This window comes from Marmota monax, unplaced genomic scaffold (genome assembly GCF_021218885.2).
Source record: "Marmota monax isolate L192 unplaced genomic scaffold, Marmota_monax_Labrador192_F-V1.1 WCK01_AAM20220418_F8-fsc00025, whole genome shotgun sequence".
NCBI lineage: Eukaryota > Metazoa > Chordata > Mammalia > Rodentia > Sciuridae > Marmota > Marmota monax.
Window position 1 is genome coordinate 12,321,635 of NW_026691950.1, and position 72,089 is coordinate 12,393,723.

At 39.7% G+C, this 72,089-nt stretch overlaps 1 long non-coding RNA gene across 3 annotated transcripts; it reads right to left on the reverse strand.

Annotated features, from left to right (window-relative positions):
- Positions 1–19,081: 19,081 nt before the first annotated feature.
- LOC124106057 (uncharacterized) lies at positions 19,082–53,519 on the reverse strand. Of its 3 annotated transcripts, none has more exons than XR_009228623.1 (7): positions 53,444–53,519; positions 44,934–45,887; positions 41,995–42,173; positions 40,102–40,185; positions 28,492–28,619; positions 24,018–24,208; positions 19,082–19,816 (listed from the first exon to the last, which is right to left on the reverse strand). It is a non-coding gene; the product is annotated as an uncharacterized LOC124106057 (long non-coding RNA). The 3 variants fall into 3 exon arrangements; XR_009228628.1 differs by lacking the exon at positions 53,444–53,519 and having other exon boundaries at positions 19,082–19,513; positions 19,612–19,816; positions 44,934–46,018; XR_009228634.1 differs by lacking the exons at positions 24,018–24,208; positions 53,444–53,519 and having other exon boundaries at positions 44,934–45,979.
- Positions 53,520–72,089: the final 18,570 nt, after the last annotated feature.

Sequence of the window (72,089 nt, forward strand, 5' to 3'; positions counted from 1 at the left end):
GGAGAACTGGCTAAAACCCTGCATGATCTGAAAGCAGAGTGGCCCGCATCAAGCCCTGAGTGGTATTTCTATTTATGTCAAGCATGTACTCTTAGGCCAGGTTGTCCCCTAAGCCTGAGTAAACCCCACTTAAACCTTACAAGAACCGTATGAGTTGGTGCTATGGATGTACATGACGTTTTGCATGTGAGGAAACAGACTTAGCAAAGGAAATGCTTTTATCAAAGTCATATAACAAGTAACAGAGCCAGGTTCAAATCTAGGTGAAGGATTCCAAATCTCATATTGCTCATTACATTTCCCTGGTAAGAGGCATTGTGAGGTGCAGAGACAACTGTGTGTGTGTGTGTGATTTCCCTCAATTTTGTAGTCAAAATCATATTTTGGAAACCCCAGAACTCTTGCTAACTCTGATCAGGTGATTTTTCCCTGTATTACATACTGGATTAATTATTTTAAGCTAAGAAGGACTTCTGCCTTCTATAGCTGATTCAGTTATGTTCTAAACAGTAGACTCTGACCCTCACTAAACCAGTAACTCTATGAGCCTCTTTTAAGGGTTATTCATGCCTCCAGATGGCCATGAATGTAGACTGTTCCTTTTCCAACCGATCAGCTCTCTATTTTCTCCCAAAGCAAAGAAGGCCCATCAGTTTCCTGGAAGATTATTCCAAACTCTACAATGCTTTTTTTTCTAATAACTATAAGAACTGACCTTTCCATTGAATGTGAGGGGCAAGTGGACCTTAAACATGGTTAAGTTTTTCCTAAGGGCCTTTTGCAGTTAGGAATTGTGTTCATCTCTGCATGGTCTGTTTGGATCTGGACCCGGTGTTAGAGGCTTGGTGCCCAACCTGGGCCATGGGAGCTGGTGGAGACTTTCAGAGATGGAGCCTAGTGGGAGCTCTTTGGGTCACTGGGGGCGGGGGGTGCTCTTGAAGGGGATTGTGAAACCTGGTCCCTTCATCTCTCCTTTGCTCCCTGGCCACGACGTAAGCAGTTTTGCTTTGTCATGTGTCCCTACCGAGATGAGCATCATCATCACAGGCCTAAAAGCAACAGGGCAGCCAATCATGGACTAGAACCTCCAAAACTGTGAGCAAAATTGAACCTTTTCTTTTTTACAATCTGATTATCTCCAATATTTGTTATAGCAACAGAAAGCTGACTAATACAATCTCCAAATAACAGCAACTCCCTAAAACAGAGGTTTAAACAAAACAGGAATCTTATTTTCCTCAGGTAATAAAAAATCAGGAAACAGGAGATCCAGGATGGGGATAGTGGCCCACAGTTCATCATAGACTTAGACTCCTTTTACATTTTTATTCAATCTTCCTTAAAGGGTGCCTGGTACCTGTGGCCTCAGAAGGGCTGCTAGAGTTCTAGACATCCTAAGTTCCAGACAAGAAAGAATGAGAAGAGCAAGGGACAAAACAGTAGGCCACATGAGTCAGAGCTTTCTAAGGAGCCTTTCTGGGAAGTTCCACACAACAACTTCCACATATTTCACCAGCCAACATTGGCCATCCTATCTACAGGCAAGGCTGAAAAATGGAGAGGTTTTGTTTGCCTGTTTGTTTTATTACTTTCAAAGCTAGACATATGGCTACTCCCAAGAAGAATAGGAGTCCATTAGCAAGGGAGAAGGAGTGAGAGGGTCAATTTGCCCAGCTAATCCAAATGAGACTGCTTTTTTCTGGGCAAAAAGAGAAGGACATGGCCACAGAGAAGCACAGAAACTTGCTGTGCAGGGGTCAGGCTGTGTGTGCAGCAGGGAGAAGATTTTGGTCCTGCACCACATCTGCAGGCTCGGAGAAGGAGCATTTCTCTTAAGAAACAAGATTAATTTTGTTAAATTGAGGGAATGATTAGGAACTTATTCCAGGTCAGAAGAGGCCTGGGATGGAGACCTGGACATTCCTTAAAGGAGCTATCCCCTTTACCAGGGCCTTCATTTCTATTCCTCTGTGCTCTGCTTTTTCCTGCAAATGAGCAAGTGCACATGTATTAACAGGTCAGGGGATATTTGGACCTTAGTACCATAGAACATCAGTTATGGTCTTCCATGTAAAGTTACCAGAGAGAGCCAGGAATCTAATTTTTAAAGGCAGATCCATCTGAACCATCATCAAAGCTTTATTCACCTTTGAATTCAAGGTTTTGCCCTCAAACCATGATTTCGATTATCCTGCCAAGATCTTACACAGAGTTTTGAGTTTTAAAAAATTCAGCTATTTCAAGACAGAATATTTTACTGAGCACAGAAGAAAGCTGGGAGCTATAAAAGAAAAAATAGCCTTGCCCTTTAATGTTACTTAGAAAACATTTTTCATTCATTGACTCATCCATTCATTCTTTGCATTCAACAGTATTGATCAAGAAGCTCCATGTGCTAGATGCCGGGTCTGTCACTGGCCATGAGACCTGGAGTGTGCACGTGTACTCTACCAGAGTGAGGATCTACATGCAAATGCTTTAGAAAATGCAAAAATAAGGCCACCACTGTACAGCAGAAAGAGGGATTACAGGAAAGATCATCCAAGCTTCTCAGAAGTGGTGACATCTGAGATGTGAAGGATCACCCTTCAGGAGACTGAAACATACTTTAAAGGCACTTCTCACTTAAAACCAGCTAACCAACCAACCAACAAAAAACCCACAAATCATGTGCTCATGCACTCAGCTGGAAAATAAAAGAACATGCAATGTTAATCATCAAAAGCTAAGCTCATAGGTAAATTGGATTTTAAATCCAAGATCAAAATGAACAGGGACATAGCAAAATACACAACAAAATACATCCTCTTAGCCACAGATGAAGAAAGGTTGTGGTCAGTGGCCTCGGCTAGTGGAGCAGTAATGCCAAAGGTAACCACTAGGTGGTGGTCTTAGCACAGTTTGCTATCTATGACATTCAAGGGACAGCAAGTGAAGGATCACTCCTTTCCAGGAAAAACAGCAACACTCTGAATGCACCTATCGTGAAATTTAGTAGTAATACCTTTGGTAGGACTCTTTCCTTACAAAGAACAATCAATTTTTCTTTTGTTAACAGTAAATGTTTTCTTGTAATCAATTGCATCTTCCTTGCTGACCGCCCAGGCCTCTCAACAGAGGTGTTCCCTAAGGGGAGCAATTAGCCTGGGGATGCAGGAGCCAGGAGCTGTTTTCAGGGATTCCACAAGCCACCTTGACTTCACAGTCTTTAAGGAGATGCTTGTGACTTGGGAATAACTGATAGAAAGTCTCACACACCCAAATCATCCAGGCTGTGCCTTGATTGGAACAACTGCCCTGTCACCAGGAAGCAGAAATTGCTAGATGAGAGGATCAGGGGATACTACGCAAAGCATGCTAAGCTGCTTGAATAACAGGAATTTTGAGAATACCAGATGCTCACAATAAGTTTCAAAGACAGCAAAGGTAAGGAGAGGCCTAACTTCTTAAATGGCTCTCACAAAAGCAAAATTTAGGTAGGACAAGGCAGAGAAGAAAGAAGGAAATAATTACAACTGAAAGAACCTTAGGTAAAGAGGTAAAGATAGATCACCTTCATTGTGTCTAAGCAGAATGGAAAGATTTTAAACACTGCAAACTAGAAACCAAGTAATGCAAGACACAAAGTAGGGAATACAAAAGTAGAACATCATTTAGTCCTGAAAACATTTTAGGCAAACAGTTCAATTATATCTGATTTTCAAAGAAGCATCCCCAGCCATGGCAAAGTTTTCAAGAAAGGGGGAAAATAAGGACATTGTAAAAAGTTTTTCCAAAAGCTTAAACCTGTGGAATTTAAAAACTGGCTTTTATCCTAATATTAAATCTTTCCTATCTTTTTATGGCAAAATGGTCTTTCTGAAATAAATATGAATGTGTGTGTGTGTGTGTGTGTGTGTGTATGTTTTAAAGGACAAGCCTTTATTAAAGGCTTTGAAGATGTGGTCATCACAGAACTGTTTGTTATTTTGTTCTGGTTTGTTATTCCTTACTTGACAAACTTTCAAGGTAGCATCATTATGTGTAAGTATGTGTGTGTGTGTGTGTGTGTATACACATACATACATATATATAATGTATATTTGTGGATATATACATTATATATGTATATATGTGTATATACATATATTATATATTGTATATGCATATATATTATATATGCATATTACATACATTATACATATATATATATATATATACATACATATATTATGTATATATGTACATATAAAATGTGTGTGTGTGTGTGTATTTGAATATTCCTGGTCTGGATAATCCAGTCTGAGGACTACTGCATCAACAGCACATGTATGAAAAAGGTAGGCAAGTGTCATTTGCTCATTTACTCAACACATACTTGAATCCCTCCCGTGGTCCGGGCCCTGCGCTGGACCACAGGTTATAAGTTTGGGTAAAGACTGCCAGACTCCACCCTCACAGAATAAACCATCAGCAGGACCGTGCAGGGTAGTGAGCACACTGGAGGCCACCATACAAGGGAAGGATCATGGTAAGGACCATGATGTATTAGACTTGGAGTTGCACAGGGGATCATTTTTGCCATTTTATATCAAGTTTAGCAGTGTATTTGTAAAAATCCAGCTCAGATGAACAGTGTGGGTTTTTTCCTGTAAAATTTAAGTGAATGAGTGTACGCTACTACTGAGTTACTTGAACTTATGTCCATCTGCCACTATGAGAGTGTCTGGGTTTTCAAATTTTCTATATACAATGTCCCCTAAAAGGAATCTCTAGAAGAATAGAGCCTCAGAGTTTGCACAAGGAAAATCCCATACCTATCCTAAAAGGTAGACCAGGAAGGTCTGGGTGTAGACAAAGTGAATTATTTTTCACTCTCTATGGAAGGAGGAACAATCTGTCTAGGATACCCTGGTGACTCTCCTTTCTATGTGTATAAGCATCCCTGAAGGACAGACAGACAGCTGGTCATAATGCTTTCCAGAGGCCATACCAGACTCATGGGATCTCCCACCTTGAACAAGCAAATCAGCAGGAGGGTTTTACTAGAGAAGCCTGATAAACCTGCCAGCAGCTTGTGCTGGTTTCCATGGTGACATGCTGAGTACTGACTGGTCCTTCAAGACCAGTAACATGAATAATTAAAATAAATTATTACAGGGCTGCCTTGCTTAGAATATACAGATTTGAGATAAGGAAAAAAAACTAAAAGCCTCTACTTCTAAAACAAAATTGATACATAGATATGTACAGAGAAGAGGGGCTTGAAAGTAATATCCCAGGCATAGTTTTATTTATAGAAAAATAAAAATGCACAGAGGTTGGTTATATTTCAGAGAATTACTTCAATGCATTACCTGGAGTCTTTCTTTACAAGATTTTCAGGTCCTGCAGAGAAGCATTTCAGAACTTGGACACCCTTACTGATTCTTTCACTGATATTTCATTTCTCATTACTATGTGCCTCTGTGCCTTACTTTACATTTTAAATGCACTTTAAATTATACTCTTCAGCTTGAATATGTCTAGACACTTTGGGCCCCTCTGAACCAATGTGTGCTGCCAGTGGCTGTGAATAAGGAGGAGCCTCTGTCTGCACAGCATCTGATTTGGGCAGAGGTTCTTTCCGTATCCTTTGCCTCCCTGAGCTGAATTCACATGGATCAACCTTACACAAGTCTCTATTCCTGACTATGCAAGGGTGATTTTGTTTCTAACATTGTCTAGTTACAAGGGATTCCCAAACTTTGCCCATCTATCTTGGGCTGCTAGAATTCAACATCTTCTCCTGCTGAATTCTTCCAAGGCCAGACCTACCCCAAATGCTTTTATTTGCATTTCTTTCAACTATTTCTTCAACAAGCAATCTCTCAAAGGCCAAAACCTTTAGGGCAAGACCTTGGATCACCCTCTTTGAGGGCCATCCTTTAGACAGGTTCATCAGACTGGCTCAGAAATAGGGCTTGGAGAAGAGTCACCTTTCACTCTGATTCTCTCCCATCTTCCTCCCTCTCTTCCATCCTTTCTTTATAAATTCCAACATTTTATCGCAGATCAAAATCCTTAGTTCATGATACACCCTCTTCAATGATCCACACAAGACTTCTTTCTAGTATGTGTTTGCATCTATGTATTTCTCATAAAACGAATATTTGTGTCTTGCATGCAAATACTGTCAATGCCCACAAATTGTATTGCATCACATGCCCGACTGTGCTTCTCACACTCTGATTCAGCATTATGGTCTCTTCTTATCAATCCCCAGTCATCAAGCCAGCTGCTTAACTGCTTTATAATATTTCCTAGAACAGAACATTACAAGAAGGTCTCTATTCCTCCAGTAAGGAACTGCACATTGTCTCCACCTCCTTGAGAAGGAAAGAACACTTTCCTATGTGTCTCCATATAGAATTTCTCTGGGATGGGAACTCATATACTCCACCCACAACCAATCTCTGCATGCCCCAGCAGGACTGATGGGCCCTGAGGCTGATAGGGTCAGGAGCTCTCCAGCTACCGATAACCTCCCACATGGACAGCAGCAGATCATGAGAATCCTCACATCTCTATCTCTCCACCACACTTTGCATGAGCTCCAACTTGGAAAAATGTGCCTATCTGATACACGTGAAGTTATGATTTTTTGCTTTCATTTGCATTTCTTCACACTCCAGTGAGTTAACATCTCATCACAGGCTTGATACCATCTTAGTTTCCCTCTTGTGAATCACATATTCTGTTCCTTTGATGGTATGGGCATTAGAATTCCCCAACTCCCTGTCAGTTCTCTGTTTCCTTTATCTGTGATTATTTTCATTAAACAACAACAACAAAAAATGCTCATTTTGATGTAATTAAAATCCATCAATTTTAGCCTCATGGTTTTCTGCTTTGGGAGTTTTGCTTTAAAAAAATCTGTCTTTATTTCTTAGTCACAAATATATTTTGCATATCTCCTATTAACCTTATGATTTAACCTTTCAAAATTTTAGTTCTTAATCCAGCTGGATTCCATCCACCAAGGTGGTGCTGGACAGAATGTAGTTTCTCCCTGAGCCCCTGAATTGTGTTCTATTGGTCTATTTATTTATTTTTTTCATCAGAACTGTCCTGTTTTTATTTCTGTGTCTTTGTGGTCAAGCAAGTCCCCCACCCCCTAACCTTTCCATGGCTTTTATAAAATTCACTTGGTTACTAATGATATTTAAACTTGTTTATCAAATAGATAAAACTATTGAATTTCTTTAAAAAATGTAGCTGGGGTTTCAATTGAGATTTTATTGAATTTATAAATTCCTTTACCAAGAACTGACATCTTTATTATATTAAATCATTCCATCCAAAAGCATGGAATAACTGTCTATTCAGGTCTTACTGCTAGCTCTTCATAGAGTTTCATATTTTCTCCACTGGGATCTTAAGTTGTCATCTCTTAATCAAATTGTTTTAATTAGGGTTGGAGTTGTAGCTCAGTGGAAGAGTAGTTTCCTAGCCTGTGTGAGGCACTGGGTTCAATTTTCAACACTGCATATAAATAAATAAAATAAAAGTCCATTGACAACTAAAAAATATTTTTTAAAAAATTGTTCTAATTACTTTGTTTTATAATACTTTAAAATTTTGATGTCTGGTTACCCTGGTTATTATTTTTTTCTCTTCCTCCTTATTAACAAGAAAGCTTACTGGTGGATACATAATCTCCACACAGGAGTGTACAGCAGGGTTTTTACAGCTTGAGGAACATTCACAAAGTGAACATCTCTGTTCTATCATAGTTATTATTAATATAAGCATATTAATTATAGTTATTAAATATCTTTGATCAATTAGTCCCTAGATACTTTACAGTTTGTGACTTTATTGTGAAGAGTATCTTGTTTTTCTAAAAACACACTCAATAAAGAGTTTTTACTAGTATTTTTGTATTTTGTATTTGGCAGATTTGCTGACCTCTTTTATTTGTTAGCTCACTAATTACTCTGTTGGTTTGCTACACAGATGATCTTGTTCAAGGTGAATGACAATTATTTCTTTCCTTTCAAACTCTTTTGCCTTGTTTAATTTCTTTTCTTACAGTACAGTTGCTCGGCAACCCAATAAGTTGTTAATCCATGGCAGTAAACATGGTCATCCTCATTTGTCTCTGATCTTAGGTGGAATATGTAGTTTCTCCAGCAAATATAATGTCTGCTGTAGGTATTTGGCCTAAGTGTCCATACAATTAGGATATTATCTTCTGGATTGGATTTTCTAAGAGTTTTGTTTTTAATCATAATAGTCACTGAATTTTATTAAGTGCTTTTTCTGGTACTATTACAATAATCCTAGAATTCTTCTTTAGTGCATTCATGTGATAAAGTGCATTGATCTATTTCCTAGATTTATCAAGATATAGATTCATCGATATACATTCATCAATATAGATTCACTACTGGGCTGGGAATATGGCTCAAGCGGTAGCATGCTCACCTGGCATGTGCAGGGCGCTGGGTTCGATCCTCAGCACCACATAAAACTAAAATAAAGATGTTGTGTCCACTGAAAACTAAAAAATAAATTAAAAAATATATAGAGATTCACTATAGATTTGTTGATAGATAGGTTCATCAATATAGATTCACTGATATAGATTTATCAATATATAGATTCATCGATATAGATTCATCAATATATATTCAATATACATTAATTGACATTAATTCATATACGTTGATTGACAGTTTCATCAGTACAGATTCATCTATATAGATTCATAGATATATAGATTCATCAACATACATTCATTGATATACATTCAACAACATATAGATTCATCAATATTAATTATTTAATATGTATTCACAGCTACAGATTCATAGATATCAATATATATTCATATTTTCTGTTCTTGAATCATCTTTGCTCTCTCAGAGGTAAAACTTTCTTTTTTATGTAATTTTGTATACCTTTATGTTATTTATTCACTTATTTATTTTTAATATGGTGCTGAGGATCGAACCCAGCACCTCACACATGCCAGGCGAGCATTCTTTCACTGAGCTCCAGCCCCAGCCCTAGAGGTAAAACCTTCTTAATGGTTTATTGTCTAAGATAATGTCTGATCTTATATACTAGTATCAATTAATTAATTAATAGGATGCATTATTAAATTTATTATTTGGAATTTATTAATTTGACATTGCTAATATTTTACTTTTGGTTTTCCCATCTGTGTTTAAAAGACACTTCTGCTCATAGTTTTCTTTTACTCTCTCTGTCTTGTATGAGAATCAAGATTAGTCAGTCCTCATACAATTACATTTGAAATTTCATAGAATTCACCTGTAAAATTATCTTGACCTGGAGCTTCAGAAAAGAAGGGCCTTGATTTTCATCAACATTTTTTAATTTCTTATTATTTAATTCAAGCTTACATTTTCTCTTATGATAATTTTTAGCATTTTACATTTTTTGATAAATTGTGCATTTCATCTGTTTTCAAATATTTGCTTATTTTTAAAATTTCAAATTAATTAGGAGCTGTTCAAAATATTACTATTTTTTATAAATCTTTATTGTCATTGTCTCAAAGGCAACTTCCCCTTTTCTATTCTATAATTATATGTGTCATCCCTCTTTTTTCATGTTTAATCTCCAAGACCCATTTATGGATTGATTCATTTTGATTTTTTATTGTTCTCGATTGTCTTCTGCATTTAACATTATTATTCTCTACTGTCTTCTGCATTTAACATTATTATTTCTCTCTTTTGTTCTTTGTTTTTCCGATTTCTTAAGTTCACTGTTTTATTTATTTGCTCTTAACCTCCCAGTGTTTTATTTGTTTGCTCTTGATTTCCCAGTTCCTTAAGTTTAATGCTTTATTGACCTGCTTTCAACCTCTCTTGTTTCCTGTTAAAAGTATTTAAAGCTATAAATCTAAGCATTGCTTTAGCTGTTTTCCAAAAATTTCCTGTCTACTGTTTTCATGGATCATTTCATTCAAAGTATTTTGAATTTAAAGTTTTTCAAAAATTTTGCCAACTTTAACACAAATGTCTAGACACATGAGTTTGCAGACATATGTAATTTGCAGATGTGGAGTTGTTATAATTTTAGTTACTGAAGTATAATTTGTTGAATAAGATCAAATAATCATCTATATCAAATTGATTATTTGGAATTTATTAAATTTTCTTTGCATAATTAATATTTGTAAAGTTTTCATGTGTGCTTAAAAAGAGCTTTATTTTCTTTTCAGTGGATCCTGACTGAATGGAGAAAAAAAATGAGGGACCATGTGTGCCTATGCAATGGCTCAGGATAAGTAATTATCTTCTTCACATAAGCTAGAGCTCTGATTATTTTTTAAGTTTATTCTAATTTATTATATATGACAGCAGAATGCATTTTGATTCATATTACACATATATAGCACAATTTTTCATATCTCTGGTTGTACACAGCATAGAGGCACATCATTTGTTGGCACATCACTCCCAGTGACCCATCTCCTCCAAACACACCCTACCCGCCTTCAGTCACCACTCAGTTAATCCCATCAGGGAATTAATTCACTGATTGGGTTAAGGCTCTCATAATCCAATCACTTCTCCTCCAAACCTTCTTGCATTGTCTTACACATGAGCTTTTGGGGGACATTTCACATCCAAACCATAACAATCTCTCTCCTGGAGCATGGTCATTACCACCAACCCTCCTAACTGCAACCTCCATGAAATTAGCTCATCATGTCACCAGAGGATAACGGGATAACACTGCTTTCTTACTCAAAGTCTTCATCAGACTTCCAACTACCATTAAACCAAATTCTTTATTATAGCCTATTAGGAAAGTGACCATGTGTTATCCAAACCAGCATTATTGAGGTGAAAGGGGGATTTATTAATAAAGATACCATTAATAGTATGATGACTTCACAACCTGACTCTTCCCTGCTCCCTCAGCTCTAGCCATGTGGTTAAGCTGTTCTTTCCAATATCAAGGTCTTTACATTACCAAAAACTTCAAGATTGGATTAAATGCCTAGTATTTGGGGAACACAATAGTAAACAAAACAAAAGTTTCTACTTTCGTGGAGTTCACTTTCTAGAAGGTCATTCTTCCTGGATGACACTTCATCCAGATTCTCATGGGACTCATTCATTCAAATCACATAGGCTGTCTGCTCAAACGCCATCTTGTTACTGAGGTCTTCCCCAGATGTCAGATATCTCAACTACAGTAGCCTGCCTTACCATCCCCTCAGTCTCTATCCCTTGATCTGACTTACTGCTTTTGATTAGTACCTGCAATGGTATTATTCAATTGTTTGTTTCTCTAGTCTGTCCCTCCCTTAGAAGGAACAGAATGTTCCTTCTGGAACATTGCTGTAATCATCAGTATTTTCTGAATGAATAAATGAATCATGAATGTAGAGAAGATGTAATATATACCAAACTTCTCCCTTGGGAAAACTTAACCATGTTTTTCAAGTGTATTTAATAACAGCCAGTTCCCCGGAGGTATTTATAGAGAGTATCAATATCACAACTATTTCCCTAGAGAAACACTTTGCCCACGTCTTCATGAAATGTAAATGCCTGGTCTCTTTGCACTAAAAATTGGAGATGCAAGTAGATCCACATCCAATTACGAACTCTCCTGGCCTTGCTAAAATCCAGACTAAAAGTACATTCATGAAAAGGCTGAGGTTGCCTTCTCTTTCATGGATTTTCCATGACATATTTATTTGCCCATCTACTGAATTAAAGGCAGCACTTTAAAGGCTGCAGAGTCAGCACCACCAAAGGGAGAGGGTCCTGCTCTCCTGGATACTGCATTGCACTCGGAAGCCCACATTGTAAGGGTTGCTGAGCAGCATTTCCACTCATGGCCCGAATCCAGCTGTGTCAAGTTTTTTCAGGTTACTGCCTATATGCTCCAGAAATGTTCCCTCACCATAAGCATGTGAAAGAGAATGAGCAATACTTATAAAATAATGAAAATAATTTGTGCACAATTTAAGAATATCATTCTCATGAAGATTGCCTGGCTAGTCAAATGTTTCTTCCTGCAGTCTGCCAAGTTTTTCAGAAATTTAATTAAAAATGGATTTGATGGTGTGTATCCAAGGGAAACCAATTCCTGGTTTTAACTAAGGAAGAAATGAGTACTTAAAGCAGGTCGATAAGATGGACACAAGTAGGGCTTGAAGACATTGAACTTGTTTGCATGCCAAATCAGCACATGGCTTAAAGAATTTGTTGAGAAAGGTATTTCTTTAAAGCAGAGAATACTAAATGAGAAAAATGAAAATATGTGATTCAACACAACTTTTTTAAAGGGGCCTGTCAAATACTCACTGGAAAGCAATTGCTAGGACCCCTACAGTCATCCTGCATTAAGCATTCTATGATCTCAATTTTAATTATAGTACTTCTTCAAATGAATTTTATTTACACATTTCCATTCATTCTTACCTGATTCCCTATAGTGTTTCTGTATTACTGCCTTGAACTGTAGTTATGTTTGATGGAAAGAATAAAACTTTATGTTCAGGTTCAACTGGGTTAAAGTTGGTTTCAACAGCTTAAATTTTTCATTTAGCTGCATGAAGTTTGGCAGATACTTCATCTTTCTGTGAGTCAAAGTTTAAGAGCACCAAAATACTCCACATCAAATGAATACTATTTTAATGAAATATTTTGGAAAAGAATCAAAGTTAATGCAGAAAAATCCATGAGGAACAAGACATCAAAAGTGCCATTCTTGGGCATGAGAAGGTGAAATTATAATCCTGAGTTAGATGAAGGTATAAAGGAGAATCATTTGACACACAGTGTTCAGAGCTCGGAGCCATCTGCATCTGCCCCCTCGCTGTCTGCTCCGTTGGACACTCAGCTCTCTTCTAGATGTGGAGCTAAACTCTTGTTTTCCTTGTAGACCTTGTTGACTTTTTTATCCTTCAAGTTCCTCTATTGTCCTGTAAGGGGCGCTCTGGTTCTTTGAAAAACTTCTTGTTTTAGCTCAAGATTTGGTGCCAAGAATATTTTAACCTTGGTTTTCCTGATGTGGAACTACTGCACCAAATGTTGGCTCTTTCTGAATTTCCAAGGTGCAGGGGATTGCAAAAATCAGGCTCTCTCAGGTTACTGTTCACCGTGAGTTCCATTCACTGGTCCCACCAGTGGACAAGTCCATGCATGCCACCTTTAGATGCCATTGAAACACAGAGGATACCAGTGTTTCAATGGCATCTACATTAGATGAGGCAAGTTTAGAAGCCTATAGATAGAACCTTCTTAGGTCCTCTCCTTTCATTATAAGTATGAGTCGTTGGTTGAATCATTGTTATACACCATCAGATCCTCTTTCTATGAACAGTAGTAACCTTTTGCCTATGCACTGGTTGCTGAGTATATATTATCTCATTAAATCCTTAGAGTATCTTTTAGGGATAGGAGTTATTAGCCCATTTACAGATAAGGGAACTCACGCTTAAGGATGCTCTTAGAGTTAGCAATAATTTTCATTCATTCAACAAATGATTTTAGCTCAAGTTCTTACAATGATTTTTAAAGTTTTTTTTTTTTTTTTTTTTACAATGATTGGAGCTCTGGGCTACTATCTTTGAAGACTAAAAGAGACTATCTGAGTCTGGCATTAATGTTTGTGTCCCTTCAAAATTCATGTTGAAATTGAATCCCCAAAGCAACTGTGGAGGTGTTCAAGGGTGCTTAAGCCATGAGGGCTCTAACAAAAACTCAATTCTCAAAATATAAGAAGAGACTTCAGGGCTGGGGATGTGGCTCAAGCGGTAGTGCGCTCGCCTGGCATGCGTGGGGCCCGGGTTCGATCCTCAGCACCACATGCAAACAAAGATGTTATGTCCGCCGAAAACTAAAAAAAAAAAAAAAAATATTAAAATTCTCTCTCTCTCTCTCTCTCCCTCTCTCACGCTCTCTTTAAAAAAAAAAAGAAGAGAATTCAGATGCTAGAACTGCTCAAAGAATGACAAATGACCACAACCTTGACTCCTTGCCCTTAAAACCTAACAGGAGAGACCATGCACACAAATAATCATGGCGTGCAAGAATGTCACCAAGATCATAAGGGTGAAGAATGCTTCTTGGCAGGAGAAGGTGGGGGGGGGAATCAATGGTGACTGGAGATAGGACAGACTTTTAAAAGGGGTTTCTTCTCTGCTGAGTTCTAAAGAGTGGTATGATTCAGATAGATAGTGATGGTGAACAGGTCACATAGGAAGAACAACTCAGAGAATGAGGCACCCAGACAAAAAGGCGCAAGGAGTAGAGAACAGGTGGCCCATGGTGTCATCCAGGTGTGATATGATAAAGGCCTGGCCAAAGCTTGTGGCTATGATGAAGGGGAAGAGTGAACAGGCTGGAAAGCAGTTGTGCATGAAGGATCCTCTGGGCTGGCTTATCCTGCAGCACTTCCTGGCTACGCTTCCTCGGAATTGAGCAACGCTTATCTCCTTTATCAGATGGGAACCTCCCTGAGACAGGGACGTGTCTGCTGTTCCTCCCCATCATACACCAAGTATGTCACATGATCCTATTGCAACAAAATATTTATTGAGGGGAAGATGGGTTGATACACAAACAGATTAGAGAAAAAGGAATGGAGACAGCAAAGGTGATTCTGGGGCCTTTTAGACATGTTGAGTTTCAGGGTGTAAGGGGACAACCGAGGGGACAACTTTCAAAAGGGTTTTGGAGATGAGGGAAAGACGATTTCTAGCCTACCACAAAATTAAGCAGGTATGTCTGTTCTGTGTAGATACGGAAGACATGATCAGTAGTTAGCATGTCTCAAGAATGCTTTGCGATGGTAACATACTACATATGCAGTGTAGAAAATTGACTTTACGGGATGATAGAGATATCTGGGTATCCTTTCCCTCCATTTCCAGTGCTACTGTTCAGACATCTTCCTGACCAGGACAAACATTTGGGACTATGCCACATGTTCTGAACAGAGAGGCATCTCTACCCTGAGGAGCTCCTCTAGTTACCTGACCTCCTACAATCACAGGATGAAACAGAAAAAGAGTGATCATTCAATCCAGATTGCGAGAAGAAAAGAATACACATCAAAAGTGCAGCCCCCCAAGTCCCCTTGGCTACACCACACATCCACAGGGAGCTCCCCCATTCCCAGGAGACGTGGGAGTATTCCTTGGTCTTATGCCATAATTCATGTGGAGAGCTGAATCATTTTTCCCAGTGAGTCTCTTAGTGGCTATGTTTTTTTTCAGTCTTGCTCTCCTGGGGTCAAGTGACCAAGCAGGCTTTGGTGGATAATGGGAGTACAGAATTTAAGGAATTACACAAGTGCTGGAGGGTTTCCACCGAGCTCCCTGGTAACAGCAGCCAGGTGACAGGGAACATTTTAAAATTAAGCTGCTTTAGTCAGAAGAGGAAGCAGAATGATGATTTCATTGCAGTTAACCGTTTCTCTCCCAATAATGAGATAAATGAAGGGTGAAAGTTCAGTGTGTGCCCCTGGAATTCAACTGGAAAGAGTTAATGAATTGGGTCACATGGATCTCAGAAGAAAATCAATTACCCAGACGAACAAAGAGAGGTCACCTTTGAAGAAGGGAAAAGTCAGGCAGATTTTTGCATTCTGAGCTTCCCAGAAACCTGTAAGCCAGCCTTATTTCCTTCCTTCCTTTCTTCCTTCCTTCCTTCCTTCCTTCTTCCTTCCTTCCTTCCTTCCTTCCTTCCTTCCTTCCTTCCTTCCTTCCTTCCTCTCTCTTTCTCTCTTGGTGCAATGGATAAACTCAGGGCCTCATGCGTGCAAATCACATGCTATATCTTTGACCTAGACACTCAACTTGCAGAGACCTTTATTCTAACAAAACCTATAACTTCCCTTGGACAGGCACAACTCCTTTGCCTCAATCCAAGTGGTTTGATGGAGAAGCCAGGCCCAGGCCCCAGGGTGGGCAGGTACCCAGGCCTACTTGTGGGGCATGATGCCTGGCTTGAGAGAGGAGAGGCTGGAGAAGTTGGGGTAGGGAATGGCACAGACCTCAACAATCAGTCCAGGAGAATCCTGGCATCTGTAGCTACGGCCATGTCTGAGTATTTCAGAAATGTATGGACTCAGCCTCTAACATAGAAATAAGAAAGGATGGCCAGCAGTCCCTTGTTCAGCAAATACAGTCACAGTGACACTAAACACAACCATTAGGGACTGAATGTGTGTGTTCTCCCCAAATTCATATGTTGAAATCCTAACCCGTAGGTGAGTAGGTGACACCGTAGGAGGTGGGCCTTTGGGCTATGGATGGGATTCGTGCCCTAGTCAGAAGGGATGTGAGAGCTTCCTTTCTCTCTGCTCTCTCCAATGTGAGGTCACAGGAGAAGGTGGCCTTCTGCGCATCAGGAAGAAGGCCCTCACCAGGACCTCAACTGTATTCACCTTGACCTCGGATTTCCCAGCCCCCAGAACTGTGAGAAATAACTCTATCATTTAAGCCACCCAAACTGACTACGACAACAAGCTATTTTGTATAAGAACTATTTGGGTATCTTATGTGTCCCCTTTACCGGGCTATGAAACCAGGGACAAAAAATTCCATACTGCCTGTGTGTGTGTGTGTGTGTACATGTGTGTGTATCTCCCTCCCTCCCCTACCCTCTCCCCACATTCTGTCTTTCTCTCTCTGTCTCTTTAATCTTATATTCCCAGAGCACCCAGCACAGATTGGTTTCATACATGATATCTTTAGATATACTCATTAAAATGAATCAATCTCAGCTCCACTCAGGCATGGGTGATGAGTCCCCCAAAATGAATATAGAACTTCTGTCCCAACTGAGTATACTGGAACATACTTGTGATCCCAGCTACTTGGGAGGCTGAAGCAGGAGGATTACAAATTAAAAACCAGCCTCAGCAACTTAGCCAGACCCTGTCTCAAGATAAAACAGAAAGTGCTGGGAATCTAGCCCAGTCATAAAGGAATTCTGGGTTCAATGTCCAGCGCTAGGGTGGAGGTGGGGTAGACAGAACTGCTGTCTGAGAGGTTTCAAAACCTACCCAAGGTTGCATGCACTTCATGGATCCATCCTGAAATGGATAACTTTATGGAAATCATTAGTTCACTTGCTGCAGACCTCCATGAGACATAAGCAGAAGAGTTTATTTCCTGAGGAAAGGGTCATTCTCCCCTACTGGATAATAACACCTCTGTAAATGACCATGTTTCCTTCTTTGCTTTGACTATCAGAAAGCTCTGAGGCAAATTTACTGTAGAGTTATTTTAACTGTGTCAACCCTTTCTGCTTCACGCCTCCCCACTCTGCATTCATTCTGATTTTATTTCTCTGGACCTGCTATTCGATTTTAAATTTATATTTTGTCATTATGTATTTGTAGAACAAGTTTATAGCATAACATTTAGAATATTAATCAACCACTTCTGGCTCAAATAATAAAATTTTCAAAGCTCTTGGATGCCCAAGGCAACAATGTTAAGTGTCTAACAAAAACAAGGGGCTATTTGCTTGACTCCTTGTGGGGAGGATGTTGAACCCAGAGACACTTTATCACTGAGCTACATCCCCAGAACTTTTTATTTTTTGTTTTAGGAGAAGGTCCCACTAAGTTACTTAGGGCCTCACTAAATTGCTGCGGCTGGCTTCAAACTTGCGGTCCTCCTGCCTCAGCCTCCTGAGCTGCTGGGATTACAAGTGTGCACCACTACACTCAGCTTGCTAGACTCTTGTAAGATAGACTGGTTTGTTTTCCTAAAACTTAAGTCCTGCTTTAGAGAGGATACTGGTGGCGTGAGCTGTGGCTGGGCTTCTGCCTTGGGCAACAAGGAGTTATTTAATCTCTTTTCTGAGAGGAGGCAGCATTTGAATTAATTGCTTAGTGCTTGGTATCATTTTGAATAAGGTGCTCTGCAGTCCTTGCTTTCTTAGAACACTAATCCTCACCTTGGGGAAAGGTGAGGGTGCTTTCTGTCCTGTGAGGCCATTCCTCTTGGAGGTCTGCCGAAGTCACTAGAAAATAGTAGAGCCAGTTATTGGCAAAGGGACACCACCCTGGATATCTGAACACAACTTACAGAAACCAAACAAGAGACAGATAGAAGTTGGGGGCAAGAATCTAGGACTTGGGGGGGGGGGCGGGGGGCACCGGACCATCCGGACTTCCGGGAGAGATTGAGGAAACATCTGCAAGGTCAAGGCAGGAAGTCCAGGAGCTGCTTCCCAGAGAGGGACGTGCCTTTCTTGGGACTATAGCTACAGAACCCGAAATGCTGCCTAACCCAGGCCAAGGGGACTGCATGACAGTCAGGGAGTAGCTTCCAAGAAGTTTCAAGAATCTATCAGCTCAACTCAACTCCAAATCCTTCAGCCACAGAGAGGTGAGGACAGATCTGGGGAATTTGGTACCCAGCGAATTCTGCATGAGCCAGGCCAAGAAGTGGCTCCACATTAATTGCAGTACAATAAAGAGTCTGTGTTCAGGAAATCTCTTCGTTGTTTTTGCTTCTGTTCCCTCCCAGCCTTTGGCAGCCTTGGCACTGTGAAGGCTAATCATCAAAGGAAGAGCAGACAGGTCCGTTGCAGAGTGATAATCAAGCAGTTGCTGAAAACTTTGAAATGCTAGTGCTTGGAAAATACAAGATTTACAAAACTCCAACCCAAGAACAGATAATTGGCCAGAAAAACACATCCAGGAGGGGCTTGGACGGCTTTGGGCATGAAAGGAATGTCTCCCTTCAGCTTCATGAGGGCGTGGTGAGACAGCAGTGGAGTAGGGACTGGACGTGGGACCCCCACGGCAAGACCGTCCCACTTGCAAGACATCTCCTACTTCTCTAAGCTGGTATAGCCTGCATGCACCTCAACTTTGCTTACTGCATCCCCTTTTCACACTGCTCCACAGAGGAAGCCCCCATTCAATGTTCTCATTTAGAAGCACCACCTTTGGGACCCTGACACTAGATCAGTCCAGCATTGTTCAGCCTGACAGATGACCCAGCCTCCCGGTTTTCTTAAAATAACGAGAGAACATTTGCTCTCTGGAAATACAAGGCTGCATCCAAATTTAAAAAAGAAAAGTGGGAGAGGAAAACATTCAAACAAAACTCTTGGAATGGGGCTCCTGTGGTAACATACCGAATAAAGGAAAACAGGAAAGCAATTGCAATATTAAAAATAGATGACTTCCTGCATGGGAATTCTTTGCTGACCTTGTTGATTGGAGCATGGTCCACATTTTCTGGCTTGCCATCTTCTGACTTCATGAGAGTTCATACCAAGGGACAGTTCTCAGGGCTCAGAAATCCACCTTCATCTTAAAAGCATTTGTTGATACATCTGCCTACTGACACCAGACCTTTTCTCTTTGATCCTTGATAACTATCAGAGGCCAATTCCTTATGTTTTGCTTCATTTCTGTGTGTCCAAGAGGAATGTAATGAATATGGTGAATACCTCTGAGGACCCTGGAGCAAGGATGGGTCCTGCACATTTCATGGTGCATTTGATGGTATCAGAGTCCACTGCCAACGGGACATGAAAATAATCTTTGAGACAGTAATGCATCATCTGGCTGAGACAGCGCTCCCCACCCGGTGCATCCTTGACCCTGTGCACTCACCACAAGTCCTGCCAACTGGCAAGATAGCTCCTGCTTCTCTGAGTTGTTGTGGCCTGCAAGCACCCAAACTTAGCTTGTTGCATCCCCTTTTCACACTCAAAAGGCATCAAGCCCCCAGTGAATTTATATTTAGTTCAGAGAAGTAGACAATAAGCAGTAAGTACAGTAAATAAGTCGATTGCATAGACTATCATAAAATAGACACCTAGAAAAAAAAAAGAAACAAAAGTTAAGGGGGAATGGTCAAGAAGATAGTACTAACAAGACACAGTGGGCCTTAGCAAGAAGGCAGATATCTTGAGAGGGTCCAGGCCAACACAGCAGCCCTTGAAAATGCCCCGAGGCAAAATCATTATCATCAGTGTGTTAGTCAACTTTGCATCACAATAACAAATATCTGAGAAAAACAACTTAGGGAAGATATTTATTTGGGCTCACAGTTGCAGAGGTCTTAGTGGGAGGTCGGCCAGCTCCACTGCTCTGGGTCTGAGGTGAGGCAGAAGGGTGTGGTGGAGGAAAGCTGCTCAGCTCATGGCAGCTGGAAAGCAGTAAGAGAATGAGGAAGGGGCCAGGGACAAGATCTAGTCCCCAAGGTCAGGCTCCCAGTGACCTACTTCTTCCAACCATGCTCCACCTGTCTACAGTTTCTACCTCCTCACAGTATTCCTTTCAAAGTATTAATCCACTAAATGGATTAATTCACTAAATGGATTAATCCACTGGTGAGGTCAGAGCCCTCATGATCCGATCACTTCCCAAGAGTCCACCTCTGAACATGTGAGACTTTGGGAGACATTCCAGTTCCAAACCATAACAATCCATCAATCATAGGATTTAGCCTCTCTCTCCTCCCCTGTCCTGGAGGCCTCTCATAAGTGGGCAGCGGGGGAAGGGCCCTGACGCAGCAGGAGCAGTGGTGAAATGGATCTGACAGGGTAGCTTTTGGAACTGGCGTGCACAGGGATGGAAGGAGAGGCCAAGGGAACAAAAGGAGCAGAGCAAAGGAACTACTTCCAAGATTCTGCTCCCTGGGCCGAGAATGCACAGGGAATCCAGAGGGATGCTCCAGACACATCCTCAGAGGCTGAGAGCCCAAGTCCTGTGCTCTGACTCCCCTTCAATTCCAGGAATGGCCCGGTGCCTTCTGAGGCGCTCGAGGAATTTGGCCGGGGATCACAGACTTCAGGACTGAATTGTTCCTCCTTGGCCCTGCTCGCTCCCTGGTGCCCTTCTCTTGGTCACTGGAGCACTCTTAACAGTTTCTGTTCAGGTCCACTCTTTTACTTTTATTTACTTATTGACTCTTTTTTTGGTTGTGCTGGGGATTGACCCCAGGCCTTGCACTGCCAGAGACGAGCACTTTACTCCTGGAGTGAGAGATCTTGCCCTGGACCATCACCTCCTCTCAGCCTGGCCCCTTCTCTTTCATCCCCAGGCAGGTGAATTTCCACGGTCTTCTCAGCTTCCAGGGCAATTCACACCACATTTAAACAGGCCTGAAGGAGGCCAGTGCCAGGTAATCAGGTGTTTTTTTTTTTCAAAACACATCTGTGTTTTTCTTGTGGCCATCAGGGTTTTAGGATTGGAGAGGAGGCAGAGCTAGGAACATGTGTACTTCAATCCCTCGTGGCTTCCCACTGTTCCAGGGAGAGGGTTCCCTTCCCTGTTTCATGTCTCCATGGCCATCTCTTTCTGAGTCCTCCTTCCTGCCAACTGAACACTTGGGCATTTCTCAGAGGGGCCCTATATTCTGTTGTGTCCAGGTATATGTGCCTGCCAGAATCTCTTCCAGCCTTCTCTTCACCTGGCTAAAGCTAAATCACCCTAGTTTAGAATACGGGAGAAACTTCCTGACCCCCTCAACTCGTCGAGCCACTACTTCAACATAGATTTGCACCTGACATTGTAGTAAGTGCTCAATAAATTCTGATATTTTATAAATTCTTCTGATAAATGAATGAATGGAAAGAGAAGCTAAAAATCAATATGAGCATTTTTTTTTTTAAATTTAGGGCCAGATGGGCAAAAGTCCCTCACCATAAAGAAGAGAAGAGAAGAATAATAGACAATGCATTTCTTAAGGTTTGATGTGTTTTTTGCTTAAGGCAATATTCAGGCCAGGCCAACCAGGTCAATCAACTGAAGCAATAATGTGTTTGACAGTAGTCACCTTCTGGCTCAGGGTGCAAAAGGAATATATGAGCCATGTGGACTGAGACTGAAAGGGAGCTGGGTTCATCCAGGCAGAAGGGTGACAAGAGGGCACAGCCAGGAAAACTAACCACATGGCGAACACCCAGCTTGAATGAAGAAACTAAACCACAAGAACACTTTTGCTCTGCCTTGGTGGACACAGGTGATCCTGGGCAAGTCTTTTAACCTCTGCACCTACATTTTTGTTGTTCACAAAAATAACGAGTGGGGACACTGGGAGAAAAAAGATATTCGCCAGTTTTATGTATGGCCAGGGACCCCACACAATAGTGGGATTATTAATGATCCATGATGCTATCCCCAGCTGTTCCCCAGTAAGATTTTATTAGTCCTACGGCTATTTCCTGATTCATTTCCATTCAGGAAGCTTGAAATAATGGTTAGCAGAGGGGCACATTGCAAAAATAAAAATCTTCACTCTTTTAACTTTTCCATCCTCCAGTTCCACTGCCCACCCTCCCTTCTCGCTCCCCAGCTTCAGCTGGAGTTCTGCCATCCCTGTGATCAGCCACACAATGGGGAGAACAGTGCTCACTGGGATGGAGACTGTGGGCAGGGGGAGTTCTGGCTCAGTGTGTCTGTTGAGTGTCATGTCCTTTTGCGGTGCCCTCGCAAACAGAAGTGAGGAAACAGGCCGTCATTTATCATGCGGCTCTGCAGTGAATGCTGATAATGCAAAACAGCCCAGTTGCTCCTGAGGTCACTCCATGAAGTACCCAGTCAGCTGTTGGGCCCAGCCGGAAAGGGAGGCTCTCCATGGGCCCTTCTGCTGGGGTCTCCCTGCAGTAACAGCGGCCCACTTGTTGATGGATGGAGCCCGCCATTTGCTTCCTGCCCCCCAGGTACACAGCCTCCTGACTGTGTATATTGACAGTTTGGGGTCCCTAGGGGGAGCTGGAGACTTCTCCCATCCCAGCCCACTTGTGCCCTGCTTCTCCCCAAGCCAGGCACACCTGCAGGAGGAGGTGACAGAAGCCAGAGATTTTTGGCATGATGGTGGCTTCATGGTACTAGAACCAATCACCGGGGCAGGAAAATGGAACAATCTGGCTAATGAGCCCCGGGTCAGCTGCTCACTCTGGATTGAGAATGAGGCGAACTCAGCTGCCTCCAAACCACAGAGACGCTGTTTCCAGGAACCAGTGAAAGGGCAGTGTGGGGGACACCGTGGAGACTGGCTATGATGTCTCCTATTGCCCTGAATTTCCTCTGCCCAATCAGCCTAGCACAGCATCCGCCATCATGCTTTGGCCCAAAGGACGGTTCAACCAATGACTTCACCAGCAAGAAAACACTGGAAGCCACCAATGAACACATGGTTACAGCCATGCAAAGGCTTCTTCGCAAAAAGAAGATGCCAGGCCAAGGGCTTTGCTAAAATGAGGACTGGTCCAGCCTCTTACGTTCACTCAGCCACTTCTCTCCTTTTGCTCTTTGCTGCTCTTCTCCATGTCACAATGACCTCCAGGTGGCTATGTCCTGGGTCCATTTCTCAGGCCTCATCTGATCTGCCCAGTTAGCAGCACCTGACCCAGCTGATAACTTCCTTTCCTTGAAACACTTTTCTCTCTGGCTTTCCTCCTACCCCACTGGCCATTCTGTCCTGGATTCTTTAGATGCTTCTCCTCATCCCCCCAGACTCTGCCTGGGGATCAGCATACAGACCTCTTCTTCTCTGTCCATGCTCACTCTCCAGGTGACCTTACCCAGGTTTGGGCTTCCCCAGTGTCCACGTGCATCGACTCCAAGGTGTGTGCCTGGCTCCAACACTTCCCTATATACATACATATGTAGGGAAGTGTTGGAGCCAAGCTTATATATATATATATATATATATTTTTTTTTTTTTAAAGAACATAAACATTATTGTATGATTTCTTGAAATCCAAAGAATCATATATGGGATTGATTTTTGATTTAGTAACAGGCAAAATGAAATTCCAAGTTCTGAGGCCAATTCTTGGTGAAGTGGGAACCAGGAAGATTTCTACTCTTGTCACCTACGAGCTCAACAGTTTTGAGTAGCTTCCCACTACCGCTGGTGCTTTAAGGGTCCAAGTTCATACCTCTGTCATCCATCTTTTCTAGATTGCCCCCCATACCAGCACAATATATTTCCATTCTAGCTCCTCTGATATCTCCACTGTGTCCCTAAAGGGCTTGAACTTATCCTTCTCTGTATTCTTTCTTACTGTTTTTTCTGATGTGAAACATCTTCTTCCATTTCCTCCATCCATCTACTCAACTACTTCACTGCTGCTGTGAAGGAGCCCACAGCGGAGAGTCTGCCACCAAAATTCACGATTCACATCTAGGTTCTGCCCCAACTGGTCACATGACTTTGCACAAGTCGGGCAACCTCTCCGCACCTCAGTTTCTTTCTCTGTAAAATAATGACATTAACATTATAGGGTATTTGACAATTAACTATATTAAGTAGTGAAACAGGGTAGTGTTTGCTGTTGTTAACAATCTTCATTTTCAGTCCTCTTGATTTTGTCAGGTGAAATATGACAGCTGGATTTCTTTCCAGATGCTTCAGACATAGAGTTTAATGTCATTAAGTAATGAATATACCACGTTTTTTCCTCCTCAATTTGGAAGTACAGGTGAATCAAATCCATGATAAGGAATCCTTGGTACTATAAATAATTTCATTGACTTTTTTTTTGTTTCTGAACATACTGTCTAAACCACAGTGCAAATGTTACATTGAATTGAATTCAACTCTCATTTACTGGATCCAATTTAATCCAATCCACTATGAGGAGCAAAAGGATTAAAACAAGGTCCTGACCTTATAGAAGCACTACATATTCTGGAAGATTAACATATACCACCCACAGGGACTGGCTGGGAGTCTCTCCCCTCCCGAGGATGCCAACATTCTTCAATATTCAAATCCCTTATAGAAAATGGTGTGCTATTTTCAAATGACATATGCACATCCTCCTGTATTCTCTAATCATCTCTAGATGACTTATAACACCTAAGACAATGCCTTTGTTGTGTAAATAGCTATTATGCTTATTATATAGGCAATAATGACAAATAATAAAAGTCTTTATATCTTCACTACAGGTACAATTTTTAAAACTTTTTTTCTAAGCCAGACGTAGTGGCATACACCTATAATCCCAAGGCTCAGGAGGCAGGAGGATGGCAAATTCAAAGCCAGCCTTAGGCACTTAGCAACTCAGCAAGACCGTGTATCTAAATAAAATATAAAAAGGGCTAGGGATGTGGCTCAGTGGTTAAACACTCCTGGATTCAATCCCTGGTACCAAAAATAATAAATAAATAAAGATTCTATTGGTTGTGGGTGTGTACAGAGCCCACTGTATACAATTAACTTCCTGTACACCATGTGGTTCTATAATGTGTATCTTCAGGGGTTTCCGTTTTCCTCCCAGTCACATCTTTTTATTATTTTGAACTTAGATGCATTTGTTCTCAGGAGCCAGTTTCTCGTTTTAATATGGCACACAAGACATTAGCTGAAGTCTATTACTATCTACTCAATGAAATTGTTTCTGAAACCCTGCCTGTTAATCTTTAACCTTGAGGTCCCTGCATAGTTTCCATGTTCATTAAATGATTAACTCACTTGCGGGAGGTATTTATGGTCCTTGGCTCAGCCTGAGCCTGCCTGTCCCAGGCAAGAGACAGAGATGGTTCCAGAATGGTCTCCCCAGCCCTCTCCTTGGATGCCTCTGGCTGCCCCATTTCTCTTCCCTGCCCTAGTCAACCCTCCATGTTCTTCTCCACCCTCACTTTAGCCTCTCTTATTGCCTGTGCTCCTCATTGTGGTGAGAATTTGACTTTGCAGTCAATTTTATAAATGTTTAATCAGGTGTGCAGGTGAAACGATGAAAAATGAAGGGTGGGTGTTTTAAAATATTTATTCTGAAAACAAATTTAGCCATATTCAATCCAGCCTTTTCCCCAGGGGCCTGGGCTCCAACGTTCTCTTGTTCTACAACAGCCGGAGACACTCAGTCCTTGAAGGTGAATCCTGGAACTACAGCTTAATACCCATGAAATTAATTGTTTTTTCACGCTGAATAGTGTCCTCACCCTCTACTTTGTATAAACAGGCACTGAGATGCTTTATATGCCAGGCTTGTTTTACTTCGGAAAGACGATCCTTAAAGTAACTTCAGAAAATAGAAGGTCAACTCTAGAGATAAAAGGAAGCCACGATTATGTAAAAAATCCCTTCACTAAACTAAGACGTTGTTGACAGAAGTTGTAAAATAATCTTCCTCTGATGCAAGTTTTAAAGTATCTTAGAACAACAGGATTTATAAGGAAAATGCCTATGGTCATCTTTAGGTAGTATCTTGGCTCATTTTCCTCAAGGGAGGTTAGGGTGAACAAAGTACTTCTATTACCTGGTACTGGGCCACTTTAGAACATAAAATCCTGAGTATCTATGAGTATTTAACTACTGCAAGGGACAAAGAAATGCAGGTTGCTAGCATGGATGACAATGATTGTGACTATGTTTTGTTTTGTTTTGTTTTGTTTTTCCTGGAAAGTCAACAATGCTGACTCAGACCAAGTGGTGGCTTCATGTTGCTTTGGAAATCCTCCAATACATAAGCTTCAACTTTGAGGTATCTTTGTAGTCCAAGGTTGGGGGTTATGGGCTAACTTTTCCAAACTGGTATTCAATGCACTTGGTCCCAGGCTAACAATGACAAGGGAAGATGTCACACAGCTTACGAATATGGCTGGATGGAAGATTATGTGAACCACTACAATTCATCCTGGGCATTTTGGAAGACTCTTTTTCCCTTTGAGGATATATACCTAAGTTATGGCCACAGACCAGCAAAGACTTCCCCTTTTCTAACCATTTCAATGGTCCACACCATGTACAAAAGATGAGAGAAATCTGCATGATGACCCAGGCCAGGTACTAGTGAAACAGGAATTTGAGATCACAAGCCTCAAAAAGATGAGTTAGATACATGAGAACATCATGGACAGAAAGGGCCACTGAAGCAGCAGGGATCTCCTTCCATGGGGCTCAGGAAGAAAGAGTTGCGTCAGGCAAGATTGAACCTTCAGCAGATTGGGCTACAGTTTTCAAGGGCCACCTAAAAGGGGATAATCCACGTGTTCTGCTGAATAATGGTTTTTAAGAATTTCATCAAAGTGAAAGAGGAACCTATTTAGCCCGAGTCTATCAGATTTATACCTGAAAGGAAGTTAAAACCTAAGTCATTAAAATGAAGGTCAGTTTCTTATACCTCAATGAAAGGTACTGGAAACCTTGCTAGAAGGTAATACAAAGATATTCTTGTGGAAAAGAAAATAAATATCTCTGGGTGAGATGTTAACATCAAAGCAAAAAAAAAGTACTAATCAATTTAAAGAAAGAAAGAAGATTCTGTAACATCTTTTTTTTTTACATTACCTTATTTCTTGTGTGTGTGTGTGTGTGTGTGTGTGTGTGTGTTGGGGGATACCAGGTATTGAACTCAGGGGCACTCGACCACTGAGCAATATCCCCAGCCCTATTTTGTATTTTATTTAGAGACAGGGTCTCACTGAGTTGCTTAGCACCTTGTTTTTGCTGAGACTGTCTTTGAACTCGCAATCCTCCTGCCTCAGCCTCTCGAGCTGCTGTCATTATAGGCGTGTGCCACTGTACCTGGCCATAGATAGTTTGTACACTTAAATCAGATATAATTATTATTAATTTGATAATTAAAAATCCTAGCTATTTCTACGACATATTGTCTCCACTTGATATAATAATCTCTGTGTGGATGAAAGAGGAGAAAAACCCGGGGAATGCTTTGAAGACATAAGTATGAGGCCTCTCTGTTCCTGAGTAATGGGACAGACAGTGACCCAAGGAGGAACCATCCTGCATGTGGGTGCTAATGAGCTCACAGAAATGAGATCTTTTGCTGCTTCCAAAGCCCCTATCCACTGAGTTACAGGCACTCTACTCCTGGCACCATGCAAGAGTCTCTCCCCTGGAAACTCAGGGAACCCCTAGAGTGCCACTACAGAGCAGGCTAAGGCTGTCCTTCAGTGACACTGCTCCCAGCCCTCAGGTTCTGGCTCCTGCATTACATACTCCCGGGCTCCACCAGCTCCGCTGCATCTCTCAGCTGTTTCTTCTGAGCTGATGATTATCTGAGCCGCTGCTGCCCTCCTCTCCCCTCCATGGACCTGAGCTCTGAGCTCTATATCCAAATGCCTTTTAGATATCATCACAGAATGTCTCAAAGTTCTGTCAAACACTAAATATCCTAAATATTTTTTTCTCCCCCTCTCCCCAAATCTCCTCCATGGGCTGAATTCTGATGAATGAATGGCACCAGCACTCAAGTCAGTGACTCAAGACAGAGTCATCCTCTCTTGGGCTTCTTCAACCAGACACCAAGCTCTACTCATTCTGCCTCCAGACTCTCATCTCTCTCCTCTCTGTTCCCTGAAGAGTGACTGAATAAACCAGATGCCCTTGAGCTCCATCCACATTCCCACTTATCGGTAAATGCTCTGTAACCTTCCTCCTTGTTGTTGCCTTCCATGTTTCTTACCAGGATCATCTTTCCAAAATGTATATTGCATCAAGTTAGCACATTTCCCAGAGTGATCTTGGGTTTGTCATTAAAAGCCCTTCATAATTTGTCCTTTACTCACTTTTCCACTGGAATTGAATCATTGGCTCATGTACACTTCTTTAAATCTCCGGACTCCACAACAGCAGTGAGGGATGGTATACAACACCGGGGCTCAGGACATTGGCAGTGAATATAGAGTTGTGTTTTCTGAGAAGAAAGTTAGATGACAACTTTGATATGTCAAAGGAAAAACAAAAAATGGTTTACTATTTGAGATAAACAACAGTCTTGGAGACACCAGTGAACACCAGCAACTATGGGCTTCCATGTTTCATATTTCAACCAATGAAACAAAACGAAACAAATAGCTTCAGAAAGCAAATGGCATTATGGAGAATGTAGGATAAGAATGCAACCTGCAGGAGAGGCAAGGCTGAATGAATGTCAGTCAAGGCCTATAACATGTGACTCTTCAAAACAAGACCCTTGGCTTAATGAGAAACTTATCCCATCTATGTATGATATATATCAAAGTGCATAAATGCATCTACTGTCATGTATAACTAAGTAAAACAAACTTTAAAATTAAAAAAAAAATGAAAGAATAGGGTGTTATCAAAAAACATGGAGCCTTAAGTTTGATATGAGTGGTAGTTCACATTTTAAAAGTTTGGATATTTGAGCTGAAGAGATAAAGGTAAAAACTTCATGAAAAGTTCCAATAATAAAATCAAAGGTGATATCAAGTTAGAATAAAAAATTATGGGTGGAGAAAAAAATGTCTAAATTAAAATATGAAACTTCCATGGGAAAAAATACTTCACAGTACAGTTAGTTATTACACAAAATCCTCATTGCATATGACCCTGATGCCATCAAGATAAAACCAAAGAAACTAGGCTGAAACATGAAAAGAAGTAACTATGGGACTGGTCTGCCTTAGCATTTCTAAGTGTGAGTGGATAAGAGGAACATGACATTAGAAAATAGAAGGATCAATAGTAGTTTCTGAAGAGAGCTATTTGTTCTCTCCTAGATGAAGTAGAATCTGTCAAATACAGATAGTGGGTTAATAGCAGGGTAGATATAAGCTGTCTTCTTCTGCATTCTTCAGATTAAAGGAATTTCTCAATCATTTCAATGAAATATTTACATTGAGACAGTGCAGATTTCTTATTTGTTTGAATATAGACTTAAAAATAAAAAATTAATAATAAAAAAGCATCATACTATTTAAAATATTGCAGAAGAAAAACCACAGTGAAAAAAATTGCAGAGAGATAGCACAACACTTGAAAACTTTATTAGTGACACACATAAACCTAAGAAAAATGGCAGCACTGTTTTACATGGATTACATGGTTAGTAAATGCACAGATATTACAACAAATAAGGTACTTTATTTACTTTGAAATAGACCTGAAGTTTGCTAGTAGAACTGGGTATCAGAAAAGTTGTAGCTCATGGATTCATGGGAAATGGTGGACAGAAGGTTATCTTAAATTGGGTGGATAAGGGTGGGTCTTGTTTATAACATAGGTGGCTAACTGAAGTAGTTAGTTGGTAGATGTTTGAGATGTGTGGCTGTGTGCTTTTGGTATATTATTACATGACTCATTTCAGCTGGGTGCAGCTTTCTGCATTCACCTAGTGTTTTGCACAGACAAAAATTGTGCATAAGAAAACGTAAAATTCAAATTGTTGCCTAATGTGTCAATTATGTTGTAATAAATTCATATTTCCAAAAAAAAAAAAAAGAACCAATAGAGACCAAGAAACAGATGAAAGTGATAATACTACCCCACGCTGCAGGATCTAGGAAAACTTTCTATCAATGTCAGGGTACACGGAAGTGCACTGAGGAAACAAAATGGTGGTCCACCCAGCTCTCCCTCATGAAGCAGAACGTGTCCCTTGATCAGAGACACAGTCTGTCTAAGCAGAATTTGATTTGTGTGTGTTTTCTTCTGAGATAAACAGAATTGTTTCTTCTGTCTCCCCATCTCAGATTTCTAGAACTATTTGGAAACCATAACTTACCTAAAACAATCTGATGTGTGTGTGTGTGTGTGTGTGTGTGTAGTAAATGCATGCTACGAAGTCGGTTCCTCATGAGTAATAGTGATGGAGGTGTGAGTGAAAAACATTGTAACAATTATGGTCCTTTTAATACAGATTGAGCAACCCTAACCCCAAAATCCAAAAATCTAAAATGCTCCAAAATCCAAGAGTTTTGAATGCTGACATGGTGTCACAAGTGGGAAATTCCCTATTATAAAACATTGTTTCATGTTCAAAACTATTATAAATAAAATTACCTTCAGGCTCTGTGTATAAAATACAAATGAGCCATGAATGAATTTTATGTTTTGATTGGGTCCCCTTCTCAAGATACCTAATTATATTTATGCAAATATTCCAAAGTTTAAAATAATCTAAATTCAAAATGTTTCCAAATCATTTCAGATAAGGAATATTCAACCTATGATCATAAGAGAAGTAAGGCAAATATTATTTTATAGCACTTAATATGCCTGTATGTACAAATCGGTTTTTAGAACAATGCTATAGTAGAATAGCATACACTACATTATGAGAAAAATAGATTTAAAATTCCAAAATCTCAGTAACTAAGTTACCCCAATACAAGTTTATTTCTTGTTTATTGGAAGTTTGACTCAGGTAAGTAGTGATCTCCTCCACCTTATAACTCAGGGTTCAGGCTCTCTCCATGCTGGGATGCCACCCCAGGGCACTGTGGCAGAAAGCAAACCAGCTTGACCCCCTGAGCCTAATAATGACACAGACACTGCCACCCTTGGTGAACTGGCCAGAACTCATCACAGGAGAGGGTCTAAGAAATGCTAGCTCATGGATATGCCAGGGAGCACTAATTGTCTCTTTCTCAACCTCGGTGACAAAGGTGATAACATAATCCTCGTGATTTTTACAGATGATAAGAAACTGGCAAAAGGAAAAAAAAAAATAATGAATCCAAATTCACGCTGTGAGTAAGTGGCAGACCTGATATTTAAACTAGATGATCTGGCATCAGAATCCATGCTCTCAAATATTATGTTGTGTTGCCTTAGAAAGTAACAGACACACAAAAGTCATATTTGTAACAGAGAAACTATGAATGAGAATAGAAAATCCTCTCTTGAAACCCAGAACCACATAACTTGGTACTGGCTGGACACTGGCAATTGAGCAGCAAAATGTACAGTGGCTTTCTGTGGAGCTGAAGGCAGTCAACCAGCGGCTGGTAGTCAGCACCCCAGGGAAAGCCCTGCCTGGTACCTACTGGCAAAACAGCAAGACATGCCTGTCTAGACACAGCTTGTCTTGCTGAGATGAAGTAGGGTGGGGAAAAGCAGATTGACACACATAGGAAAGTCCAGTGTTAAAAAACCCAAGATAAAGGGAACAGGAGATTGGCAAATGTAGGGGTCTGCTCTAGAAAGGTGAGCTAACTTTTCTGTAAAGGTCTAGAGCAAGTATTTTAGGCTTTACAGTTTCTGTCATAGTTCCCTAACTCCACAGAGCTGCAAGGAGACCATATATAAAGGATAGTGTGTGGCTATGCCCTGCAAAAGCAGACTGTGGGCCAGATGGGTCCCTGGGCTCCATGGTTTGCCAACTTCTGCCCTAAAACAAACAAACAAAAAAACTACCTAGACGTCACAGAGAGTATTAATCTATAGGATATATAAAGAACTCAAAACACTTAACACCAGAAAACCAAATAATCCAATCAATAAATGGGCAAAGGAACTTAAAAGATACTTTGTAGAAGAAATATGAATGGTCAATAAATATATGAAAAAAATGTTCAACCTCTCTAGCAATTAGAGAAAGCAAATTAAAACACTGATATTCCATCTCAATCCAGTCAGAATGGCAATTATCAAGAATAAAACAATAATAAGTATTGGCGAGGATGTGGGAAAAAGATAACTCATACATTGCTGGTGGGGTTGCAAATTGGTGCACCCACTCTGGAAAGCAGTATGGAGATTCCCCAGAAAACTTGGAATGGAATCACCATTTGGTTGGTTTCCAGCTATTCTACTCCTTGGTTTATACCCAAAGGACTTAAAATCAGCATACTACAATGACATAGCCATATCAATGTCATAGCAGCTCAATTTATAACGGCTAAACTATGAACCCAACCTGTGTGCCCTTCAACAGATGAATGGATGAAAAAAATGTGGTATAGCTACATGATGAAATATTACTTATCCTGAAGAAGAATGAAATTATGGCATTTGATGATATATTGATGGAACTGGAGAATATCATACTAAGTGAAATAAGTCAATTCCCCCCCCCCAAAAAAAAACAAAGGCCAAATGTTCTCTCTGACACACAGATGCTAACAATAAGGGGGAGGAGGGAAGAATAAAAGTTCAGTGGGTAGACAAAAGGGAATGAAGGGAAGGGAGGAGAATAGGAAAGACAGTAGAATGAATCAAACATAACTTTCCTATGTTCATATATGAATACATCACCTGTGTAACTCCACAACATGTACAACCACAAAAATTGGATCCTAATTAGAATAAGTTATTCTCCATGTATGTATATTATGCAGGATACACTCTACTATCATGTATATCTAAAAAGAACAAATTTTAAAAATTAAAAATAAAGGAAAGGTAACTAAAATTCAATATAAATGATCAGTAAACACTTGAAAAATACTCAATTTTATAAGAACACAAGAATTACAAATCTAAAGAGTAATGTGACTATTATTCGTGAGCAACTGAAAGTTTTTTTTTAAATACTTATTGTTAGAGAGGATCCAGTGATATGATTTTTATACATTTTTGATAAGAGTGAAAATAAATATTATTTTTCTTGAATTTAATTTAATAGGTCAAGAAACTTGAAGACATTATATACTTAAAATTCTATTTCCTATTAGGTGCTGCAGAACTTTTTATAAGAATTATTATCCCAACATTACTTAAACAATTTTAAAAAGAAAAACGTTTGAACTATTAACAATAGGAAAATAGATAAATAAAATATGGTGCATCCATGAAACAGAATATTGTAACTCATCAAAATTTCATTTTTTAAAACTATTTAGAGATAAGAAAAATAATATGCTAAAATACTAAGTGAAAATAGGATAGAAAATTATGTACATAAATATGTATAATAATATACATGCATAGATATGTGCCAATTTTTAAATGTATATTTAAAACCCCAGAAGATAAAGATGGAACAGAAACCATAAATATTAATGGTAACTAAGAATGTAGGATTATAGGAGAGTGCATCTTTATTTTCTCTATTATTTGCATTTTCCACTAAACATTTCAAAAGCAAGAAATAAAATTTATAAAACACAAAATGAAATTCATGGGTTTTTTGGGTCAGACCTGATTTGAATTTTAGCTCTCCTAAAATCACTTGCAGGTGGTCTTGGGCAAAACACTTTATACCCCTAACCTTGATTTTCTCATTTAAAAAAAAAAAGTGAAGATAATAACACCCACTTCCATGATTGTTTTCAAGGATCGCATGAGCTCATAGACATATAAAGTATCTATCACATAGTAAATTCTCAGTCAGTGTCAGTTACACTTTGAGAAGGCATACGAGTTTGGGATTGCATGGGAAAGGATGAGACTAGGAAGCTGAGAAATAGCCATATACGTTTTTATTTTTATGAGCAACAGCCAAGGGGATGCATGGGGTTGCAGGGAGGAGAGGAAAGAGAGAAAGAAAGAGAGGGGTGTGGCATCTCTTCCCAGTCAGGATTTGGGTGACTGTGAGACAGCACTATCAGGAGCTGAGTGACAGAACAAGAACGCAGAGAAGCACCATGGTTCCTCCTCTGAACACAGGAGCTGGGAGAGAAACCTTGTCTTAGAAGGAAGCTGGCAAGGAGCCCTCAAGGACCACAGGGGAGGATCAAAGGGGTGGGGCTCAGTACAACTTGCCCCTCATCGAGCAGAGCGTCTGCATAGATGACCAGGTGCACTGCACACCAGATCCCACCACTGTGGGTTTGTTCCCTGAGATTTCCCGCCCACTAGCCAAGTTCTGTGACAAAGCACAGGCATTGCAGAAGAAGTCTACTGGGAGGAGAGGGAGGTGAATGGGAGGCCCAAAGAGAGGAATACCAAAGAAAAAGTAGTGAAGAAAGGACTTGGCACTAACAGTGGGGTCCCCAGAGCACAAAATCTCTGCGCCTTCACCAAGGAATGCACTGAGGATAATAGCCCATTAAATGACACCAGGGAGGTGCCAACAGCAGTTGGCAAACAGTTCCTCAAGTCTCCCTGGCTCCTCTTCACCTCTCAGCACCCCTCCAGGGGCATCTACATACCAGATGCAACTGCCAAGTCAACTCCTCTCCTCTGCCTGACACTCCCACCCACTCCCTAGACCCCACTAAACCTGCAGCTTTTGGGGGCTAACTCCTTTTTTACCCCTTTTGGTACTGGCACCCCTTTCTTTGGCCTTCTGAGTTTCTGTGGCTTCCAGAATCCTACACTGACATTCGTGTGGCTCTCACAGCTCTGCGGTGGCATTGTCGGTGACCTCGTCTTCTTGCCCACTAGACTATGTGAAGGCTGTCCAACAGGCCACTGTTGCTCAGGTTCCTAGCCCGGCATCCAACACACTAATGCAGCTGGTGCCTCTTAAGGTCACTTTTCAGCATGTCACCACACCCAGCACAACTCTCCTTGAGCTTCTGGACCCATCTTTCAGCACACAGAACAAAGTGATCTCAAAAATCACTTTGATTTTGGGAAGCAATGAGGAGCCACAGGAACTATGGATTTAAGGTGGGGCAAGAAAGAAGACCAGGCTACAAGACAGCTGCATAATTTCACCTCATTGCATCTTTTGCCAGTCTTCCCTCTGTCTCACGTTCCCTGCAAGACTGTGGTATGTCTGCCAAAGGCTGGGCAGAGATGAGTGAAACAAATTAGGTGGCCAATCTCCAATTTGGCTAATGGTTCTTGCAGTCCATATAATTTTGAACCTAAATCTGAAGTCTATATTTTCTTGGCCATAAAGGCAGCAAACCAGTTCTTGGCAGAACTGAGGACATGATCTTGTCAGTAAGGTAATCAGAACAAGCACTATCTATTTAGCACTAACTATAAGCTATGTAGTGTGCTGGGTGTTTTATATATATTATTTCAATTAATCCTCAGTATAAACCTTTGAGAGAGCATTGTTGGCCCAATTTCACAAATGAAGAAATTAAGAGTCTGAGTAACTTGGACTGGAGATATAGCTCAGTGGTAGAGAGTTTGCCAGTCTGTGCAAAGCCCTGGGTTCCATTCCCAGCATCACAGCAGGGGGGTGGGGGCTGTTTGAGTAACTTGCCCAAGTCACATGACTAAAAGGTGGTACAGTCAGAATTTGAAACAAGTCTTTCTGTCTTAGCCAAACTGTACTGCCAAGATTCAGGAATATAAGGAACTTATTAGAGATCACTCTGAAAACCAGCAATTAGGAAAGACCTGACTTCAAATTAGATGTTCAACTGTGGTGGTAAGTGACTTATCTAAAAGACAAAGAATCTGGTTGGATTATTGATAAGTATGCAGCCTTCAAGAGACTTAGGTTGTGCTGGTAGCAATCACGGACCTCAAAAGCATGTTAGAAGTTGACCCCAATTAACACCACTGAGCATTATCAGTTTGGCTGTAATATCATGTAACTGCTACAACATCCTTAAAGGACCAGGTTCTGTTTTCTAGGGTCATTGATGACAGTTCTGTTTTCAGAATAAACAGCTAGAGTGGGATAAGAATTCCCAGTGGATATTTGGCCTCCAGAGGTGTCTATGAACCACATTTTAAGCCCTAGAAATAAATACATCCACTCGCCAAAAGGTCTGTCCATCATGTTGGCTCAGACAAAGATAAACCCAATTAGGTATAACCAACAAAGTGAGGAAAGTTGCTGAGCAGAGGAAAATTCCACACCATTAAAAAGGCAGCAAGACAAATCTACTTTTCTATGGCTTTAAGAGGACCTGGGGTGACTGGATTAACTCTGACATCTGTGCTCAGATTCGAACCTTTGGTGGAAGAAAAGCTTATGGCTTAATTTTGCAAGACCCAGCATGGAACCTTTGTTGGTCAGCAGGGAGATGGGGTCTGAGAAAATTGGATTAGAGCTCCTGATATAAGGACTTGAGGGGAAGTATAATTATAAGCAACTCTAGCAGACCTGTCTTTTCCCTGTGTGATGTTTCAATTCCAGAAAAGATCACAGGGTAAGAAAAAATAAATCTTTACTGATCTGTCCCATAGAGCAAGTGAGCTGATCTTAGACTGCAACTACTGCTGGTAACTGGGAAAAATAAATCCCTTTAAAGACAATGATTTTGAGCTATTATTTCCATCCCCCCATTTGTGGAAAAAAAAAGTACAGTCAGCAACTGAAGGTAAATTGCAAGAAGGAAGACTGCTCTGTCCTTTCCTGTCACTGATGTTCCTATATCTATCTTCCCACCCATTTGGATCAGCAACCACCTTTGCTTTTCTTAATACAAAGGTGTCCATGAGCTGTTCTCAATAGAAATTCCTCCTTCAGAGTTCTCAGAACTCCTATCATTTCACTTACCCCACCGTATAATAACTGCTTACAGTTCTTCCCTTATGAGAGTAGAAGCTTTTACTCTTGTTCATTTATGTAACCCAGTGCCTACTACAGTGTTATTCAGACCGTAGGCCAATGTTGTGTTATAATAGAAGAATTTCCATCTAATAACTCAAGGCTGGAATTGATGATGTAGACACTGCAACATTTTGAGAGGTTTTCACCAATATGTTTATAGTAGAAGTTTAGCTGTTGCTACTGTTGGCTCCCTTGGGCAATTGCCAGATTTGCACTGGGTTTGCAGTCCTGTGCTTGACTTTGTGCTTAAAAGACTCTTAATCAGAATATCTACAATATGCATATTTATAAACCAAACAGAACCTTGAAAATTTTAACCTATCTATCCTTAACAATGAACTCTCTCTCTCTCTCTCTCTCTCTCTCTCTCTCTCTCTCTCAGGAAATAACATACATGGAGACTTAACATATTATATTAGAGTATAAGAAACAGATAACAGAGAAAATATAGAAGAAGGCAATATTTTAAAAGATGTTGACTAAATATTTTCCCAAATATACAGAAAAGAGATATCCTCAGATTTAAGGTAACAAATAATCCCAAGAATAATAAATCATTAAAAACTCCAACACTAGAAACATAATAATGGTATTGGAATGCAGCAGAAGATATAAAGGAATAAGGAAGTTAGGGAAGAATGAGGGGAGGGAGGGAAAAAATAGAATAAAATGAAACTAAAGAAAATCCTAAAAGCAGAGAAAAGGGTTACAAAAAAGCACAGATTACATTGGCATCTAATTTCTCAATAACCACAATGAAAACTAGTAGCCAATGTAATAATTTTTAAAGGAGAGAGGAAATAATCACCCCCCTAAAATGCTATCACCACAGAAACAGTCTCCTAAGAACAAGAGTAAAATAAAGATATTTTCAGAAAATAAAAATTGAGACCCCCACTCTAAAGGAATTTCTGAAGGATGTAGTCTAGAAAAAAGTAAAGTGGGCCCCCAAGGACATCTGAAATGCAAGAAGTAATGACTAGCCAACAAAATGTTAAATGGATGAATTTAAAACATTGATTTGAAGAATTAATATGATTAAAATATCCATACAACCCCCAGAGATCTACAGAGTCAATGCATCCCTATAAAAATACCAACATCCTTCACAGAAATAGGGGGGGAAACTTAATATTCAAATGAAACTACAAAAATTCCCAAGTAGTTAAATCAATCTTGAACAAAAAGAGCCAAGCTGGCATCACACTACCTGACCTCAAGATATACTATAAACTCTAATAACCAAACAGCTTGGTTCTGGCCTGAAAACTGACATAGAGACCATTGAAGAAAACAGACAGCCCAGAAATAAGTCCATCCATCCACTGATGTTTTTCAAAGGTGCCAAGAACACCCAGTGGGGAAAGAACCATCTCTAATAAATGGTGCTGGAAAAAACTGGCTGTTCAAATGCAGAAGAAACTCAGCCCATCTCTCACCATATGCAAAAACAACTCAACATGGATCAAAGACTTAAATGCAACACTCAAAACTAGAAACTTCCAGAAGAAAACACAGGGGGAAAGCTCTATGACAGGACTGGGCAAAGACTTTTTAGAGAAGACCTGAAAAGTATAGGTGACAAGGGGCTGGGGTTGTGGCTCAAGTGGTAGAGTACTAGTCTAGCTCGTGTTAGGTACTAGGTTCGATCCTCAGCACCCCATAAAAATAAACAATAAAGATACAGTATCCACCTAAAACTAAAAAATTTATAGGTGACAAAAACAAAAATAGGCAAATGGGATTATATCAAACTAAACAGCTTCTGCACAGCAAAGGAAATAACAGAGTAAAGAAACAGCCTACATACTGGGAGAAATTATTGGTAAATCATACATCAGATAAAGTGTAATGTCCAAAATATATAAGACTTAAACTACTCAACAGCAAGAAAACAAATAATCATACTTAAAATGGGTAAAGTATCTGAAGAGACAGTCTCAAAAGCAGACATACAATGGCCAATAGGTGTATGAATAAATGATCAACATCAGAGAATATAAATAAATTAAAATCACAATGAGATATCATGCCTTTTAAACTGACTATTATCAAAGAGATGGGTAGGTGTTGGTGAGGATGTGTAAGAAAGGACCCTTATGCACTGTTGGTAATATTGTAAATACCATTTTAGAAAACAGCATAGTGGTATCTCAAAAAACTAAAAGTAAAATTACCATATTATCCAGTACTGCCAGTACCAGGTGTATACCCAAAGGAATTTATATCTGAACACTAATGCACATGTTCATTGTGGCATTATTCACAGTAGACAACATATGCAAATAACCCAAGAGTACATCAACAGATATGTGGATTTTAAAATGTGTTGGAACGGAATACTATTCGGCTCTTAAAAAAAAAAAAGGAAATCCTATTATTTGTGACAACATGGAAGAATCAAGAGAAGAATTATTTTAAGAGAAATAAGCCAGGCAGGCACAGAGAGACAAACACCATGTGATCTAATTTACATGGGAAATTGCAAAAACTGAACTCACAAGAAGTAGACAGTCAGATGGTGGCTACAGAGACTGAGAGACAAGCACAGAAGCGGAGAGGGGAGAACTTGTCTATGGATACAAAGTTCCAGTTAGGAGAAATAAGTTCTGGTATTCTAATTCACCATAGGGTGACTATAATTATTAACAATATATTGCAAGTTTAAAACAGATAAACAAAAGAATTTGAATGTTCTCACCACAAAGAAATGACAGTAGGAGTTTAGCTGTTGCTAAGCTCATAGAAATGTCATTGTTACCTGGGTTAGTTAATGTCAAGTTGTCTTCAAAAGAAATGGGGAAATTATTCTAATTCATAGTCACAACTGCCATATAAAAGTCATTTGAGAGGACAGATATTCTAATTACCCTAATTTCATCATTAGACAACTTATATACATATATAAACATCATGTTATATTCCATAAATTTATAGTTATTATTTACCAATTCAAAATAAACTATTTAATAAAAAAAATCTTAAACGATTAAGCAAATATTTTCCCAAGTTTTAGGCTTACAAAGCTGAATAAAACAAGAGTTCCTGTCTTCAGTGTGCTGCCATCCTGTCAACCACATAATCCTTCTGGAAGGGTGGATAAGACCTAAATGTATTAAAGAAAGAAATAGCAATTAGAAAGGGGACTGTAGCTACATGAATGGTGCTAGGATTTCAAGCCTAAAGATGCCAAGACTCCAAGTATTGGGTCTTTGAATTAACATTTCAAAATTCAAAGTTTTAAAAAAATTAGCGGGACATGGTGGTGCACGCCTGTAATCCCAGTATCTCGGAAGGCTGAGAAAGGAGGATTGTGAGTTCAAAGCCAGCAATGGGAAGGCACTAAGCAACTCAGTGAGACCCTATCTCTAAATAAAATTCAAAATAGGGCTGGGGATGTGGCTCAGTGGTTTAGTGCCCCTGATTTCAATCCCCAGTACAAAAAAAAATTAACCTCAGTTCAATGTCAAGCTTAAGCAATCAAGGTGCAAAGTAGGTATCTCTCATGTTAGACCAAAGGCCTCATTCCAGAGGAACCCTCAGATTTCTTCACAGGAAATCATTTCAGATAGATCTCTCCACATGGATACATACAACATTCATGTGCTAACAACATTCACTGCTCTCCCACAAATGATCAGCACTTGCCCTAACTTGGGCTTCAGAAGGTGCAATCCAGGCTAGTTGTTCATGTTTGCAGAGAATGGCAGCCTCTCCCCAGAGAGTAACCGTTACCTACGGACGGCCCTTCACCTCCTATTGTAGTGAGACTGATGTTTAACTAGAATCTCTTATTTTCCTTGTCACTAAGCCAACAGAGAATTTTGTTTTGTTTACTCATGTTTTTTACAAAAGTAATTTTATCGGGTCATATTCTGTGAGCCTGCATTTTGTGTTTATCATATTCTTGCGAGTTAAAAATAGTTGTCTACAATGTAAGTGTTCCCTAACAGTATTTGTTCAGTTTTTCTTTTGTGTTTGCTAATATTAATAGTTTTCTATACACTTCCTGGTGCACATGTGCAAGTTTCTCCAGAGTACCCACCAAGGAGTGGAATTGCTGGGTCATAGAAATGTCATTGTTACTGTGCTATCTAATGTTAAGTTGTCTTCCCAAGAAATTGGGAAATTATTCTAATTTACAGTCACAACTGCCGTATAAAAGATTCTGTTTATCCACATCCTCATCAATGATTACTATTGTCCAACTCCATTTTTTTTTGTTCATGTAGTGGGTATAAAATGATACCTCATGATGATTTTAATTTGTGTCTCCTTAATTACTAATGAAATTGATGACCTTTTAATATGTTGATAGACATTTATATTTCCTTTGTGAATTGCTTTACCACTTGGGGGGTATTTTTCGGTGGGGTATAGGCCTTCTTTATTCTGGGTTCCAGTCCTTTTTCAGTTAGTTGAGAGGTAAAGATATTTTCCCAGTTTGTGGCTGATCTTCTTACTCTCTTCCTGGTATTCTTGGTAAGTAAAAGTTCCTTGTTTTAATAAAATAGAAATTACCATCTCTTTATGTTTGGTTTGTGCTTTTTGTGTCTTTTGACTTCACAGAAGAAGGGAGCTTCTTATGAAAGGGGAACCTTGAAATTTCTTAGGAGAATTTCTGTGCAGGAGAATCCCTTTATGGCCTTTGGCAAGGGAAGGATCCAGAAAATTCTCATCATGAACCACTCTATATTTTTAAAGATTGTGGGGATGAATCAGGAGGTAGGTTCAGCCCTGGCCACTTTTGTTTTCATCGTTCTCCTTGCAGAAGAAGGCTCCTCTGGGCTGCTGTCAGAGAGGGTCTCAGAATTGAGGACCACAGGCACAGCCAAGGCAGAGGAGGGGGTTTGGTTCCATCCCTCTTACCCAGGGCCACCACCTTCCCAGCCCAGCCCCACCACACTTTTTTCACCTTTAGTTCTTTGTTAGGAGCTCTGATGGGGGTCTGTTTCCGCTAATCTTAACTGTGGCAAAATGCTCCAGGAAGTCTATTCTTCTGGTTACATATGGAATTTCCTGGACTTCAGTTGATTGCTTGGGATGGGGGCTGATTAGATGCAGCTATTTCCAGGCATCCTTGCCTTTTCTTTCCTGAAAAATGATTGTGTTTGAAATATATTTTTAGATGGGGCTACAGTACTCACATATATTTTTCTTTTTACTGTACAATTTCAAATCCAGTTTTCTTCCAGAAACACACACACACACACACACACACACTACAGACATACACACTAGGAGCTAGTGTGACTTTCAGCAGTCCTACTCTTTAGGTGAAAATTATTCTTATATTACTTGTAATTTTTGTCATCTTAAAGTCCACTTTTCCCAGTACAATTTCTGAGGCTTCTTCCTCCCCCTTCCACTCCCAAATATCTATTTATGGACCATTATCCCCTTCTCCATCAACATCTTCTCAGCAGAGCTGTATGCCCCAGGGGGACTGGGCTGGTGTGAGACTCTGCCATGATGAATGGATTTCTTTTCACTCCCAGTAACTGGCTGGCTTCCACCAAGGGCAGCTAATTTCTTTCTAGCTACTTGGAGTAAGTAGATTAGGTTACCAGTACTGCTGCTTATCTCATTCTAGAATCAATGATCCAATTCACATGATCACCAACTATAAATCTGGAGAAACTATTACACAGAAGCCCTGGTAATTGATTAGTGGGTATTTCCTGAAACAAATCATTTACAAGGCAATGCTTTGGTTCCCAGCCTATTTTTGAGGCAATTAGGACCTACTGAGTTGCTTATTCATTTACTATTTGATGATGGTCATTTATTTCTAGTCTAATGTCTGAATCTTACCCCTAGTTTCTCAAGGTTCTGGTCATCAGCTCTTTCTCATTTCTCTGTTGTGTTGTTCTTTCAGGCAGATGCCCAGTTTGCAACACAGCTGATCCTCGGCTTCCATCTGCCTATGGATTTTGATGGCACTGAGATAGAGTTGTTTTGGTCCTTGGAACAAATTGTAGCCAGGATATTCTGCCTTCTGCCTGACCTTCCCAGGTCCAGCAGTCCATGTCATGGGAAAGGGCCGAAAGGGATGAGTGGGTGGAGGACACGCTCCTAGTACCCTGACTCTTTCCAGCACCTGCATGGTAATGGGGCATGCCAGCAGAGAATGGTTGTTCTTCAACATTAGGGTCTGCTTGAGGCTGGAATCCTTGTTTTTTTCCAATCAGGTAAGCATAAAGTATTTATGATTTTGTAATTTGGTCTGCATCAAATTACAGACTGTACAGATCTGGTCAGGTTGAAAGTTGGGTAACAATTTTTATGATGCACTGAGCTCCTTTTTAGAACAATGTGATTGTGCTAAGTTTTGCCTGCAACATTTCATTTAATCTTTTAATTCTTATGTGTCCTGGATGGGATCATCCACATCAGAAACCTAATGTGAGGGAGATGGTGTACATTGTCTAATAAGTCATTCAATATATGTGAAAAATTTTCACTCAAACATAGACCAAGATAACACAGAAGGGTGCTTTTAACCAAAAGGACTCTCCAGTAACTAACAGAAATCCAAAAATGGCAAGCTCACAGAAGGCTGGAGTAGTCAGGAACAATAGATCAGAAGGAAGGGGTTCCTGTAGAGCAATATTATTCCATGTTCCTCAAACTTTATTTCTTATTTTTGTGGTTAAAAAATATAACATAAAATTATATAGAATACTTGATGAGTTTGTGTGCACAGTGGACTGTAACCTTCCCTGTCTTGGTCCAATTTTAGTATATGCACTGCCAAAAACAGCATCTCAAACTTTTTATCTTATAAATCACAACACGAAATACATTTTGCATCATGATTTCATACACATACCTATATAACTGAAACACAAGTTTACTTTGTGATACATGTCCTTGTCCTCTGCAGTGCACTTCATTATTCTACTGTATTTTATATCTCTTGTGCTTTACAACGTACAGATACTGGTCTGTAAACACCAACACGCAGAAATTGAGGCTCAGAGATGTGTTGAGTACCTAGCACAGTGTCTTGCAAATAATAATCCTAAGTGTCTGCTCTATCTCCACACATGATGTGCAAGCTGAGCCGCACCCCAGCAGCAGTCCAGAGATAGAACCCAGGTTTCTTGGCTCCCAGTGCAGGGTTTTTAAGTCAAGGGCAATTTTTAAAAGAAGAGAGATTTCTCGTGGCAGAGTTTCTTTAGAGATCAACAGAAGTAGGAAGAAACATTGAAATCATTGGAGACACACATCACCCCACAATGGGCAGTGCCCCAAGGTCACAGGATGCTAGAACAGAATTGTCTCATTCCAAAGCCCACACTCTCTTTGATTTTCTACTTTGGTTGTTCAGAAAAAATAAACTGGAGAGCTCTGTAACATTACCAATGCCCAGGCTACATCAAATCAATTTAATCAGAATATTTAGGGGTAGGGTTTTCGAAGAGCTCCCCAGGTGGTTTAAATACAGAGCTACCACCTCCATGAAATGTAGAACAGATCCCTTAAAACCATTCTCATTAATCCCTCCAGCCCCACTGAAATCTCCCCTCCAAGCCCCAGGGACTCCTAACTCAAATTCATAGTCAAAAGTAACTGCCCTTCCACTGCATTCATGTAGCAATCAGATCTCCCTTCATCCTGTGTTTATCCCCCGGCTGGATGATGCACTTACTGGCTGCAGGGCTTATGCCTTACTCATAGTTGTATCCAAGTGTGTAATAAATATTTACAGAATGCCCTTTGCTCAGATGGCTCTTCTTTGCCAGACCATCCAGGCTTCTGGAGTCTACTAGGAATCAGCTGTCACGCCTAATGAGGGTGATTAAAATTCTCCCCGGGGTCACTCCTACAGAGGACAAGAAGGACACTCACTCCAGGGGTTGCAGAATCCTGATCAGTGAGAACAAGAGTCACTGAAGGCTGTGAGACAGTCACTTCAGGCGGTGGGAATTTTCTCTCCCCATCTTTCTTTGCTAGTGGTCTCCTCTGGGTTTCCAGATCATCCGGGGTTTCTAACGAGGCGGTGCTGCGCCGAGTGCAGAACCCTGGGCCGGAAGTAGGGAAAACGGACTTCCTGTGCCGGGGGTGCCCTTCGCTGTGGCGTGTGGTGGGAACTCAGTTTTCGGTTTTGTTCGCTGGGAGTGACAATTGTCACACTCTGCTCCTTTCCCCCTAGGGGATTATACAAGAGCTCCTTATATTAAAAAAAAAAAAAAAAAAAAAAAAGCTTCGTTCAGGTCCTTGAGCTTTTCCGAGGACAGCTTTGTATAAATATAAGATACCTTTTGTTATTGTTTGTAGCCAGAGGGATTTGTGGAAAGAAGTTGGGAGCCAGCAGCGCTCATTTTTATAGGCAGAAAATAGCTGTTGGAAAAAACAACCTGATGTGTGGAGCACAATGTTCTTATCGAGCAGACAGAATTATCTTTCCCAGGCAGCCATGAACACAAAACACCTGGTACACACGTTTCCTGACCCTTCACATATTTTGAAAGAAAGAGACCTTTACCCTGACCTGTCAAGCAGTGATCTCCATGAACTTCTGTCCACAGACTCTCCGACTGTTATCTTGGCTTGCTTCTGTGCACTGAAATGGTAAACATCGCTGATCCTCACTAATAGGACATCTTCTCCAGATATCACTGGGACCTTATCAGATCCACACATGCATTTCTTCTTCCTACGAATGCGGCCTCTGAGGGGGGCGCATCTCGGCCATGTCAGGGGCTAAGAGTCAGGGGCTTCCTGCCTCCAACCCAACACTGTGGGTGCAGTTGAGGAGATAAGGACCGAAGATTTGATCCCTACTCAGCAATCACCTAAAACCTTTGGGAGAGAAAACAAAACAAAAGTCACTGAAAAACTTTAGCAAAACATACAGATCTATCTATTCATGAGAAAATTTATTGCCTACCTTAAAGGCACGAAAGTATTAAAAGAAGGTAGAAATCAGCTAGAAAGCTACACGGAGGATAAGGGTACAACCCACCTGAGAGGTGGTCGGTAATGTTAAAGTGAATGAAGGCAACTTGACATGGGTGAAAAGGTTTGGAAATGGTGGAGGAAGGAGCAACAGCCATACTTGGGATGTCACATAGGCAATAGTTGAAGCATTGGTAGTGGAACAGAGTGGAATGACCTGGGTATGTCTTTCTCCAGCCATGCATTCTCAACAAGTTATGTAACTCTGAACACATGACTTTCCTTCTCCATAGTGATTAATTAGTGCTAATACTTCTGTTGTCATTTGGGGGGGACAATGAAATGAGATAAATACAGGAAGAAATCTTAGCCTACTGTCAGGCATGTAATAACTATCTAAACCATGTTTATTGTTGTTGCTGTTTTTTATTATTACTAGGGAAAATGTAAGCAATGGAAGGAATTCATCTATATATGGGGAAATTATATTTTCCTTGTAATCATCAAATAATCAGAATACTTGGTACTGTGTTATTTAACTGAATTTGATCAGACGGCACCTGCTCCCTGCAATACTGTGAAAGAAAGAAAGATCATGAAGGTTTATTCCCTCCCTCAAGCCTCTTCCCTCCTCCCAGCTCTCTTCCCATGGCAACTATTTCCACCTCTTCTGTGCCACAGTGAACTCATAATCTCTCTCATAATCTTTCCACTCCCCTCCTACCCAAATTTGAAATCTCATCTCCCAGGCTGGATGAGAGGATGATGAGTTACAAGGGATGAATCTGCAATGATGGCTTCTCAGATATTCGTGACAACATGTAAGACCTGGGGACAGAGATCCTCTTGGATGTTTCTGGACCTATTAAGTCATATCTGGTTAGCTACACACCTCAAACATAGGGAGTGCTCAGCAGGAGAATTTTTAGGTTCTTTTTCAAATCAAAATCTCAAGAGTAAGAACTTAATTAACTTAATTCTGCATTGTCCTCCTGAAAGACACACGTATTGGTGCACTGATGATATAACTAAGCTACGATGTCACAGGTCATTAGCGCTGTCTTATGCCATTGTGTAGTTTGTGCATTACATGCAAAAGTCAGCTGTCCACCCAGCTGCATCCAATCCTTTCCCTTCTTTACCCTGCAGATGATAGTCGTGCTCCTACTGAAGTGGCCTGAGCCACATTCCTGGCTCCAAATTACCTACAGGATAAAACCTAAACTTCTCAGCCTGGCAGATAAAGCTCTGCATATCCATCCTGGCCTTTTTCTCTGCTTTCTCCTTATCTCTTGCTGTGATAAACTTTCCCCAGGTCCCCACAAACACCTCGCTCTTTTAAGACATTGCCCTTCAATCCAAACACCTTCCCCAACCTTCTTCAACTCCACCAGGATCATTGCTGAAGGAAAAGCTCTCATGTCTCAGACTTTAAGCTGTGCAGTTATTTGTTCTGCATTGTTTATATTCCCACAGTTAAACACTTAGTGGATGTTTAAAATATTTCTTCAATGAACGAATGCATTCGGATTTCAATGACAGCATTGATGGCAAGGTAGGGTAATTGTCCTACTCACTTGGTTACCTCATCAGACTGTGAGCTTCTCCAAAGGGGGAGAGGATGTGAGTGTATCTGTTTCATCTATACCCTCAGATCTGACTACAGTGGCTCTTTCGGTAAGTTTTAAGTCAAGGTTTGACAAATAATTAAATTTCTTATATATCTTTTGCAAATGATTTTTTTTTTTGGTGTCATCATGCATTATTTCTTTCATGATTACATTTCTTTCCTTTGTTGATGTAGAGTTGGGGTAAAAGAAAGGGAAGAGAACAGTGTTCTTTTGCTGTCTTATCTCTCCAATATAGCAAGAATATGGAAATATGGGGAGGGGAAACAGGGGAAGCCTCCTTGTAGGTTGGAGTCCCTGGAATTAGAAGCTGAGAGTCTTCTGAAAGTGCTCACAAGTGAAACCTAGAAGGGGCTGAGGGCAAGGGCTGAGGCTGTAGCTCATTGGTAGAGAGCCTGCCTCATATGTGTGAGGCCCTGGGTTCGATCATCAGCACCACATAAAAATAAATAAAGATATTGTGTCAACTTCAACTAAAAAAATATTTTTTAAAATGTTAAAAAAAAGAAGAAGGGGCTAAGGGAAGCAAGACAGGACAGGGGACAAGCAAAACCAACACACAGATTTAGTTGCAGATAAGTCCCTGCCTGATCCCATGGGAAGCTAAGGAACAAGGAGAGCCTCCAGAATTGTCCCACCTTGAGGGAAGAGGCCTGTGTGCTTTTACGCCTCCATATTAGTAGTTGGCTATAAGCCACGCCCACAAGTGAGGAGATAACCTTGGGGAATTTCAAGGGGAGCAGCTTCTGGAGGCTCAGGGAAGTCTTCAGTGGAGATAGAGGTTATTGCTCACCAACATTCATGGCAACTGAGCAAGGCAGGCGCCCTTCTGGTAAAGCCATCTGAGCAACACAGCCATAGCCCCACCACACATCCAGAAGATGTTAGAAAGTCTAGAAGAGTTATCCAAGATTTTATTTCAAACCCACCTCCTCCAGCTTAGCCAATCTAATCGACAAGTTATCTGGATTAGTTCCTCACTCCTGAACAGATTAGCATCAGCAAGATAGAAGAGGGGCAGAGACCCTGGAAGGTAAGTGCACCAACAGGAGCAGAACAAAGCCAGGAGCCAAGAGGCACAGCAGTCTGGAAGCCTGTGGGCAGAGCCCCGAGGACTGTGAGCTAAAGATGAAGTCTACGATGATTTTACAACAAAAGGTTGGGTAAGCTGTATTGGACATTCTAAGTGTAGGAACACAGGGTGATATGCAATGTAATTTGTAAATATTTCATTTGAAATTTGGAAGCTTGAGGTGTGTGAACAATGATATAGATATTTTATTTTTACAAAATATCTCCTTCTGTGTCAACCTTAACAGGTAAGTGAGGTGTTGCTGGCTACTCCTCAAGGAATCTCTTCTGCCCAGGAGCTCATGGAACCTTCCAGAGGATCACTTCAGACTTGTTTAAAAGTTCTGGCAGTTTTGGTTCCACCTAGCATGTGGGATTAAATAACTGGGGCTGAGGGGAGCCTTCTATAATCGCCACACTTACGCTTCAGTGTGATATAGGGAATGCTCTACCCTGGCATGGGACAAATGGAGTTCAAGTTCCTCCCTGTCATTAACATTTGTGTGGCCCTACACAAGTCATTTCTCTTCTTTGAGTCTTGCTGTCTTCATCTGTAAAGAGGAAATGCTAATATTTATTATCCATTATTAATATTTACATTGTACATTACATGAGTATATTTTATAACGTATTGATACAGTTTGTAGAGAAACAATATTATACTGTCTCACCAGTCTATTGTGAGGAACAAGCAAGATAATATTTGTGAATTTGCCTTGTAAGAGACAAAAAGAATTAAAAGTGGTATAGTTGGAAGAGTCCGCTCTTCATCTTCTTCTTTCCAATGAACCTTTTGATAGTTTTTCTAAAGCTATGAGCTGGTGAGAGACCCACAGATGCCATTTACCATAAATTTATTCTGTCCCTGTCCATTGCCATCTGCCTCCCGTGCTGCCCTCTGGGGAGCCAACCTGCCCCCCATTTCTCCATCCTGTTCCAGAATGGCTGCCTTTGGAGAATGGGGTTTCTCAGGAAGGACATTGCACAATCAGAGAGGCTGATCTGCCAAGACTGTAACATTTTTTTCCTGGAGCATTTTCAGGAATGTGTCACAGGAGGTGGGGGAGATGGGCAATGGAACAGAGAGTACTAGGCACCAACAACCAGGTAATAAACTGTCCAAGCATTCCTTTTCAAAATCTAATGAAGACATCAATCTTCATTAAGTCAAAGGGTCTGGGGTCTGTAGCGGTGAGATTTTCTGGGCTGCTTCAAAAAGCTGGAGAAACAATGGCCAAGATGCAGACCATAGAAATGAGAAGCAGTGAATTCTAGAACTTGATGATGTCTATTTTCAACAAGTGCTGAATTTGCCAATAACTATGATCCACAAACATGAACCTCAAGCTCAGTGTTGTGCTGGAGCCAGATTGCCTGGGTCAAGAGGGCTGCTTATCATGGCCCTTTCCAACTCCATGCTCACCAAAGTCACGCTAGAGGCTTGTAATTGGCCCCAGTGGCAGTATGACACCACAGATTCAACAGCTGATACGGATGAGGCTGTCCCCCCTCTAGAGAGTCATCTTTCCAGCACACCACTACTTCATTTTATATCTCAATGTCAAAAGACATGTGGAATCCTGAAGTCACTTTCCGAAGGGCAGTGTTGTTCTCAAATTTCCATGTAAACCACTGGGGGCAAGAAATCTCATGAATATAATAATAAAGAATTCTTTACTTTCAGATTCCAAATTCACCTTCTTCAGATAGCCTCTCTTTTTCTGTAGAAAGTAGGTGCTACAGATCTGAGAAAGGCCTGAGGTGCTGTTCTCCCAGGGTCAGTTGATAGATTTTTCCATGAGCTCCCAAGGTCTACCAGTAGGAAAGATGCCTCCAGAAAGAAATGTTCCCCACAGAGAACAACGCCCCCACCCTACCCCGTGCAAGCTCCAGTGAGGCTATGGAAAAGTAGGGGTAAGATGCTGTTCTCTGCTGGGGGAAATTTTGCAAAACACTTGGATTCAGTGGAAAGTGATCAGCCTTAGCAAAAAAAAAAAAAAATCTAGTTTTCTTCTCTCTTCCTATACAAACTAGGATTAAAAAAAGGGGGGACAATGAAAACACAAACATGCACAATATTCACTTCCAGATATCTTTCTTTTTTTCTATAGACCTTCCTTTCACTCTGTTTTTGTGGCTTTACTTGATGATTTTTACCACTGTTTCCCATAACTTCCTTGAGGTTGGAATGAAAAGGAGTAGGGAAGAAATTAGCATTTAGAAGGCACCAACTATATATCAGATACTGGAGTATTCTTATTTAGTACAGCAATCATGCAAGGAAGGTACCATTATTTCCACTTTTTTCAGGAAAGGAAAGGCCAGAATTATCTAAGCTTACTCAACTCTCTTAGTACATTTGCTGTTGCTTTAACACAATATCTGAGACTGGATAATTTATAAAGGAAAGAAGTTTATTTAGCTCGAAGTTTCAGAGGCTCACAGATCTGGAAGTGGGTGGCTGCATCTGGTGAGCATCTCACACTGCATCATATCATGGTGGGAAAGAGGAAGGGCAAGAGTATGCAGAGGAGATGAGGGCTGAGGGCCAGACTTGCTCTGTAAGGAGAAGCCACTCCCATGAGCAAGGCATGAAACGCTCTTAAGGACCTAATGATCTCCTAAGACTCTCATTCCCTCTTGACACTCTGTTCCACTGGGGACTAAGTCTCAACATGAGTTCAGAGAGGACAAACTACTTTGAAACCAGAGCACCAACTAATGGATTTTGGAGTTGGAATTTTAATACACATCTCCCTGACTTCATATTTTATGTTTTTTCTGCCTTTTCAACTATAGTATTGACCTATTGAAAAATAAAGTTCAACTGTAAGCCCAGTTCTGGAGACAAGGTACAGCCTGAGACTGGTCCCTAGCAGCTGGCCTTCCAAGGGACACAACTGGATGGTCTAGTGAAGTAAAGATGAGAACTTTTCTAGGGGTACAACTTGCCATTTCTTGGGGACAGTTTTGAGACAAACATTAAATATTTTTTGCTATACTCATTTAAAATGTAAAGTAGAAGAAGAGCATGGATATTGGAAGTGAATATTTTATCTTGTTGTTGGATGATTTAACAAATGATACCTTAGGAATCTAATATTGGTACCCAAATATTTTTAATAAACATAAAAGTTACATATACAATAATAAAATATTTTAAAAACTTTTATTATGAAATGCTAAAGTCTAGCAGAAAATAGAAAGGGTAAGAGAGAAAAAGAGAAAGACTGTGTATATTTCTTAAATTTTCAACATGCTCAGTTGCAAGCAACTTTAGAACCTCCAAATGGAAACGTATATAGTTGGAACACAGGAGAAAGGTTTGGATTATAGCAATGGATTTGATTTTGACAGTATGTAGAAGTATCTAAAGCCATAGGAATGGAGAGGATCATCAATTAAATGTGTATATAGAGAGAAGGTAGGTTATAGAATTAAACCCTGAAAATTTTCCTGCATTTAATATCCAAAATTGTTCAGACTTCTAGAGTCACCCAAGTACCTCCAGCATCTCTGGACTTACTGTTTCACTTCCTTGGTAAGTTCTATGCCAAAAAAATAGAGGCATCTAGTGAGGACACAGAACACTGCCCCCTAAAACTGACATTTCAAACTTGTCAGAGTTTTTTCTACACCAGTGAGAAACTTGCATCCTGGGAGAACTCGCACTTTTTAGAAATAACACAGGAGAACTTATACTTCTAATTAGGATGTAGAAACAGTCAATAGAAACAGATTCAAAGAAGACCTGAGTTTTTGGAATTGCCAGATTGGGTGTGTAAAACAACTTTTATAAATAGTGTTAATGAACTTATAGAAAATTATGGATATAGTAGATAAAGAAATGGATTATTTCAAAAGAATTATTCAAACACTAAACAAAACCAAGCAGAAAATATAGAACTAAAAAATATAATATCTAAGCTATCTGGGGCTTAAGAACATCACAGAAGAAAGGAGCAGTGAATGGGAAGAGCAAGTGACAGAAATATTCAAGCTGAAAGAAAGAGAAAAATGAATACATTATCAATGATCATAAAATAATATCAAGTTTATAACATCCATGCATTGAGTCCCAGGAGTGGAGGAGATAGAGAATCAAGTAGAAAAAAAAGTTTGGAGAGGAAATAATGATTGAAAATTTGCAAATTTAATGAAAACATCAATCTGAGAAAACCACTCCTAGACATATGATAGTCAAATCAATGAAAATAAACTGAAAGAACATCTTAATAGCAGTCTCCTCAATAATGACATATATGCCAGGGACAATGATATGAATGATGGCTGGCTGCATACTGGAAACTGAAAATCAGAAAACATGACACAAGACAATGGAACATCTTTAAAGGAAACAATACTGTCACCACAGAATTCTGTATCCAACTAAAAATTCTTCAAAAATCAAGATAAAAGAAAGATATTTTCAGATGACAGAAGCTAAGAAAATTCACTGCAATAGACCTACACCATAATAAATGTTAGTGATAATTTTTCAGCATAAAAAATATCCATATAGAAACTTGGAGATGCAGGATGGAAAAAAAAAAAAAAACAGTGAGAAAAATGGAGGCTTCCAGTTTCCAGTCCAATGTTTAAGGACCTTAGAGGCCATCACTCTGTTTTACCAGTAAAAAACTGAGCAAATTGTAAATTCAGCAATTCTTTTTTCAATTCTTCATCAGAGAAGTGAGGACATAGGACAGATCTATGTCCCTAAAATTGGAAAGACAGGCAAATACAGAAAGAACCACTTACCAGAGCAGAAACTCCTGAGCAGTGACCACCTTAGAACCAGTGCTAGGGGAGGAAAACCAAAAATGGAATTGATTAGTTGCTAGAGACTCTGTGAACCCTTCTGGGCAGACCCAGTCACAGGAGGACTCCCACATTTTTGTGGGTTTTACTCCAAAAGCTTTACCAGGTCCTCAGAATAAATATCAGAGAAAAATTCCTCAGTGCTTCTGGCAGGGGGAAAGGGAAAGAAACAAATTTGAAATATGCCAGAGCATTCTGTTCTTCACAACAAGGCTTGCTCTCAAGAGAAATTATTTTACCAGAGCCTAATCTGCTAGAATTTTAAGAGTTTTACCAAGAGGAAGAGAAATACCCAACTCCAGCCTTTCACATGGGGTAAGAGAAGTACCCAACTTCAGTTCCCTCAAGCCATCTCCTAAACCTAAACCTAAACCCAAGGCACAAAGCTAAGAAGTACAGATAAAGTTTGCAGCCCAGAGACACAGGCACACCAAAAGTCTGGAACCTAATTATGAGATTTACCAAAACATTACTAAAGAGCTTTCTATACAATTCCATTTACTCAGTACAATATATGCACCTTCAAAAACAACAACAGTAAAATAGATGTCATAGAAGGAGCAGAAAACATAGTTTGAAGAGACTGAAAAGCATTCAAACTAGAGTCAGATATTGCAAGAATGTTGGGATTATTAGATCAGAAATCTTTTTTAAACTACAATTAATATGCTAAGAGCTTTAATGGAAAAGTAGATGATACGCAAGGACAGATATATAATTTAAGCAGAGAGATGGAAATCCCAAGAAAGAATCAAAAAAGAAATACTAGAGCCGGGCACAGTGGCACATGCCTGTAATCCCAGCATCTTGGGAGGCTGAGGCAGAGGGAGCTCAAATTCAAAGTCAGCCTCAGCAACTTAGCAAGGCCCTAAGCAACTCAGCAAGATCCTATCTCTAAATAAAATATAAAAAGGGCTGGGGATGTAGCTCAGTGGCTAAGTGCCCCTGGATTCAATCCCCTCAAAATACTAGAAATCAAAAACACTGTAATAGAAGTAACAAATTTATTTAATGGGATCATTTGTATACTGGAAATGGCTCAGGAAAGAATCTCTGAGCTTAAGGACATAACAATAGGAGCTTACAAAATGGAGAAGCAAAGAAAATAAACTGGAACATAACATTTAAGAACTATGCGATAATTACAAAAGGTATAATACATATATAATGGGAATACTAGAAGAAAAAGAGAAAGAAAAGAACAGAAGCAATGTTTGAAACATTAATGACTGAAAATTTCCCCCAAATTAAGGTCAGATTTCAAACTATTGATCAGGAATCCCAGGAAAACAAGAGTCCAAACAACTACACCTAAGCATATCTCTTTCAAATTTCAGAAAAATCAAAGATAAAGAAAAAAAGGTCCAAATCTCCACCATGTTGGCTTAGGAACCAACTTCTTCAATATGACTCCGAAAGTGCAAGAAACAAAATCAAGAATCAATCAATGAGATGGTATCAAATCACAAAGCTTCTTCACAGCAAAGGAAACAAACAAAAATATGAAGAGAGAGCCTACAGAGTGGGAGAAACTCTTTACCACCTTTATCTCAGATGGAGCATTAATCTCTAGGACATACAAAGAACTCAAAAAACTTAAAACAAAAAACAACTCAATCAATAAATGGACAAAGGAACTGAACATGCACTTCACAGAAGAAGAAATACAGAAGGTTAATAAATATATGAAAAATATTCAACATCTCTAGCAGTTAGAGAAATGCAAATCAAAACTACACTGAGATTCCATCTTACCCCAGTCAGAATGGCAATTATCAAGCATATAAGCAACAATAAATGTTGGCAAGGATATGGGAAAATATATTCACTTATATACATTGCTGGTGGGACTGTAAATTGGTGTGACCACTTAGAAAGCAGTATGGAGATTCCTTCAAAAAGCTGGGAATGGAACCACCATTTGACCCTGTTATCCCATTCCTTGGTTTATATCCAAAGTACTTAAAATCAGCATATTATAGTGATGAAGCCACTTCATTGTTTATAGCAACTCAATTCACAATAGCCAAACTATGGAAACAACCTAGGTCTCCTACCACAGGGAAATATATAAGGAAAATGTGGTATACATATACAGTGGAATAGTATTTAGCCATAAAGAAGAATGAAATTATGGCATTTGCTAGTAAATGGATGGAACTGGAGAATATTATGCTAAGGGAAATAAGCCAGTCCCCAAAACTAAAGACAGAATGTTCTCTCTTATATGTGGATGCTAACCCACAACAAGGAAGGGAAAGATTAGAAGTTCATCAGGCTAGAAAAAGGGGAATGAAGGGAAGGGAGGAGGGACATAATAGGAAAGACAGTAGAATAAATCAGACATATCTTTCCTATCCTCATATATAAATACATGACCAGTGAAACTCCACATCATGTACAACCACAATAATGGGATCTTAATTGGAACAAGTTTTATTTATTATGTGTGTATAATGTTTCAAAATATACTGTCATGTAAAATAATAATAATAAAGTTTTTTTAAAAAGAGAAAAAGAAAGAAAAAAAACTTAAAAAGAAATCAGAGGGGAAAAGAATCACCTTGCCTCTAAAGGAGCAAAGATAAGAATTAGATCTGACTTATCAGAACCATGCAAATAAGAACAGACTGGAGTGGAATACTTAAGTATTAAGAGGATCGAAAAACCCCACCAACCTAGAACTATATACCTTGTTAAAGTATCCTTTGAAAGTGAAGAAGAAATAAAGACTTTATCAGACAAAAATGAAATTTGTTGGTAGTTAATCTGCCGTATAATAAATGTTAAAAGAAGTTTTTCAAAAAGAAGGAATGTTATTACTTGTCAGAAACTCAGAATTGTGTGAAGAAAAGAAAAGCATCATTGAAAGAATGAGTGAAGGCAAAACAAAAACCTTATTTTTTTACTCTTAATTGATCTAACAGAAAACAGTCTGTCCAAAATAATAATAGCAACAGTGTATTTAATTTGGTATGCTTTTATACATATTTAAAATATTTTGAATTAAATAAAAATGAAAATACAAGTTAAAACTTGTGGAATGCAGTGAAAATAATATTTAAAGAGAAATTTAAAGTATTAAGTGCACATATTAGAAAAGAAGAAATCTTAGTCTCCTCCTTAGAAAACTAGAAAAAAAGAAATGTAATTTAAATCTAAAGTAAAAAGAAAAAAAAATAAGAAGAAAATTAGAGCAGAAAGCAGTGAAATGGAAAACAGAAAAATCAACAAAGAAAATTACAGAAACAAAATCTGGCTCTTTGAAAAGACCAGTAAAATTTATAAACCTCTTACTAGTCTAGGAAAATTTTAAGAAGACAAAAATTAAAAATATTGGAATTGAAAAATGGGACATCATCATAGATCTCATAGACATTAAAAGGATAACAAAACCCTATAAAGATCTCTATATTCACAGTTTAATAACCTAGATAAAGCAGACTGATTTCTTGAGAAGCACAGCCTGCCAAAATCAAACAAGAATTGAGAGTCTGAATATATCTGCAAAGAAATTGAATCAATAACTAATAAGCTTTTAAAATTAAAATCACTAGATCCACTAGTAAATTATGCACCAAACACTCAAAGTAATGGTAGATTTGAATTGTCAACTTGATTGGATCATGAGATACCAAAGATTAAGAGGCTTCTGGGTGGGTCTAGGAATGATTGGCCTTATGTGATAACCAATTGAAGTAGACACCCTCCCTAAGCATGGGCAGCACCATCCAATAGGTTGGAGGCTTGGATGGAAGAAAGTTGGAAGAACAAGAAAGCTGCAGCAGATGCAAGCTTGATGCTTCTTGAAGGGTTTCTTGATTGCTGCTGCAATTGCGAGAGGTGGTTAGTCTCTCACTTCTTCACTCTTCCAAAGCAGACTCTACCAGTGATTCTCCAGGGAGCTTCCAGAACCCTGGGTCTTGGACTGGGGTAGCACTATTGATCCCTCTTGTTGTGGGACTTCATCCTCTTGGACTGCACAGCTACTGGTTCCTCCAGCTCTCCAGCCTGCAGATGGCCACTGTGGACTATCCAGCTTCTGGTCATGTAAGCCAATCTAATAAATCCCCTTCTTATAATCATACCTCCTGTTGATTCTGTTCCTCTCGAGAACCTTGACTAATACATTTGAGAAAGAAATTATATCAATTTTATAGAGTCTATTTCAGAAGATAGAAACAGAGGTAATACTTTTTAACTCATTCTATGAGTTGATACCAAAACCAGAGGAAAACATTACAAGAAAAGAAAACTAAAAGCCAACATCTCTCATGAACATAAATGCAGAAATCCTCAATAAAAACATTAGCAAATCAAACCCAACAATGAATATGAAGTATACTATGTGATCAGGTGAAATTATTCCCAGTATTCACACTAGTTCAGTGCTCAAAAATCGATTAATGTAAGCCATCACATAAAAAAAATCACTTGACTATATTAATAAATGCAGAAGAAAAGTGTTTGAAAAATCCAACACCTATACAACTATCATCACACTTAACAGTGACATACTTAAGTATAAATATTACAAAATGTGAACAAGGTATATGTGAGGAAAACTCTGGTAAAAAATATCAAAGAAGAACTAAAAAAGCGGAGAGACATTTCATGTTCATGGATAAGAAGACTCAATATTATCAAGAGGCCAGTCCTGTCCAACTTGATCTACAAAATTCAAAATTCACACAGAGTCTAAAGGATATTTTGGAGACACAAAAGATTCAGACTAGCCAGCTCCATACTGAAGGAGAAGGAAAGTTGGAGGACTGACATTTCCAGACTTCAAGGCTTCCTACAAAGTTACAATAATTAAAACAGAGCGGGGTCACAACACACGACTAAACCAGTCAGGATCACTCCAGGTGAACTGGGCTGGCACGAAATAGTCACACAGAGACATAGACATACCTTTTTCTTGGGGTTCTGTGATGGCTTCTCTGACCCAGCTCCCATAGAGGAGGAAAGCAGGCAAGAAAGAGAAAGAGCATGCCTTGAACCTGGGGTTTTATTGAGGGAGGCTGTTCCATGGAATATTCTATCCAAAAAAGGGCAAAGGGGTAGGATTACAAAGGAACAGGTGAGTGTAACTCAACCCCACTGGGTGACACCTAGTCTTGGAGCCACACCTTGTTATCTGAGTTGGGGTAAGGCTCAAGTTACTGTGACCTGGCACTGCCATGCCAGGCTGAACGCAATAATCATTCAGAACCCCGGGCATCAGGACTTAAAGGTATCTGCATCCAGGGCAGCTCCTAACAGAGTGGTGTTGGTGAAAGAGTAGACAAATAGATGAATGCAACAGAATAGAAAAGCCATAAATCAATACACATAAATAGAGTTAAATATAGTGGACTGATCTTTGACAAGGGAGTAAAGGCCATACAAAAAAGTAATGATAAATTTTTCCACAAACCCAAGTGGAATAGACCTAAATATGAAATTATAAAAGTCACAAAAGATAATACAGGAGAAAATATAGATGACTTTGGATACAGCAATAACATTGAACTTTCCGTGAAAGAAATAAGTGTTAAGTTGGATTTTAATATAACTAAAAGCTTTTTGTGAAGGCACTCTTTTTTAGGGAAGGAGGGAGTATAGGGGCTGAACTCAGGGTCACTTGACCACTGAGCCCCATCCCCAGCTCTTGTATTTTATTTAGAGACAGGGTCTCACTGAGTTGTTTAGCACTTTGCTTTTGCTGAGCTTGGCTTTGAACTCATGATCCTCCTGCCTCAGCCTCCCAAGCAGCTGGGATTATAAATGTGCAACAACACACCTGGCTTGTGAAGGAACTCTTCAGAGAATAAACAGACAAGCCATCAACAAGAAGAAAATATTTTCAAAAGTCACATCTTATAAAGAATTGTCATCCAAAATATACAAAGAACTCTTAAAATTTGATAATAATAAAATAAATATAATTTTAAAATGGGTAAATGATATTAAACAAACACCTTACCCAAAGAAGGTATCTCTTTAAAAAAAAAAAAAAAAAGCACTGATAACAAAGCACATGAAAACTAAAATAAATAAATAAATAAATTGTGTGGCAAAAAAAAAGATGTTTATCATCATATGTCATTAAGGAACCAAAAGTTGCAATAATAATGAGATGTCACCATACACCTATTACAAGGGCCCAAATCATTTTTGTCGATTTTCCATTGCTATAACAAAATACCTGAAAAAATACCTGAAGTTGGGTAACATAGAGAAAAGGAGGTTATTTAGCTCACAGTTTTGGAGATTCAAGAGCATAATATTGACATATACTCAGTTCTGGTGAGGGTCTCCTTGACTGCATTTTGTCATGGTGGGACAGAAAAAAATTACATGGTAAGACATGAAGTCAAAGACAGACTGAAGAAGAGTCAAGGAAAGCTTTTAAAAAAGTCCTCTCATGAGAACTAACCAGAGTCCCACAAGAAGTACATCATTCCCTTCTGAGGGCAATCCCCTCAATTACCTAAATACTTCCCACTAGGCCCTATCTCTTAAGTTTTGTTTTACCACCCCCAACACTGTCACACTGGGGATCAACCTCCCAACACATGGACACTCAAATCATATCCAAACTATAGCAAAATGTAAAAGCACATTCGTAAGTGAAATAAGCCCATCTGAGAAGACTGCAAACTATACGACTGTAAGTATGGCATTCTAGAAAAGATTAGAGGTTGCCAGGGGCTAAGGCCGAGGCAAAGATGAATGAACAGAACATGGAGGTCAGGACAGTGCCACTGTTCTGTGTGATACTGCAGAGGTGTAATCAGGCTGTGATACAGTTGTCAAAACCTGTAGGACGCCCAACACCAAGAATGAACTCTAATTTAAACTCAGAGCTTTGGGTAATAATGATGTGTCAGCTTAGGTTCATTGATTGTAACTAATGTACCATTGTGGCGTGGGACATAAATGTGGGGCAGGTGGTACATGTGTTTTAATAAAAAATATATGTAAATTCTCTGTACCTTCCACTCAATCTTTCTGGGAACATACAATTGCTCTAAAAATAAGTTTTTTGAGTTTTTTTTTAAGTGGGTAACTGTAAAGAATAGTGTTTTCTTTTCCACTTCTTAATGTTTTTAAAAGCAAAAATAGCATCACTGTATTATGGCATTTGTAAACTAGGTTAAAGTAAAATACATCAAAACATTATGCCAAAAAGACAGTGAGAGGGGGTTAATGGAAGTTGTACATACAATGATATAAATTACTTTAAGATAGACTGAGATGTGATAGGATATGTACTGTAGGGGAGAGACAGACAGAGAGAGAGAGAGAGAGAGAGATGGAGAAACCATTACCACCCAAAAGACAATAGAATACTGAAAATTACCCAGTAAATGCAAAAGAAAACATATAAGCAAAAATATAGAAATAAATAAGAAGATAAAACAAATAAAAAACAAACTCAAGATGTTAAATTCAAACACATTAGTGTTAGCTTAGGATGGGTTTGCAGCCGGGCACGGTGGCCCAAGCTGGTAATCCCAGCTACTCAGGAGTTTGAGGCAGGAGGAGTACAAGTTCAACGCCAAGGCCAGCATGGGCCAGATGCTGTCTCAAAATTAAAAGATAAAAGGGCTGGGGATGTAGTTCAGTGGCAGAGCACCCCTGAGCTCAATCCCCATTACTGCTAAAGGAAAAAAAAAAAAAGCTTGCAAATTCTTTGAACATTCCTGTCACTGAAAGACAGAGTTCATTTCCATGTCCTTGAAAGTGCATAGGCTTGTGGATGCGCCTTTCATGGTTAGATCATATAAGATCTACAGCTTTTTCACTTTTCACTGAATATTCACTCTGAGCTGCTATTGTAGGAATTTCAACTACACTAGCATTACACACTGGGAAGGAAGCACACTGCAGTGCTTTAGTCAACAATCCCCATGAACCTGTCCTTTAGCCATTGCAGTCCAGAAAGTGATTTTCCAACCCTGAATGTTCCAGATCTCAGCCCATGACAGTATGGGGCAAAGAATAGCCATTGCAGCTCTACCCCTGTACCCTTTCTGAATCCCTCATCCACCTAACCTGTGAGCATACATGTAATAGTTATTATTACACCATCAAATTTTTTTGCTCCAATTAGTTATACATGACAGAAGAATGCACTTCAATTCATTGTACATAAATGGAGCACAGTTTTTCATTTCTCTGGTTGTACATGAAGTAGAGTCAAACCATTAGTGCAATCATACATGTACCTAGGGTAATGATGTCCATCTCATTCCACCATCTTTTCTTCCCCCATTCCCCCTCCCCTCCCTGCTCCCCTTTGCCCAACCTGAAGCTCCTCCATTCATTCCAAGTCCCTTTCCACATTATGGATCAGCATCCACTTATCAGAGAAAACATTCAGCCTTTGGTTCTTTGGGATTGGCTTACTTCACTTAGTATGATATTCTCCAACGCCATCCATTTACCTGCAAATGCCATGATTTTGTTCTTTTTTAATGCTGAGTAATATTCCATTGTGTATATATACTACAGTTTATTTGTCCATTCATCTATTGAAGGGCATCTAGTTTGGTTCCACAGTTTAACTATGGTGAATTGTGCTTCTATAAACATTGATGTGGCTGCGTCTCTGTAGTATGCTATTTTTAAGTCCTTTGAGTATAGATGGAGGAGTGGGATAGCTGGGTCAAATGTATACCATTAACTTTTAAAATGATTTGTTATGCAGCAATAGATAACCAGAATACTAACCATATCAATAATTATATTAAATGCAAATTAACCAAACACTTCAAATAAAGGCAGAGGTTATTAGATATATTATAATGTAGTTCCCAAAATACATATACTATTTACAAGAGAAATTCTTTGAAAAAGATAGATGGGGTAAAAGTAAAGAATCAAAGTAGATTTCAAGGCAGGGAGTATTACTAGATAAAGATGTCTATTTGACACTGATGAAATGATCAATTTATAAAGAAGACACAAAACAAATCTTACATGTCCTTTATAATGATAAAGAAAACATTGGTGAAATTAGAAGAAATAAATAAAATTATTATAATAGGTGGAAATTTTAAAGAACCTTAATAATTGACAGAACAAGGGGATAAAAATCAGTAGAGATATATGATGTTTGACTAATATTACCAACCAACTTTATAGAACACAGTAAACTGCAATTTGGAGTATGTATCTTTTCAAATGCCATGGAATATTTACTTCAATAGACTATATCTTGGCCATAAAACAAATTTTAATAAAATCCAAAGGACTGATAATGATCAAGTATCTTATCTAACTACAGTGAAATTTAATTTGAAACCAAAACAAATATATAGAGAGAAAATTTCCTATATATTTGGAAATTAAGCAAATTGTTTCTAAATAACCCTAAGCTAAAGAATAAATTACAGAAGGAAATAGATAATATTTCAACTAAGTAATAATGAAAATATATCAAAATTCATGAAGGGTGGATAAAGTAATGCTTAGGAAAATGTTAATAGTTTAAAATGTTTATTAAAGAATAAGAAAAGGGCTAGGGATATAGCTCAGTTGGTAGAGTGCTTGCCTTGCATGCACAAGGCCCTGGGTTCTATCCCCAGAACGAAGAAGAAGAAGAAGAAGGAGAAGGAGAAGGAGAAGGAGAAGAAGAAGAAGAAAAGTTAAATGAGCTAAATGCTAAATTTCTTCCTTATGCAGCTGAAGAAGACCAAATTAAACCCCCCAAAAAATGGTTTAATAAAGACAAATGTGAAAATTGATGAAATAGGAAATAGACAAATACAAGCAAAAAAACAAACAAAATCCCCCACCAAAAGCCAAAAATTTTTTCTTTAGAGAGACTGAAAAATGGCAGCAGAGATCATATGACTGGCAAAGCCCAAAATATTTACTATCTGGCCTTTACCAACCCCCATTCTGGATCACCTACAGCTCTCATGCATTTATTGAGGGAGTATAAAATGTTATGTTCCTTGGGAAACAGTTGGCAATATTTTATACAGTTAAACATGTACATACTTTTGACTCAGTAATTCCATCCCTAAGTGTTTACCCCAAAGAAACAGAACATAGGTATACAGAGGATTTGTTCAAGAATGTTCACAGTGGCTTTATTTATACAACTCAAACTGGAAACAGTCCACGTATCCATCATTCAGAAAACAGAAAAACAAACTGTGAAATATGTATAAAATGGGATACTATTCAGTAATAAAAATAAATCATTGATATACTTGACAATATAGGTGAATCTTAAAAACATAGTGCCTAGTGTTTTAGAAAGCCTCATACAAAAAGTGTAGAGTATATCATTTCATTTATTTAAAATTCTAGAACCAGGGGCTGGAGTTATAGCTCAGTGGTAGAGCACTTGCCTTGCAAGGGTGAGGCACTGGGTTCCATCCTAGCCTCTCTTAAGAGCAAATAAAGGCATTGAGTCCATATACAACTTAAAAATTTTTTTTAAAAATTCTAGAATCAGAAAAACTCATCTATGGTGGAAAAAAATCAAAATTGTGGCTTAATTTGGTGGGTAGGAAATTGGCAGAGATTGATTGGAAGGACATAAAATAAATTTCTGGGCTTGATGGAACTTCTTTATACCCTAAAGTGATTTGGGTGCATGAATTGTCAAAATCAGTATATATACACTTGAGCTGTATTCATTTTCTTATGTGTGAATTTTACGTCAAAAGAAAAAAAACTACAACAAATATTAAGCACTACTTAATATTACATAAACTGAAATATTTAAAGAGAAGCATACTGATGTCTACAATGTACCTTAGAAAGCAATAAAGAAAATATAAATTAATAAATGGATAGAAAGATAAATAGATGGATAATGATGAAGCACATGCACTTAACTGTTGATAGGCACTAGGTATATAGGTGTTCACTGTAAAATTCTTTCAACTGTGCTGTGTCTTGAAATTTTTCATAGTAAAATGCTACAAAGATTTTTTAAACCCAAAACATTATTTGATAAAGGGGGAGGGGCCGGGCAGGGAGTGAGTGGTCGGGGAGTTGTTCCTTTGTCTTTTCTGTGATTCTTTATAGATAGAAGAAAACACTTGTATAAAAACTAAGTAAACAAAAATCCCAGTAGAGTGGAATTTTACAGGATATCTATATTAAGTGGTGCTTAAATCCTCCCAAAAGATGTCGGAAATGCCCAGGTTCCTGAAGTTTTAGGAGATTTTCTTGCCTGAATTTGCCAGGGCCTGGTCATCACTGGTGACCTGTCTGGAATTGAACTAGAGATCCCCAATGCAGTAAGATTTTGCTTCCAGAAACACTCAGGCTGAGAGACCTATTGAGAGGATAAGGTCTATAAATGGATCTCTCTCAAAGGATCCTATTATTTTATAAAAGCCCAAAGAATGTTTCCCATCAAGTCCACAAGGGAAAAAAATTTCCCTATACTCTAAACTCTGTGAAGGCAGAAACAGTTATCTTGCTCACCATTTTGTTCATGGTCTTAGTGCAGAATCTAGCATAAAGCAAAGCTCTGTTAAATATTTGTTGAACAAATAAATGGATGCATGATAATCCCTCCCATTAGAAATCTTCGGGTAACTTTCAAAACAAATGATCCACACATTTCAACTGTATCTTAGAAAGCAATAAAGAAAAGATAAATTAATAAATGGATAGAGAAATAAATAGATGGATAATGATAAAGCACATACACTTAACTGTCGATAGGCACTAGGTATATAGATGTTCACTGTAAAATTCTGGATAAATAGAAACAACTTCCCATTAAAGCTTTGATTGATTATAGAATTTTCATCTTTATCTGAATGGTTAATATATCTTTCAACAAGAGAAAACCCCAAATGACAATGATTACTGCTAACTGCCATTTATTGAGCAGCCTCAATAAAAGCTAAAAATCATGTGGGACACTTTAATTTGTTACCAATTCCTACAAAAATCCTAAAAGGTAAGAAAGCTGAGAAAACCAGTGCCTAGCCAAGATAATTCACCAAAGAATACACTGCTAATAAAACCTAGCACACTCAAATAGAAGCCCCCTAACTCCAAAGCTTATTTGCCACAGACACCTATCATAGTAGAAGGTACATGTGCTCTATGCAGTAAAACACGTAAATAAATATAGAAAAGCTATTATCTAGGTAGGTTGCTTTTTCCCATGTGCATATATGGAGAGCCCACTCTTGGCAAACACTGACTGTAGACCCGTGTGTGTCTGTGTGTGTGTGTGTGTGTAGTAACAGCCTAAACAATTAAAAGGAGGAAGGAAGCACATCCTCTTTGGCCTTTGGCCTCTCCCTTCCTCACCCTCTAGTCAATACGAGTCCATCCAGACCAGAGGTCTCTTTCTACTTCTAGTAGAAGTGGTGGCCCCAGTATTGTTATTCTCTGTGCAGCCCACGTTTGGGGGCGTTGGTGTTGTTTAAACAGCTATTCTCACGAGAGATCCCCTCCTGGGGTATGTTGTCTTTTCATGCCCTTCTTTAATGGACACTCCAGAGTCCTGTTCCTCTCCCCAAGGAACACTGTTTAGACACTGGACATTTATGCCCCTACCCTGATCACGACCATCCCTAAACAATTGCAAGAGAATAGCAGCCATGTGAGGGTGAGGGACCTCACACCTGGGAAGAAGCTTAAATCCTGCTGAAATCCAGAGACCCCAGATGGGTGTCCAGTGCCGCCCACTGCTCTCATTCATGTCCCTCTTCTCCATGTTGAAAACTTTCCCATCCAATTGGAACCTTGATTAGCAAAGAATACCCACTGATACATGGGCCGGAACTAGGACAGGGGATTACCAGGCCTCAGCAAAATGCCAGCTGTTACAAGTGCTCTCTGTTCAGCCCACTCACTGTTATAACCAGGGTTCCACTCCCACAGACACACATCATACCATTAGATAAGAAAATTGAACAGAAAGGGAAAATAAAATTCCTACATATTTTATTTTTATTATAAGATATGTCATGGTCTGGGATAATGTACAAGACTTATGTGTACACTTAAAATAATACTTACAAAGAATACCCAGCTGAATACTCAAAACTCTAAAAAGTTCACTCCTGAGAACAATTATCTAATTCAAGAAATGGAATACAGCTAGAGCCCCAAAGACCCCCGCATGACCCTCCCCATCACTTTCTCCTGCTTCTTTATCAGACATAACTTCTTTATCAGACATAACTAGTCACCAATCTCTAGTGATGAAAGATCCTCTAATGATTACAAAAGGTTATTATTTACAGTTTATGTGTGTGTGTCCCAAAGTAAAGTAATTTGGATTTGCCTATTTGAGCTTGATATAAGAATTTTAAACAGGCATCCTTTTGTTCTCTCTCACTCCTCCCACTCTGCCTCCATACAACATAAGTACCAACGAAGTTCTATCTCAAGACACAGCAAGAAGGCAGCCATTTACAATAGAAGCAAACCCTAACCAGAAATCAAGTAGGTTTGAAACTTGATCTTGGAATTCTAGCCTCTACAACAGTCAAAAACATATTTCGGTTGTTGAAACTTGCTGTAGCAACACAAGCCAACTAATGCAATGCCTAAGACTATCGAAATGCCTGCTGTCCATCAAACCACAATTTGCTCAGGACCACTTCTTTCTTTGATGCCTTACCACTTGTAAAAGAGAAATGATACCTTTGCTAAAATCTCTTGGTACAAAGGCATTTGAATTCACTGCCTCTAATCATTCATAGAAACAAAGCATTATATTTTATAAATAAAGCTACTGCTTCTCATCTCTATTGACTGCATTCACATAATGTCAACAGAGTCGGCCGGCAGTGGTTCTGCTCAGGCAGCCATTGAGGGTCTTGGTGGTTGATTGGTTACACCCCACCTGGAAACTGTCTCAGCTATTTTCCATTCAAGTCTTTCCCACAGTGAAAAATATAAAATTTTAAAAGAACCCTTACTATTTAGCACTCAAGTTGCCCTTAAAGATAAAAATAAATATTTTTCTGCACTAAAACACAGTTAATACAATGTGCTAAGCAGATTTAGACAGCCTCTGCCACCTGTCTGACACATGAGAATAATAAGTTAGAAAATACGGTATCCATAGCAGAGGTTCGAAAGAAAGCAAGAGAAATCCTCAGGTACCAGAGTCCTAACAGGTAGGTGATGTGTGTTCTGAACTAAAGGGCCTTAGGCCGGGACACAAAGGCCTTGCCAGGACAGGTAAGTTGCTTGCGTATCTGGGAGGATACCTGGGCTCCTGCGGAAAGTGAGAGCACAGAAAAGCTTACCTCTGGAAATAATCTTCTCACTGATCTGGAAAGCACGAATAAAGTGGGCTCTCTATCTGGTTATGATTTTTAAATATGAGGTAGTAAATTCTCTTCTTGTTTAAACCAGTGGTACCTAACTTTCACTGTCTCTCAGAATCCCTGAGAAAATTTAAGCAGCGCTGTTTCCCAGGTTACTGGAATGGAAAGCCAGGACCAGAGGCAAACTCCTGCAAACTCTGTGTCTGTTAGGCACATCTGGAAGTGTTTTGATTGCCAGGGACACCTTCATGGACATCTTCATCATTGTTTTCCTTGAACCTTCAAGGCAGAGATTTGCTTTGGGTTTGCCCACAGGTTCCCCTTGGGAATGAACTCTTGGCATCTAAAGTGATCCACTATTACTTCCGTTTCTTGAGTGCTTATAACAAAACCCACCCAAGGCCACTTGCAGGTGACTTTGGATATTTGTTTCATATTAAGGATGAAATATATAGATGAACCTGCTAGATTATTTTATAAAAGTGCTCATTGTATGTTTTCTTAAAAAATACTTTGTAAAAAGTTACCTTTAATGCAACAGTTGTATTTTATTTCAGTAAATGTTGAGTTTAGGTATGGTATCAAAATATTTAAATCTTGAGGTTTTGGTGGTTTCACTTGCAAAAGGTACAGGGCTTTAACACCTTCATTCACTGAGGTTTTATAAAATGCCAACGGGCTCAGAGAAGTTTGATGCAAGTATATTCTTAAAGTTGCTCTTAGCAAGAAGCCTTTAAATAGCACCTGCGTAAAGGGGGTGTTCAGCAAGCTCTTGGGTATCCCCCTAGCTGCAGCTCTCAACTGAGACCATGGGAAGCGCCATGTCTGAGCAGCTGGTGGGTGCATTGAGATAACACAGTCATCTCTGAGATCAAATGTATATAAAATCAGGGAACCCCAAATAAGAATGACAAGTTTCAAACTGACCTACACCCTAGGTGCCCCCGCCTGAGGAGACAACCATGCACCTTTCAGATACTAACCCTTCCCAGTCGGTTGTGGTTGTAACAATTAACACAAGCTGCAGGCTGCCAATAAAACATAATAAGCCAGCCCCCCAAAGATACAAAATCACTGTGGGAACCTGGTCAGGCCTGCCACACTTCTGATGGTTTTCATGCCATTAAACAGCAAGTAAGTTAATAATTGCAGCAGTTTATCTCAATGCTCCCTGCTGCTTTTAGTGCTTAACTTAAATGTAATGTTGATCAGCTTTTGCCAGTAGGCAAGAGGGAAAGCTTTATCAGGAAATGTAAAGATGCTTTGAGATTGTTATTATGCCTTAGGGCAAAGCTAACCTTAAGTGCCCCCACACTGCTCCACATGGAACATTATCTCCTGAAAGCTCTGGAAATGAGTGCCACAGCATTCAGTAGATTTCCGCCCATGCCTGCCCCTCACCACTCCCATAGACACTTTTTGGTTTTTTTTTTTTTTTTTAATGTAGTGCTGTGCTGTCTTAAATCACATAAAATGGCAATTGATAAGATATGGTGAGTGGTGTTTTATTCTCAGCATAGCTTGGCTGACCTGGACACCCTGTGCTGTAGTCCTACCTTGTCCTTGCTGACCACAAAGCCATGGGCTTTCCGGTTAGCCTACATCTATTGCACAGCCTCCATTAGTTGGTGTATTAGATGCTCAAGAGATGTACTGTCCCCTTATACAGACTCGGTGCTTTGTAATGCAGGGTGAACCAAGAACCCCAGAAGGCTGCAAAAGCCAACAAAGACTGACTTTTAATTAAGTGCCCTGGTGGGAGAATCTTTTGTCATTTAAGAGAAATTATTAAAGCTGCCACTTTGAGTGATTCACTTTCTAGAAGTTTTCCATCACATGTCAGTGGATGGAAGAGCTATCTGTCATGTTCAAGTGAGCTGTGCTGTCACATGTTGTCTGTGCAACGAATGCAGATTGGATTTTCAGGATGGACGTTCTTAGTGTTTACATATATCTGATTGGAGGATACCTAGAAGATATCAGAAGGAAAAGAGAATGTCAACTCACAGAAAGGTACGAAGAATGCCAGCCAGCCTCATTGCAGGCTGCCCGAGCATAGAAAGGCAAGCTCTCCAGAGAACCTTTCTACCACAGCACTAGCTGGCCAGTTCCAACGAAAAAGCCTTTGGAAACATTTGACTTAAAAATCCCAAACTTTCCACAACCTTCCTGTCATCTCATCCCAATGGTTGCTTCTTTGCTTGTAAAGCTGGTCCCTGTGAAACCGAAGAAATCCAAAGATAGAATTGCAAGTGCTTTTTTACTTTTTCTCTGTTCTTCCACTGTCTCCAAAAGTTCCCAAACAACACAGCATTAACTATGACAGAAAAACCCCAGCAAATTTCAAAAGATCAGGCCGGTCCAAGCAAGAGAGGATAAACAGAAGACCTTCTTAGTTTACTCTTGGTTTGATCTTGGTTGATCAAAATTTCACTCTAAAGTGGCATCTTGGTTGATGCCAATCAGCGATTGATGGATAACAGAATTCTCCATGGAGGGATGTTACTAATGAATACTGAGTTAGTTGTTATAAGCATAACCTCTAGAATGAGGTTCTTAGAGCTAAACCTGGATCTTCTACCTACTCATTGTATAACTTTGAACAAGTAAATTAACCTATCTAAACCTCAGTTTCCTTGTCTATGAAGTGGCAATTGTATTAGTCTCAAGCTCATAGGTTGTTGTGAGAAATATATCAGAGAACAGATTCATCACCGCTTATCAGTACTCTGCTTAGCCCAGAGTACGTGCTTAATAATTGTTATTGTCATTGTTTTATTTACACTCAGTCAATGGAAGTAATACCTAAGTGCCATTAGCATATGAGGTGAGAGCCATTCAGTAGGTTACTTGGCCAGAAATGAGACTAAGTCTTCTTCCTTCTGACAAAATGTTAAAACCTCATTCAAAACTACAGCTTCAACAGCCTGGCCTGGCGTCCACTTGGCAGTTCTGGAGGGGAAGCAGCCTTCACCGAGATTGCCTGGCCCTCCCAGACAGCCTAACATCACGGTGTCAAACCCTGAACCTAGCAGAAAACACTGAGGGAGCCGCCATATTGAGCCTCAACATGACTTCTTCAAAGCCTCCTTCATGGAAACAAAAGGTTCAAGAACATTTGGTCTTCCATGGCTTTGATTCCCCCCACCCCAGGTCCTGCTTCCTTAAGAGCCCAGGAGCTGCTGAAACTACCGTACTCAGTCTCCTAATCCATCATCAGGTGCCACTCTAACAATCTAGCAGGAAAAGGTACCTGCCCTCTGCTGGGCTCCTCTGGGGCGGGCTCTGGATGATTTATGAGGCAGCAGCACCCCTTCCTCACTGACTTAATATGCTTAACAGCTAATTACATCTGTGTAGGGATTATACTTTACATTGTCCAGCTTTATGGAAACAATCCCAGGCTTCCTCAGATTCCCTGAAACCGCTTCTTATCTTGGAGAGTGAGATCCTTATCAGCGCCATATGTTCCAGGGCCTGTGCAGTTTCCAAGTGACCCCAGGAAAGCCTCCTGGGACCTAATCAGTCTGTAGGTCAGAGGAGGGGCCTGAACAGTGTCTCAACCTGAAATGGGCGGGGGGAGGAGGTCACAGCCAAGAGGGAAGATTCCTCCCTGCCCTATGTCCTCCATAAACCTGTCAAAGGTCAAGGATCTGGATCAAGATGACCCACATCAGCCCCTCTCTCCAGGTAACCAACACTCCCTTTTCCAACCTTCGTGTAGTGTGGACCTTGAATATGCAAATCCCAGGAGGTGGGGGGGCAACTTCCGCCAAAGTCAAAGTGAAGGCTTTACATTTCCAGGGATGCTGTGGAAGGACTGTTTTAGTAGTAACCCTGGTGTTCAAAGGATATACCTTCAGCCTTTTAACTCACAAGCTAGCCAAGCCTCTCCAACCCCGGAGGAAATAAGTCAATGTCCCCTTTGGCCAAGATGACTGGGGAGGCCCCAGCAGGGGAGCCAGCTCGCCTCACACACAGTTTTCTCAGGACTTGGGAGTTTCCCAGCCTTGGCACACACTAAGAGCACTCCTGCCCTTGGGTTACAACAATTCAGTTAAAGACCTGGTCTTAAGAAACTGGTGGGGGAAGGGGGGCGGGTGCTGGTAGAATGCAAAGAGCAGGAAATGTCTCCCTATGTGAAGAGCCCAGGATCCCGAGGGACAGGGCTGTAGCTTTCCAGTCTGTGACTCACAGGCCACTTCCCTGCTGAACCCAGGCGGGACTCCACTCCTGGGCCACTGTGTCTCAACTCCTCTTCCTGTCTCCATTCCTTTCAGACCCCTGAACAAAGCCCAAGTCTGGAGCCTACTGCAGAGACTGAA